The following is a 71,409-nucleotide window of genomic DNA, read 5'->3' as shown; positions in this document are numbered from 1 at the left end:
AGAATAGATAAATGGATGGATGGATGGATGAGTGGGTGGATGGATGGATGAATAGACAGATGGTTAATGGGAGGTTGGATTGATAGAGGGTAGAAAAATGGGAGGATTGATTGATTGGTGAAAGGGTCAATATATAAAGTAAGTTAGATGAATAGGAGGGTGTATGGATGAGGAAGGTTGGATAAATGGAGGAACTGATGGGTGGGAAAGGGTGGTTGGATGGGATGGTGGATATGTGGAAGGGTGGATGGATGTGGACTTGGATGGATGGATTTAAAATGGAGGGTATACTGGATTTTGGATAGATGGTAGGTGAGTGGATGGATGGAAGAGTAAATAAGAAAGCAGATGAATGGATGGATTTATGGTTGTGGAAGAATGAATGGAGGAAGTTCTACTAGGCCCAGATGAGGCCATCTGAAAAAGATTCCTTGTTTCCTCAACACCCTACCAGGATGACAGCATAAATAGTCCACTGCAGAGCTTGAGGTAAGAAGAATCTGCTAAATAGTCTTATTATCACCCAAAAACCAGAACTACATCAAGGACCCGTAATGTATTAACTAAAAATGTATTGGCTTTGCAGTCAGATCAACCTAGGTTTAAATCCCAGCTCTCATACTTCCTACATAGCTAAACTTTTGCAACTCACTTCACCTCTTTGGGCCTTTGACTCCTCATTTCTGATATGAGGCATAACACCCACCTTACACTGGCTAATTATGAACATTAAGGATGTCAGCTTTCCTGAATAATTCCTGTTCTATAGTTCACACTAAGCAAGTGGAAGCTGAGAAGAAACTTTAACCAACAAGATACCACCTGGTGGCATCATCCTTAATTGGAAACCAAATACTCAGGAATATTTGGAAGGAATAAGTTGAATGTAAAGATAGTCCAAGTAGGAGGAAGACCATGAGTACTGCTTTAAAGAACCTGCTAGGTAGGGCCATGGATGGGCCCAGAAGAGTACAGAAATGTGAAGCTAGCTCTCTGTAGGCTGATTGATGAAGGTAGAAGCTGAGTATGACAGCAGCATCACAAATCAGTCAGCCAATGCTCTCACTCCTTCCTTGTAAGAATGTACCAGGAGAAGGTGCGGCATCACACTGGGGAAATCCAGGACCTCCGAGGTAACATCACCCAACTCATTGCCAAGCTCCAGTTGATGGAAGCCATGTCAGATGAGGTGAGATACTGGCCATTCCGATCCCAAACACCTGACTTCTTTGATGCCCTTTTTCCTATTTCCCAAGTTTTGGTGGAGCACACCCTCCAATTATTTTCTGGGAAAGAGTGAAATAAGAGGCATGTTTGTTTAGAACTTGCACATTTGAAAATATCTTTATTCTACCCTTGCGTTTGATTGATAGTTTGGCTGGGTATAGAATTCTAGATAGGAAAGATTCCCCTCAAATTTTTGAAAGAATTCCACTCTTGTGTTCTAGTTATACTGTTGCTGTTGAGAAGTCTAATAGTGCTCTTATTACTGGTCCTTTGAGTGTGATCTGTTTTTTGTCTCTGGGTGTTTGTATGATGTTGTTTTTATCCACAATGTTGCCTATTTAACCTGCTTGGGATCTATAGATTTATTTTTTCAATAGTTGTTAAAAATTCTTAGCTATTATTTCTTACCATATTGTTTCTTCTCCCCTCCTGGAACTCCAGTTACATCTATGTTAGACTGTTAGAGTGTGTTCCACAAAATTCTTATACTATTACCTGATGTGTTTGATTTTCATCCTTTTTCTCTATGTGCTCAAGTTTTGATATTCTCTATTCACATTTCTTCAAGTTCATTAATAATCCTGTATCCTGTTCTGTCCAATATACTGTTAAATTTTTCCATTAAGTTCTTAATTTCATATATTGCATTGTTCTAGAATATATATTTGATTCTTTTTCATAAATTTTAATTCTATGGTTAAATTGGCCAACATCTTACCTATGCCATCCATATTTTCCTTTCTTTTACTTAACATATTGTCATAGTTATTTTTAGTCCTTATATGCTAAATCTAATATCTGGATCATCTATGATCTTTTTCTATTGTTGTTTCTCTTTGGAATATCAATCATATGGTCTTGTCTTTTCATGTCCAGTAATTTTTTTTAGTGCCTTTCTGGACCTTGTATACAAAAGAGCTCTGTGCTCCAGATAGGTATAACTTCAACTAGAGAGAGTTCCCCCTTTTCTTTATAAGGACGATGAGTACACTGATCACTTCTATGTAGATGTTCACTGAGCTAGTTCAGACCTGGATTGCAATTTGTGTAAGATTTAGTCAAAAGTTTTCAGTGTCACCCTTTCGTGTCCTTAACCATGAAGCTTCAACCTTTTGGTAGATGTCTTGATGGGAAAGACTGACCATATGTCTGAAGCTTCTCAAGTCTCCAATTAAAACAATTTTTTAAAGTTTTTGTTCATTTATTTATTTAATTTGAAAAAGAAAGGGAGTGAGCACAAGCAAAGGAGGGGCAAAGAGAGTGGGAGAGAGAGAATCCCAAGCAGGCTCCACACTGTCAACACAGAGCCTGATGCTGGGCTTGAACTCACACACTGTGAGATCACAACCTGAGCTGAAATCAAGAGTTGGATGCTTAACTGACTGAGCCACCTCTCAAGTCTCCAATTTTGTTTCTCAGCCCTGCATGAATGCAAAATCTCCCGCCCTAGTGGTAACCTTCTCTGCCAGGGGCAAGCTTGGATGCTCAGCCTCTAGTTGTGCCCATAATTGGTGTAGCGCCCCCAGGTGTAGCTACAGCCTCTCTATTGATTCCCCACGCCTTCCAGGGTGGCAGTTCACATACCAGCAGGATCAGCACTCCCTGGGAAAATGTTAGAAGTTCAAATTAATGGGCCCCCTCAGACCTATCGAGGGTGGGAGCCGACCATCTGCATTTCAACAGGCCCTGCACATGATTCTGATATATACTAAGAAGATGTTTGTAAGGCTTTAATCTCTCGCTCATTTTGTTTGGGGGCCCCTCACGGAAAGGGGCTTGGTTTCCAAGCCTTGTGAGACTGGGAAGTTCTAACACATCTTTCAGAAGCTCTCAAGTTAGCTCTCTAGCCTCTTCGATCATTCTGGATTTCAGTTCACATCTTATGGGGAAACCTGTTCAGGACTGAGGCTCCTCAAGTCTCCAATTTTGTTCTTTTAGTCCTGGTTGGTTATTAAAATCTTTGCTGCTTTCTCTGCGTGACTCCAGATGGCCTGCCCTTAACTTCACTGAGACTCTGGTCCCACCCGTGGCCCTGTCGTGGTGCACTGGAGGGACTGAGGGACGGGGCAGGGATGACACTGTGTCATCCAGGCAGTCTTGTGCCAGGACCAGCCATGGCCTCCACAGGCAGGGGTAAGCGGTCAGGGACAAGAGGACACCTGCAGCCACCTGTCACCTGGTGCGAACGCACATGTGGGCGGGTCAAGAAGAACACACAGCACACAGCTTGTGTGTGCTTTCTGCCTTCTCAGCAAAAAATGGCCCAGAAAATCATGAAGATGATACAAGGAGATTATATTGAAAAGCCAGACTTTGCCCTAAAGTCTATAGGTAAGCGACTCCCCCTCACCGCTTCCGCCCTACAATCTGCCTGCCTCAAGTGTCCTCAGAAACTTTTCAATGGGTGGATTTCAGTTCTGGTCTGGTATACTCTCTGCTCCTGGGAAATTCATGCTCAGAGCTACCCCCTTCCATAGCTTTTTTTTTTTTTTTTTTTGGTGCAGTTTTCTGTTTTCTCTGTCAGTCTAAAGACTGACCATATAAAAAATACCCACACAGGCCCAGTTGTGGGTGGGGACCAATGTTGCAGAAAACTGAAGCAGGTGACTGGGATAGGGAGGACCTGGGCAGAGGCAAGTGTGGGAGGATGTTTGAGTTGAGACCTGGCGAGCAGGGAAAAGTATTCCAGGCCCAGGGGAACCCACGTGAACGTGAGGGTGCAGCAGGAGTGTACGTGGGGCACTGGAAGGAGGCGCGGTGGGGCCGGGCAGGCAGCACCAGCTGACCCAGGCGCAGGGGCACAGGGGTCAGAGGGCACCGGCTTAGCTCTCGGGCCTCGCTCAGCCTCTCGGAGCCACGGTGTCCTCTGTGAAACAGGTACAGCAATAGCCATGGGAACGGTACTGAGGCTGGAAGAACTTGGGTGTATTAGCTCACAACCTCACCCTGTGAGCCAGGTGGGTGTTATCGCCACTATGGCTTCTATACTCTATACTCACCCAGGTAACGTCTGGAGTTTAGAGAGGGCCAGTGACTCACCGGAAGCGTCCGCCCGGCATGGAGTCAGTGCCCAGTCTGACGCCCTTGCTCCCACACAGGGGCCTCCATTGACTTTGAGCAAACGTCCAGCACATACAACTACAACAAGGCTCGCTCCTGCTGGAACTGGATCCGGCTGTGGAACTACGCGCAGCCCCCCGACGTGATCCTCGAGGCAGGAGGAATGGCGGGGGGAGTGGCAGGGTCCTGGGGGCAGGACCTGGAAGCAGACACTGGGGGTGCACACAAAGCGGGCGGGGGCCCGGGGCGGGGCTAGGGATAGGAACAAGAGATGGAGACGCGAAGCGGGCAGGAGACAAGAATAGGCATCAGGAACCACTGGGGACTGGGTAGGAGCAGGGTGGGCTCAGGGCAGGGACAGTCTGCTTTGGCACTGGAAAGGGGCCCTTCAAGACTCAAGGGCCAAAGAACCCTCACAGCCCCAAGCAGACCCCTGCCAGCCCTGCACTGGGCTGATGGGAAGGTTCATTCTTACTGCCAGCAATCAGGGGGGGCTTCCTGGAGTTGGTGGCACTGGAGCCAAGCTTTTTAGATGGAAGGATCTGGCTCATGATCCAGGAGGCAATGGAGGTCTAGGGGAGCCAGGGTGGGAGGCGAATTCAGCTTCACCGGCCTGCCCAAAGTAGCCGCCTTGCACCTGCCCCTCCAGCCCAACGTGACACCAGGCAACTGCTGGGCCTTCTCCGGTGACCGAGGCCAGGTGACCATCCGAATGGCCCAGAAGGTCTACCTGTCCAACGTGACGCTGCAGCACATCCCCAAGACCATCTCACTGTCGGGCAACCTGGACACCGCCCCCAAGGACTTCGTCATTTACGTGAGCACCCCCGCAGGGAGCAGCGCTTAACTAACAAGCCTCAGCTGGTGGTCCAGGCACTCTGTCTGCACAACCCAAGCAGGCTAGAGGGGCTGGAGGAGACTTGGTTAAGGCTGAGAATGACCAGGTCCGGGGCTGATCACGGCCTTTGAGGATAGGAGATAAACAGATGCTTTATTTCAACCCAAGCCTTTCAGAGCCAATTCAGTCTTCAAAGACATTGATAAGGAAACTGAGGTCCAGAAAAGGGTCAGGGAAACACCCAAATCCTACAACTCCCTAGCGTAGTTAAGAGGACCCTCAGCCTTTTGATTCCCAATCCAGTGCTTTTTCCTATCCATTCCTCTGTGCTGCAACAGAATGGTGCCCAAAGAGGTAGGGAGCTCCCCATACTAGGAGGTATGCAAGTCTCAGCTGGAGAGGGGCAGTGCCCTTTGAATGCCCTGCCCATACCTGACAGTTTCTCCTTGGTTCTGCTTCCACAGGGCATGGAAGGCTCTCCCAAGGAGGAGGTGTTCCTGGGGGCATTTCAGTTTCAGCCAGAAAACATCATTCAGATGTTCCCGCTCCAGGTACCAGAGAAAGGCTGCCCATGTTGCACACATAGCAAATATGCCCCATGTGCAGGGCTTTCCCCAGGGAACCCCAGTTCTTCCCCCCAACAGCCTCGCAGTGCACACTTGCCACTAACTCCCTTGACAAATGAGGAAACCGAGGCTCAGAGTATGGAGCTACTGCCCAGGACCAAAAGGGGGCCCCGAGGAGACCTATCCAGCTTCTAGCCATGCGTCATCTCCCTGACCTGCCCAAGAGTGCTCCCGCTGCAAGTCCTCCCATGGACAGGAGACCTTGAACAGGGGACCCGCTGGGCCAGGGCTGCTGGCTTCCAACTTAGCATCTCCATACTGGGAGGCCCTATTACCAACACCTGATCTAACCACAGCAGGGAAAACTGAGGCCTGAAGGGGAGGGAGTCAAGGACAGAAGCAGGACATAGGGAAGTGGCTGCCAGAATGGCCCTAAGACTCAGTGAAATGTCTACACTTGGGAATCAGACTGACATGGACCCAAATCCTGATGCTGCAAATCTGCATGATCTTGGACCATTCCCTTCATCTCTGGGCCTCAGTTTCCCTTTGTACAATTCCCTGGAGGGTTAAGAGCATCCAGTGAGATCTCAGAGGCCAAGGCCCCAGCTTTTGCACCGGGCTCATTCCGCTCTCGGGGAGGAAGCCTGCTCACTGAGCAGTAATGCAGGCCAGCTAGCTCCAGGGCCTTGTCTCACGCCCACAGCAGAACTGGGAAGCAGACAGTACCTACCCCCTGCCCATCTTACAAAGGGGGGAACTGAAGACCCAGGAAGGACAGAGACTTGCCCCGGGGTCCCACAGCCATCCGTCCAGTGCCCCAAGGCCGGGATACTTTCCCCATCACAGTCTATCTGTCTTTCTGACCTCAGCACCTTCCATCCCAGACCCTGAGTATCAACTTCCTGTGTGGCTTTGGGACAGTTCATTCCCCTCTCTGAGCCTCGGTTTCTCCACCCGTGAACTAGGAGGGTTCCCTTCTACCCCCCGAACAAACCCATCTGGACAGGCAGAGTGGAGGCCCACAGCCCCACGTCTGTGACTCTTTAGAATCAGCCTGTCCGAGCTTTTGGTGCCGTCAAGGTGAAGATATCGAGCAACTGGGGGAACCCACACTTCACCTGTCTGTACCGAGTGCGCGTGCACGGGTCTGTGACCCCGCCTAGTCAGCTCTAGAGAGGAGCCTGATCAGAGCCCCTACCCGGAGAGAGATTAAAGTTTATTCTTCACAGTGAAGCCCAATCTGAATGTGTTTTGGCTCCAAAGAGTGGGGGAAGGCCAGCATGTGATGTCTAAGGCCACACTTAGCAATTCTGAGTCATGTCCTGAGTGTCCAGGCACCCTCACAACAGCCCCTGGGGCCCCATTTCACAGACGGGGACAGTGAAGGCTCCGAGCAAACACTTGCCAGAGCTCACAGCCCACAAAGGACAGCACCGGGATTCAAACCCAGGCAGTCTCACTCCTGTACATACATCATCTCCCTGGCCTCGAGTCACACTCTGCCCCGGACCCAGGGGTGACTGTGGGCAAGACCCAGCTCTCTCAGGGCCTCACTCTCTCCATCTGTACAGTGGGAACAAGATGATGGCTGTTGTATTAGATGAGGTGGGAGATGAGAAGTCCCACCCTTGGGGCGCCTGGTGGCTCCGTCGCTTAAGCGTCTGACTTTGGCTCAGGTCATGATCTCACGGTTCATGGGTTCGAGCCCTACATCAGACTCTGTGCTGACAGATCGGAGCCTGGAACCTGCTTCGGATTCTGTGTCTGTCTCTCTCTCTGACCCACCCCTACTCACTCTGTCTCTCTCACTCTCAAAAATAAATTATAAAAAAAAAAACATTAAAAAATTTTTAAATAATCACCCAGGTAATTGTCAAGCTGTATCCCCATGCAGCTGATAAAAGGTCCAGTCCTCTGGGAGATGGCAGGGGGTGGGGGGGTGGGGGGGGCAGGAACACTGTCCCCAGAAGGGGACAGGCTGGCCAAACCAGAAAGCACACAGGGACTGGGGTCTGCGAGGGAATTCACACAAGAAGGGGCAGGCGGTGTGAAGGCTGGCAAGGGTCCCGCTGGGCATGAGAAGGATGGATAAATCGGAAATGTGCTTGTCTCCTGGGAGGGCCTGCCCCTGCTCCGTGCCGGGATCTGTCCCTCTGGCCACCCGCCAGGTTCCTCACCAGCACTGGCCCCAGGACCTGCAATCCAATGGTCTCCGTGGTGGGACGGGCTTTCGGGGGCCGCCTCATACTCCTGCCACTCTCGGGTCGCTACCAGCAGTCAGTGGACCAAGCCAAGTTGCCATCCTGGCATTATTTCTGTAGATTTTATGAGAATCATCCTTGTTATTAAAAAGCCACATCAGGGGCGCCAGGGTGGCTCAGTCAGTTTAAGCGTCTGGCTTTGGCTCAGGTCATGATCTCACGGTTCATGGGTTCGGGCCCCGCCTCGGGCTCTGTGCTGACATCTAGCTCAGAGCCTGGAGCCTGCTTCAGATTCTGTGTCTCCCTCTCTCACTGACCCTGTCCTGCTCATGCTGTCTCTCAAAAAATAAATAAAAAACATTAAAAAAATTTTAAAGCCACACCATACCAAGATCTGATGAAAAGCAGAGCCATAGACACCCCACTTCCTCCTCCAAACGCCCCTCTCAGCCTCACTCTGCTGCTCTACATGTTTTCTTCTAGCAATTTGTCTTTTAACTTTGTGTAAAGTGTATTTTGTTCAGCAGAGACTTTTGAAATTTTTCCGTAGTTAACTCATCTTTTCCTTTATAGATTCTAAGTTGTATGCATTGTCAGGAAGGACCTACCCTGTTCCAAGATTGTAGCAATATATTCTACTTTTTCTTCTCCTAGTATTATACATATTACGTTTATAAGAATAGATACGTGATAGATGGATGACAGATATGCCCTTGGGTGCCCACATGCAAGATGCAGATGTATAAAGCTCTTTAATGCATCTGGAATTTATTTTCGTGCATGGCGTGAGGTAGGGGTCTAGTTTAATTTTTGCTAAATTACTACCCAAAGGCCACAGTATGGTACCGTCATTATTGAATAGGCATCTTCCCTCTGCTTGGAGCCAGAGCCAACACACAGCCTCTGGTCTCTTCTTCGCTCCACCGAGCCCCCTGCCTCACCCTGCACCAACACCATACCTTTTGAGTTACCATAGTTTTGGAGCATGTGTTGGCGCTAGCACCTTGCTCTTTATTTCTGCCTCTCAGACTCTTCCTCTGCCAGACAAGCTTTCCAATCAGCTTGTCTGTCAAGTTGCATTTTTTTTAACAGCCGGGCTCGCAGTGGTCCTGTGGGCCCATGAACAGAGAATGTGCCTCTTGCCCATATCAGGTCCTCTCTTACTGGAACATGGAATCTTCTCTCCTGTGTCTTCAGATTTTCCTTCAGCAGCTTTAGTAACATGTCATTGCTTTCTTCATGCGAATGCTGCGCTTTTTTTTGTCAGCTTTAATCCTGGATGTTTTGCCAGGGGTGGGGCGACTGTGGATGGGACCTTTGCCCTCGGTGATGTTTTCCATGGTTAGAGCAGCTGTGGAGGAAGCCCCTGCTGTCTGGCATCATGTGGCGCTCCTCCCCTCCACGGGCCCCACCCTCCAGAGGATTACAGTAGATTCTCCCCAGTGTCCTGGAGGGACCCTCGTGGCACCCCCACAAACATTCCATACAGCACAAGTGTGCTCATACCCACCCGTCCTCTCTCCACCAGCACCCCCTCCTCCCATCCCCCGGCACCCCTGCAGACGAGGAACGGGGCCCAGGAGAGGCAGAACCACTTCCTCAGGCCACACGGTCAGTTATGGCAGAGCTGTGACATCAGCCTGGCCCCCAGGCCCGAGAGCGCCCACTCTCCCTCCCAACCCCTCCCACAGCCATTTCAAATTCCAGCACGTTCAGGTGTACGGACTGGACCGTGGAACCAGGAGTAGAGGGCGGGATTCCAGCGCTTAGTCCCAGCTGGGCTGTGAGAGTTGCCCGGCCACTAGTCCCACCCGGGCCCCTGTGCAGTCACAGCCACGACCCAGAAAGGGCAGCGCCTGAGGCACTTGATCCACGGGAGTCCTGTTATTCAGGAGGGCCCCCCGCTGCTCCAGCCCAGTCCCCTGCCTGCAAGGTCAGGCTCCCTTTGTTCACCACGGTCTCCCCTTCGCCTCTGGCACAGCCCATCCTCCAAGGTCCGTGGGCTCTGGGTTGGGTGCTACAGTCTACAGGGCCCTTAAATGCACAGATAAGGAGACAGGTCCTGAGAGGAACCCAGCCTCATCCAAGACCCACAACAGAAACCTACTCATCCCAGCAGGGGGCAAAGGGCTGTCCCCTCCCTGGAGGGGCTCCTTGCTGTGGCAGCACCCTGCTGGAGAACAAAGGCCACCTCTAGGCCCCGCCCCCCACCCCCGGTCCAGGTCCACAATGCACAAGGCTGGCTGCCTGCCCGCCACTCGGCCCCCCCATGGGACTGGAGCAGAGGAGTGGGCAGCTGGCCAGGGTGGGAGTCCGCTCTCTGCAGAGACCAGGAGAGAACCGGAGGTACAGAGTGCCAAAGCACCCCGCTAAGGCCCCCAGAATGGCGCCTCCGCCTCTGATAAGCCTAGTTCCAGCCGCAGGATTTGAGCTAATTCCACTAATCCCTGGACACCAGGCCAGGTAGGACTGATGGGCGGGGCCTCGGCTTCTCTGAGACTCAGAAACCCCTGGGCCAATGATCACACAAAGCCCTGGTCCCCACCCCTGCCTTGTGCTCCCTCACTGTGTGACCTGGAAGAAGTCACCTTGTTAGCCTCAGTTTCCCCATATGTACCCAGGAGAGGCTAGTCCCAGCCAGAGGTGGCCTGGGGCCCCCAAAATGCTGCTCCTCGTTGACTGTGGCGGTGGGTATAAACCCCTCACATACAAAGTGAAGGAAGCATTACATTATTTCCTCGAGTCAAATCCAGCTCCAAGCCCCCGTGTATTTTTCAGGTCACTGTCCTCTATCAGGGCTCTCGGGATGACTGAGCCCAAAAAAGAGGAGCCAACGCTGCTGGAATGCCACCAGTCAGCCACGTGCCCAAGTGAGGGCCTGGGCTTCCAGAAGGCCCCTCTGGGAAAGGACAGAAGCTCCCAGGTGGTCCCTTCCAATCAGCACAGGTCTGCCAGGTGCCATTCCAGGGCTCGGAGACTCTGGGCTTCGTGAGGCTGGGTGAGCATACAAAGGACACATGACAAGTGCCCTTCGTGGAGGGCGGGCCCTCCTGGGCCCAGAGCTGGGCACCTGATGTGTTACCTCCATGTCCACGTGAGGGAGGTGCCATCGGAGGAATGGACGGGAAAGTGGCCGGCATGTGGCCACACCACTTGTGAGCCGCAGAGCCGGAATTCAAGGCTGGCTGTCTAGCTCTGGAGTCACTGCTGGAGGCTCGTCCAGGAAGGGAGGGCTGGTAGGGCTAGGGGTCCGCGGCTGTGGGTCCACAGAGAGGGTGGGGCAGGGGGTGCTGGGGCCCCTGCAAGTCGGCATGGCTGGTTCTCTCCCGCCGTCCCTGTGAGAAACTGAGGGAACACCCCCACCCCACAAGGCCCTGCTGGGCAAAGTGGGGCCAGAGCAGGAGGCAGAAGTGGAAGCCACCCAAGGAAGGACTTTCTAACAGGCCAACTCTGCAGGGACTGAGCCCCCTGTCCCAGGAAGTGTGCAAGCCCAGGTGGGGTGGGGTTACTCTCGAGCCCAGAACTCTATGGATTCTCAGACCTGATGTTAGAGGTGGCTCCTTCCTCCTCCCTGAGGGGTCCTCAGCCCTGGACTGTCTGTCGAGTGCCACCCATCTGGATGTTGGCATTTCTTATTTGAATCACTGGGGCTGCTTCACCTTTCACATGAGGCCAGAAGAGATTTAGCCACTGGCCCACGGTCACCTAGCCAGTTCGGGGCAGAACCAGGAAGGCATGCAGGAGGCCCTGGGAGCGGGGAGGCAGGGGTAGGGGTCAGCCTGGCCTGGATGCAAATCCCACTCTGGCTTCTGTGCTGGGTGACCTTGGCAACTCCCTTCCCCTCTCTGAGACTCTATTCTTCTATAAAATGGGGGAAAGACCACCCACCTCCCTTGGAGCTCGGGGGGCCTTGCAGTGCACAGGGCGTCAGGACAAGCACCAGGGACATGAATGAGACACCTCCCTTCCCCACACTTCACTCCTGCAAACCAGTCCAGCCCACCTCCATTTCCTGAACACCTCCCCCCTCCCCCCCTCCCAGGGCTCCACCTTCGCTGCTCACACCAGGCTCCTCCCTACTCTTCTCCAGTCTGACCAAAACCCTCTCACCTGGAATAACCTCCAAACTCCTGATCTGCAAGGCCCTGCCTGCCTGGCTGACCTCCCCTCCCCACCCACTTCCCCTCCCACCACCACCCCTGCTCGCTCTGCGTCAGACACCATGCAGCTGCTTGAAACCGGCCTCACTCCCGCAGCAGGGAGGTCTCAGCTGTGCCCCACCTCAATGTCTCTGCCCCTGAACTTCACCCAGCTGGCTCCTTAGTCCCTCAGGTCACCGCTCAGCTGCTCAGAGAGGCCTTCCCTGGTCATGTGTCCGGGTTAACTCTCTGTCATCATTGTCTTGCCCACCCCCAGCTTTCTGGGCAGCTGGGTTATTTGATCATGTTTACTCTTCTCCCTCGCTGGCGGCATGTGGTCCATGTTGGTTTCACCCTGCTGTGTCCCTGGAGCTAGCACAAAGCCTTTACATATGGGTGCTCCAGAAACAAAGCCTGTTGAGTGAACCTCACACAGTAGGGTGCTGACACCCTGAACTGCCCAGCGGAGGGGACAGCACAGGCTCAGACTCTGGGAATCCAGGACCCAACAAGGGCATTTACTTGCAATAGGGCACTGGGGTAGCATGAGGCCTCTTAAGGATGGGCAGGGTTGGCACGGCCTGGCCTCCTGCAGGTCTCAAGGGGACACTCCCTGAGAATCCTTACCAAGTCTAAGGACACTAGCATGCCCTGGAGAGCATGGGGCTCACCACAAACAGGTAGGAGGGAGACAGGCCTGGTAGGTGGGAGGCCTGGGGTCCAGCCATGTGGCCCTCTGGGCCTCAGTCACTGCACCAGCAGAGGGCATGCTGCTTTCTGCCCTCCAGCCTCCACTAGGTGATGAGAGGCAGGAAAGGCCTTTAGAGAGACAGCAGCTGTCACTTGTCATCCAGGAGGACTGAGGTGGGGCAGACCAGGGCCCTAAGACAGCCCCGAGCTCCTACACGCAAATGGGCCAGGAGTCAGGGGGTGCCCATGCCCGGGGGGTCACTTGGGTAATCTTCATGGTGACACCACCAGCTCAATACCCAGGACATGAGCCTGGGTCCCCGGCACCAGGCAGCTGGCAGGACCAGGCTGCTCTGCCCAGCTCTCAGCAGTGATAAGAGATAGGGCCCCCGCGAGAAGCCAAGCCTGTCACCTGCCTTATCTCCCCGCCCCAGGGTGCCGATGCTTCTGCTTTCCTCCACCTGAAAAATGAGGCCACTGAGGCCCACAGAAGGGTAATAAGTAACCTGCCCATGTCACACAGCAACCCAGGATTTGGACCCAGATCGGTCAGGCACCAAAGCCTGTGTTCTTAAGCCACAGAAGGACACAAAGCCCCCCTCCCCCAAAACCCTGTGAGTGGCATCAGGACGGATGTCTATGCCCTGCAGTGGGTAGGGAGGGGTCCCCTGTCTCAGCAGGTTTGGATGAACATGTGGCTTCGCCCAAGTTCCTGGGACTCTGGCCACAAGAGGGAAGGCAGGAAGTAGGTCTGGAAACTGATGTGTCCATGTGACCATGAGTTTGCACTCAGAAGTCATACAATTGCCTTTGAGGACCGGTCCTGCAAAGGAGGGTGGGACAAGGCAGAGAGGCTCCGGAGTGATGCCCCGCTCCTCAGGGCCCTCCTGGCCTCAGTTTTTCTGCGGGATTTCCTGTGATCTACCTAGAGCTCCCTGCACCTGCTCCACACGGCTCTCAGTCACCCCCTCAGTGGGGAAGGGTCCAGCAGAGCCTTTCCTAAGGGCTGCTGAGGCCGGGATGGTGAGGGAAGGGGCAGGAAGACGGGGTGCCCCTGTGCAGCCCTCACCACCTGGAGTCTGAGCAGTGGGACCAGCGGGCCATGGCCACTCCCTGGCTTCCCAAGGGTCATATCTTCATAGCCACCCAGCTCTCCTCCAACGTTCCCTGCCGTAGCACCAGGGCTCCTGGGGAGGGCCCAAAGGGCACGGAGGGCCGTCCACCACCGACCCCAAGCTCCATTAGGACCCAGAGGCTCTGTTGCCAGGCCACATCCCCTTCCTCCAGGGAATTCAACCACCAAACATTTTATATCCTCATTTTATAAAGATGGAAACTGAGGTTCTGGGAGGTTTCATCACTGGCCTCGAGTCATTGCAGGAGTGAGTAGAGAAGCTAAGATTTAAGCCCGAGTTGGGCCGGTGCTGTGGCCCACATTCTGCAGAGCCTCAGCTCAACCGCGAGACACCACCGGTTCCAGGGTCCTTACGGCGCATCCCACCCCTCACTCCCAGCACCTCTAATGCCTTAGGGAGCCGGACAAACCCCACATAACTCCTCAGAGCCTCGGTTTCCTCAGCTAAAAATTAGAGAGCAGAAAAATACCCACGCAGGCGGAGACCATGTAATATGCTCAGTCAGGGACAACAGGTGGGTTTTCCTCCCCTGATGGTGTCCCTTCCTGGCCCCCCCAACACACATGCACTTGAGATGACCTCTCCCACCACTGCCTTACCCTCTAGACTCCCACAAAGCTCTCACCTCTTCCCAACCCCCCGGCAGGGCCCCAGGACCCACTTACCAAGGCAGGGACATCCTGAAGATAACTTTCTTTAAGTGAGTCACGGTCAGGGTCTGTTGGGGACAAGCCAGTGTCACTGCTTGGGACATCACTACATACCCTACAAACATTGAAAGGAAAATAAGGAAATATCAGGAACAATTTTATGCCAATAAGTTCAACAACTTAGATGAAATAGACAAATTTCTTTAACAACATAAATAACCAAAACTAACTAAAGAAGAAATAGAAAATGCGAACGGTCATTTATCAAAGGTTAAATTTCAAGTCCAAATGTTTTCACTGGTGAAATCAAACATTTAAGAAAGATATATCAGTTCTTACAACATCCACTCATGATGAAAAACCCTTAACAAAGTAGGGTTAGAAGGAATATTCCTCAACATAATAAAGGCCTTAAATGAAAACCCACAGCTAACATCACACCCAATGGTAAAAAAGTAAGACCAGAAACAAGACAAGGATGTCCACTCTCACCACTTTTATTCAACACAGTACTAGAAGTTCTAGCCACAGCAATTAGACAAGAAAAAGAAATAAAAAGCATCCAAACTGTTAAGGAAGAAAAAGAAGTAAAATGCACACTACTTGCAGGTGACAAGATACTATATAGAGAAAACCCTAAAGACTCCACCAAAAAACTACTAGAACTGATAAATGAACTCAGTAAAGTCACAGAATTCAAAATCAATGTACAGAAATCTGTGTATTCCTCTACACTAATAATGAAGCGGCAGAAAGTGCAATTAAGAAAACAATCCTATTTATAATTGCACCCAAAACAATACAATATCTAGGAATAAAATTAACCAAACAGGTGAAAACTATAAATCAGTGATGAAAGAAATTCAAGACAATGCAAAGAAATGAAAAGATACTTCATGCTCATGGGTTAGAAAAACAAATATTGTTAAAATGTCTACACTACTCAAAGCAAGCGACAGATTTAATGCACTCCTTATCAAAAGACCAACAGCATCCTTCACAGAGCTAGAACAAATAATCCTAATACTGGCAGGGAACCACGAAAGATCCTGAAGAACCAAAGTAATCTTGAAAAACAACAACAACAAAACTAGAGGTGTGACAATTCCAGCCTTCAAGTTATACTACAAAGCAGTAGTAATCAAAACAATGTGGTACTGGCATAAAAATAGAAACATAGATCAATGGAACAGAATAGAAAACCCAGAAATAAAGTCACAATTATATGGTCAATTAATCTTTAAGGCAAGAATATGCAAAGGGGAAAAGAATTTCTTCAACAAATGGTGTTGGGAAAACTGGACAGCTACATGAAGAAGAAGAAGAAGAAGAAGAAGAAGAAGAAGAAGAAGAAGAAGAAGAAGAAGAAGAAGAAGAAGGAGGAGGAGGAGGAGGAGGAGGAGGAGGAGGAGGAGGAGGAGGAGGAGGAGGAGGAGGAGGAGGAGGAGGAGGAGAAGGAGAAGGAGAAGGAGAAGGAGAAAAAGAAGAAGGAGAGAAAGAAAGAAAGAAAGAAAGAAAGAAAGAAAGAAAGAAAGAAAGAAAGAAAGAAAGAAAGAAAGAAAGAAAAGAAAGAAAAGAAAAAAGAAAAGAAAAGAAAACTGGACCACTTTCTCTCACCATACACAAAAATAAACTCAAAATGGTTTGAAGACCTACATGTGAGACCTGAAACCATGAAAATCCTAGAAGAGCGCACAGGCAGTAATTTCTCTGACAGCGGCCACAGCAACATCTTTCTAGATATGTCTCCTGAGGCAAGGGAAACAAAAACAAAAATAAACCATTAGGACTACATCAAAATAAAAAGCTTCTGCATGGCAAAGGAAACAATCAACAAAACTAAAAGACAAATGGGAGAGGTTTGCAAACGACATATCCAGGAAAGGGTTAGTATCAAAAATATATAAAGTACTTATACAACTCAACACCCAAAAAACAAATAATGCGATTTAAAAATGGGCAGAACGCTTGAACATACAATTCTCCATAGAAGACAGATAGATGGCCAACAGATACATGAAAAAAATGCTCAACATCACTTACCATCAGGGGGAGCGAATCAAAACGACAAGGAGGTATCGCCTCACACCTGTCAGAATGGCTAAAATAAAAAAACACAAGAAACAACAAGAGTCGGCGAGGATGTGGAGAAAAAGGAACCCTTGTGCACTGTTGTTTGCAATGCAAACTGGAGTAGCCACTGTGGAAAACAGGATGCAGGTCCCTCAAAAAGTTAGCAATAGAACTACTCTATGACCAGTAATTACCCTGCTGGGTATTTACTGCCAGAATAAAATAAAAACACTAAATCAAAGGGACACATGCACCCTGTGTTTGTTGCAGCATTATTTACAATAGCCAAATTATAGAAGCAACCTACATGTCCGTCTATAATAGATGAGTGAATAAAGAAGATGTGGTATGGGGTGGCTCAGTCAGTTAAGAATCCAGCTCTTGGTTTTGGCTCAAGTCATGATCTCGCAGTTTGTGGGTTTGAGCCCCACATCAGGATCTGCACTGATAGTGCCAAACCTGCTTGGGATTCTCTCTCACCCTCTCTCTGCCCTTCCTCTGCTCTCTGTTCTTCTCTCTCTCAAAATAAATAAATCTAAGGGGCACCTGGGTGGCTCACTCAGTTGGGTATCTGACTTCGGCTTAGGTCATGGTCTCATTGTTCATGAGTTCTAGCCCTACATCAGGCTCCGTGCTGACAGCTCAGAGCCTGAAGCCTGCTTCAGATTCTGTATCTCCCTCTGTCTGCCCTCCCCCACTTGTGCTCTGTGTCGCTGTCAAAAATAAATAAACATTTAAAAAATTAAAATAAATAAATATTTTAAAAAGTTAAAAAGTTGTGGCTGGGTGGCTCAGTCGGTTAAGCATCCCACTTTGGCTCAGGTCATGATCTTGCAGTTTGCAAGTCTGAGCCCTGGGTCGAGTCTGTGCTGACAGCCCAAAGCCTGGAACCTGCTTCAGGTCCTCTCTGCCCCTTCCCTACTTGCTCTTTCTCGCTCTTGCTCTCTCTCTCTCAAAAATAGATAAATGTTAAAAAAGAAGAAAAAAGGAAGATGTGGTATTGGGGACACAGGCTAGCTCAGTCAGAAGAGCATGTGACTCTTGATCTCAGGGTAATGAGTTCAAGCCCCACATTGGGTGTAGAGATCATTAAAAATAAGTAAACTTTTTAAAAAGAGAAGATGTGGTTATCTGTATACAATGGAATATTATTCATCCACAGAAAAGAAGGAAATCTCAGCATTTGTAATAACATGGATGGAGCTAGAGGACATAATGCTAAGTGAAATAAGTCAGTCAGAGAAAGACAAATACCATTCGATTTCACTCATATGTGGAATTTAAGAAACAAAACAAAGGAACAAAGGGGAAAAAAGGAGAGACAAACCAAGAAACAGACTCACAACTATAGAGAACCAACTGGTGGTTACCAGAGGTGGGGGGGAGGGGTGAAACAGGGTGAAGGGGCCTGAGAGTACACTTACCAGGCTGAGCACTGCGTAATGTGTGGAATTGTTGAATCTCTATATTATGCACCTGAAACTAATAGAATGCTGCAGTTCATTCTTCTGGAATTAAAATAAAAGCCTTAATTAAAAAAAAAGAAATATCAATTCTATGCAAATCTTTTAAATGAGAAAACTAAAAACAAAATATTTTTTTTCTAACTGTACATCAACTGTTATTTAACCTCACATCCACCAAAAATCATCTCACGTACCATGTCTGGTTCAAGGTCCTCACTCTGAGGAACACGAATTAATTCAAGCCTCACGTGGCACACCGAGGCTAAGAGAGGCCCAGAGCTTGCCCGAGGACGCCCAGGATGTCTGGCAGAAATGGACATGAAGCCAGACCTCCTTGGGCCTTTTCTTCCTGTGATTCTATCACTGGGATAAAGTTTCAAGAAGTCTGGAAATGGAATAGCCAGGCCCCAAGAGTCGAGCCCGATCTGGGCCTTGACACCAACAGGTTACACCAGAGGCAAGGACCCAGGCCTCTGTACCCCATGCCTGTGAAAGCAGAGAAGCTGCACCCCACGTTGGATGTGTGAGCATTCCAGTCTGCGAGTGGAAATCCATGCAGGGAGCCAGAGTGTCACTGGACAAGTCAAACTCCTCCCTGGGCCTTTGTTTCCTAATCTGTAAAATGGAGCAGTCATTTTGCCTGGCAAGGGGTGTTCGGAGGCTCAGACAAGACTGCAGCCATTAGGCCGCACAAGAGGAGCGTTGGCAGGCACCATCCAGTGGCGGTGGCGCCCATGTGAATTCCCACGTCATTTTCCTGCCCTCGGGGGCCCAGCTCTGGCAGTGCCACCTCTCTGTTTATTCTATCTTGATGGAATCCTTTCCAGAAAGGACGTGGCTCCTCCGGCCACACAGAGGAGCTGTTAACCCCTCCCCCACGAACCACACGCCAAGATTCCTTCAGTGTGTAGGTGCCCCGCAGTCGTCCTGCCCCTCTCCCCAAGCCTCCAGCCTGTGCCCGTAATAACAGCACGGTCATAGTAACAGCTCACGATGACGGGGCATTAAGTACCTTCAGAGAATCAAGATAATGTGCTGATCACAAAGAAGAAAAAAGGAAAAAACAAACAAAACAAAACAAAACAGGCTCTGCTGCCAGGCTTTCCCCCTGGTTCGAATCCCAGCCCCACCACTAACCAGCAGGACACCTCTCCGGGCCTCTCTGGGCCTCAGTTTTCTTATGTAGCAGATTGGGATAATATCAGTATCCACTTGTTTGAATGTTGGATTAAAAGTAAAGACTTTAGGGCACCTGGTGGCTCAGTGAATTAAGTATCCAACTTTGGCTCAGGACATGATCTCGCAGTTTTTGGGTTCGAGCCCCGTGTTGGGCTCTGTGCTGACGGCTCAGAGCCTGGAGCCTGCTTCAGATTCTGGGTTTCCCTCTCTCTCTTCCTTGCCCCTGCTCATGCTCTGTCTCTCTCTCTCTCTCAAAAATAAACATTAAAAAAAATTTTTTTAAGTAAAGATGTTCAAACATATGAAGTCTTTTGTGCCTGGCACAAAGTATGTACACAATAAATGCCAGTGATTATTATTACCACAGAGGCAGGATAGAGGGCCGGTTAGGAGTATGGCTACTTCCTAGCTTTGTGACCTTAGCCAGTTACGGAACTTCTCTGAGTCCTATCGTCATAACGGTTAAATGTGATCACACCTGGTACAAAATAACTACTCAATAAAAAGCGTTACTCTTGCCAGGCAGGGGGTGTTGGACAGTGGGGATAACTGAGTTGAATCCCAAGTGCCAGCTGGCATCACCTGGGAAAAGATTCTGAAGTCCATGCGGGCTCAGCAAGGAAGAGCATGATCCAGGAGTGTTGTCTCCCAAGGGCAAGCGGGGGACGAAGCGGGTACAACCCACGCCACCTATTCCTGCCCACCCTTCACCCTGGAACAAATAAAATTTAAAGGGCCCAGGGGACTTTACTATTCCTTAATTCTGCATGTTAAGAAGCAGCGACTGAGAGAGGGTTGGGAGAAGACGACTTTTCTGTCCAGTTCTGCTGGCCCTGTGACGGAGTGGGGAAAGGTGACCACTGAGGCTGGACAGGCCAGATGGGTTGGGGGCTCCCTCCTCAACTCCTCAAAGCAGAAGCCAGTCCAGGGGACTCAGAGCCCCTCCGCTGAGGGGAATGAGCAATGGGACAGTCTCCACCTACCACGACTTCCCCTCAGCCCACTCCACACATGCCCCACCCCCACCCCCAAGGAACGTGCCCCAGCCTAGACGTCAGGAGGACAGACAAAAGGCTCTCTCAGAGAAAGCCAGTGACTTGCTCGCCCATCGCCCATTCAGCTGGAAAGTGTGCATAGCATTTCAGGGCTCAAGACACTCCCTCTCCTGACCTTTGACCTTGCCTGCCACAGAAGGTGGAGGTCTTCTGTCACAAGGAATCTTTCCACCACCTTTCTGTTTCCGGTATCCAAGGGATGCTCCACCCAAAAGCAGCACTCCCAAATCCTGAGCATCTTGGCCCAGAAGTGGCAGAAACACCTAAACTCCCTGGTTGGAAACCTAGCTCTGACATTTCCAGCTTGGGTAGCCCTGGGCAACTCATCAGCCTGTGTGAGCCTCCGTTTTTTCATCTGTAAAATGGGGATAGATGGTCTACGACATAGGAACTTTGTGAGAAACTGTGTGTCAAACATCTGGAAAATTGGAAAGTTTCTTCACCCCACCCCGCCATCGCATCCCTTCAACAGGCTCCAAGGAGAACTACGGGTTCCCCACCACCCTCACTCCCCGCCACTACCCAACCCCTCTCCAAGGGAAGGAATCCCCTCTTCTGGACCTCTGAAGTGGCCGGGGTGTGACTGCGTCTTCCTCCACCAGGGGGCGCTCCCTCCCCAGCAGGCGTGTCCTCACAGCCTTGTTCTTGTCAAAGTACCAGCTTCCAAAAGGGAAAAAAACCATTGAATTATGAGACACATCCCAGTTTCTGAAAGCTTTTTGAAACTGTTTTTAAATACAATTTTAAAATTATGTCTGAGAATTAAGGAAATATGATAGTTTTTAAAAGCTCTTGAAGTAAAAAAGGGGTGGGGAGGTAAGGGTTTTGAAGGAAAAGCAGCCCGAGCAGCCCAGAGCTCCTGTCCTGCACAGCTCACAGGCTCCCACAGCCAGCTCCCGGCCATGAGACTCTGCCCCCCTCGGGTCCAGGCCACCCTGCCTCCCCGGTCTCCCAGAACCACTCCTGCCCTGCAGTCCATCCCCAGTAGGCAGCCAGAGGGAGCTTTTCAAAACACCGGTGAGACCATGTTGCACCTTCTATTAAAATGCCCTTAGGATTCCCAAGAGAAAACAGCCCTGTGTCATGGCCCCTCAGGGCCTCTCCCCACAGCCCCTGCTTCCTCCTGTTCACTCTACTGAGCCACACTGGCCTCCAAAAATGTCAGTGTATTCCCACGTGGGGGCTTCTTCCCTGGCTGTTCTCTCTGCCGGGAGACCCCCTCCATCCCCCACTGGCACTGGTCTGGAAATAGGTCACAAAGCTCAGACCCCACTGCTCAACATGAATGGCCCGGTGACCCTGGGCAAGGCACCTACCCTCTCTGGGCCCCAGGCTGCCCCATATGATGGACACATGACGGACAGACGTGTCCAGGGTGTGGGCGACCCGCCCTTCTGGATCTGCACCTCGCTCTCCCAGCCCGTGACACAGGCAGTGCCGTGCTCATGATGAACTTGGCACACTGAACACCCAGCCTCAGTCAGGCCTTCAGAACAATGAGACCCCCAGCCCGGCTCCAGGACTCCCCTAATTGCCCCACTCCCAGGCCTTTGCCCCGGCAATATCCCTTGACTGACACCACCACCAGCCAACCAAAGACGTACCCACCCGCCCCGACCCCGGTCAAGATCCACTCAGCCTAGAATCCAGAGAGAAGCCCCGATACCAGAACCAGGCAGGACCTCAAGGCCCCAGCTCCTCTGCCCCTTCCCAGCGGCCACTTGAGGCTCACAGACAGGGTCTGCCATCCCCCACTGGGGACGGACACCCTATAGTCCATCCAGAGCTAGCAAATAGAGGCCACCCAGGAGGAGAGAAAACCAGGGTGAAATCAACCTCAGAGGACCTCCTGGTAGGAGACTTAGAGCTGATAGTGATGGTTATGTCCTGGACAAGTAGTTCTCCAGTGCCTGCTATGTGCCAAGTCCTGTGCCAAGTCCTGTGCCAGGCATGGGAACAAAAGAGACGGGGTCCTACCCTGGAGGAGGGGGTACCATGGTAAATAGATGCACAAAGAAATACTGTGGTGAGAATAAAGCAGGGCAGGGGTAAAGAGTGCAGGGGTATCAGGCCCTCAAGAGATATTTGAGGGGGGCATGACGGAGAGGTCATTTGACCCACCGGAAGCCCCTCTCCGGCAGAGCCGACAGCAAACACAGAGGTCCTGGCTGGCTCTGGGGTAAAGGCCCCCTCCTCCAGGGAGCCACTTCAGATTGCTACTCCCGGTCCCCATGGCATCTGCACACTGTCCCATGAGCTCCACCTGCCTCTCCCTGGATGCCTAATCCTGTGCTCAGTAAGAGAATCTATCAGATAAACCAGTGAGAAGATGCCTCCACACTACAGAGGAGTGGTCTGTGTCCCCAGTAGGCAGAGGCTGGGCGTTCTTCCTTCTGCTGGCCCCAGTGTCCAGGGCAGTGCCTGGCATACCGCAGGTGCTCAATAAGTGTTGAACAAGTGTGAAATAGGGAAGCGATGCCAGAAAACAAGGTCAAGGATGGCTTTTCTCCGAGGACAAGGCTGTCTCCACACCCCTCAATGCCCTCGTGCGCCATCTCCTGGTGGAAGGACACCCACCGTCAGGCCAGCCGGGCCCAGGAAAATGCTTCTGTTCCACAGGAGACAAATGTCTGTTCCTTTGTCGGATTGTTTGTGGTACATTGTTAGCAAACAGGAGGCACGTGCCTTCCTGCCTCTTCCAAGAGCAGTGCGGTGGGGGCCCCTGAACCTGACGAAGGTGTCCCAGGGCGGGGGCGAACACAGCCATCACTGGTGAGGGTCGCGAGGAATTACGGCAGCAACCTCATTTGCTCATGCCCATGTGAGGAAGGCTGCATTCAAAGCCGGGATGCCGAGGGCACGGGCTGTGCGGTGTGAGCGTATGGGGAGGGAGGGAGCGCGAGGGAATCGAGGGTGGGAGCACACACGTGTGCGTAAAGAAAAACATCTAGAGGAAACTGCGCCAAACGGATCTCTGGGAAATAGAATCCAGATGGTTTTGATGGGCTCTTACGCTTTTTGGTATTTTCTCAATTTTTCTACACTCAACCGGTGCTACTTTTAGAATCAGAGGCGAGCTAAATATAAGTGGTTTTTTCAGGCCATTGATGCAGAAGGCAGAGAACAGGCGGAGAGGAGACTGGTGTCGCTGTGTAGACACGTGGGCCTGGGGAGCTGAAGAGGGTGCCCGGGAAGCACCGCTGACCACGAGACGGGACACTGGGCTGCCGGCCCGGCTTCCTCACTCACCAGCTCACGTGACACTGGCCTCCAGTTGTCCATCTGGGTTCGCAGCTCCTCCCGACCCGGATGCACCAGAATTATCTGTGCCGTATCCCATGTAGGGTGTGGGCCCAGAAGGCCTGGGTGTGAGCAGTGGGAGACACAAAGGGTCGCCCATATCACCACGGGTAGAACTCAGCCCTGCCGGGCCTTCTGGGCCTGGGGTTTGGCATCTTGAGTGCCTGATGGTTGCAGGGGCAGCCAGCGAGCCCCCACAGCCAGAGACCAATCCCCACGGCCAGCAGCAGCGAGGCTAGGAGTGGAGACTCACACTGTTATTTCCCTAAGTGCCTGCACTGTGCTTAGACTGAAACACGTGGGCAAAGGCAGTAACGTGCTGCTGTAAGGGGCTGGGTCCTGTCGAGAGGAGAATTCACCGAGCCCCAGAGTCATGCGGAAGCTTCCGTGACCCCTAGTGTCCAGCCAGATGGCCCCTAAGTCAGGACCTCAGGTCCCAGAGGGGACCCTGAATCTCCCTCCAGGTGACAGCTGGGCACAGGCGTTTAAGAAAATTCCATGAGGCCTGGTAACTGCCACATCCCGTCCCTACCTCTGTCTACATACCCCCCCCCCCATGTCCTTCCCTCTACTTCTGGGCAGAGGCCTCGGCCCCACTCTTACCACCGCCCGGAGTTCTCCACCCAAGATGCTGCCCAGAGCAGCACACGGCAGAAGCACCAAGGGGCACCTGGGTCCAAAGCGCCCGTTGCAGAGCCAGGCCAGGGTGCCCTCTGCCAAGCCTGGGCGGCAGGACAGTCGGTAAGTGCAGGGTCCCCGTGGCAGAGTGCCCGATGGTGGAGGAGCGTGGGCACACAGCAGGGTAGGGGACAGACCACCTCCAGACGCTGCTGGGCCTCACTCCAGCCATAAGGCTGAACCAGCTCTTGGGAGCAAACAGCTCACCCCAGCGGCGTGACCCACTGGCCACAGCACCAGGGAGCCTAAGGGGGTAAAGGGCCACAGGCCCGTAGGACTCTGATATCTGCCAATATTTATTTTCTTCTCCAGGCCTCTAGTGAAGAAGGAGGTCAATAGAAGGAGGTCTATATCCTCTGGGTCTGGCAGGGGTGAGCCAGGGACAGACGGGACCCCCGTGGGCCTGGTGACCATGCTGGAGGCCTGGAGAGATTGTGGGCCACCCCAGAACCTGATGCAGGAGCTCTTCACAGATGACAGAAGGGTGGTCTTCAGGGGTCTTGAGAGCTGCCTGATGGACAAGGAAACGGGCATGGGGGTCCCCAACCTCTGTGCGATGGACCTGGGTGCCTGGCACAAGACCAAGAGGGGGGACTGGAGGTGCAGGGAGGTAGGCAAGGCAGACTCCAGGAAGCCGGAGCCTGAAGCTGTCCAGGAGACGGAGTCACTGGGAGAGGGGGAGGCCGTGCGCGAGCTGGTCATGGCATTGGGCACAGTCTCCCTGTCAGCATCTGGGTCCTTCCGGCAGTTGTGGGTCACCGGGCAGGTGCGCTGGCCATGCTGCTCCAGGACACTGTGCAACACGAGGTCAGGCGTGTGGGTGGGCAGCAGGTTGTTGAAGTGCAGGCTTTGGTAGATCTGAGGTGAGATCTGTGGGGAGCAGACCAGGGAAGTCTGCGGGCTTCACTCAGGACCAGGCGCAGGTGCAGAGAGGATGGGCCCTGGGCTTGTCCCGTGCAAAAGACGTCTCCAGAGTACCGTGGTTGTCACTGAGGTCCACAGCCCACCGGAACTGCACGCACACTGTGCGCCAGGCCCGGCAGCCAGCCCTTCTCCTGGGGCCGGCAGCAACACGTCGGGGTCAGCTCTGGACTGGCCCCATGTTAGGAGGAGGCCCCAAGCTGGACCTGCGTGGGGCTCAGGTGTGAGGAGCCTCCAGACGAGGTCCCTCCTCTCCTGTCCGCAGCCCCCATGCTGTGCTTCAAGGCCCACCTCTCGAAGGCAGGCACACAGGCCCCCTTCACACTGACCTCTCCCAGCTCGGGACAGAGGGGCACCGAGCAAAGCTAGAGAGGGAGGAAGCTCTCGTAAATGCCCTGATGGCAGGTGCCTCTGGAAGAGGCTGGAGTCTGAGGCTTGTTTGAATGGGGCTCAAAGCTGTTTTGCAAAGCCCCCGCTCCCTCTTTCCTTCCCCAAGCAGAACCCCCTTCCATGCCCTCCATCCCTCATGTGGCACTGGCAGCCCAGTGTGGACACGAACCAACCAAACGAACAGCCAGAGACTCTGGGAAGTTCTTTCAAGGCTTTCAAAAGTCCCAGGTCTACAGAGAACCTCCCCCCACAGACCAGTGAGATGTGTCCTCAAAGACAAAACCCGTGTCCATGGCCTCTACCGGGGCCTTGGCCAACACACCAACCTGAGCAGCTTCATGCCAGAATTCTGTTAAAGGGCTAATGCTCCCCTTGCCCCCATTGGACGGCCCTGTGGGTTTAAGTGGTTGTCAGTAGAGATGGGATGCCAGGCTCCAGCACCACAGGGAGCAAGCCCCACCCTGCCTCACCGGGTACTTCATCCAGCCGTACTGCATGTTGGCGGACAGGAGGCCGGGACTCCGTGACTGGTCCTTGGGCTTGTATGGCGCTCCCACAATTTTGCTCTCCTGCAGGCGTCAGGGGCAAGAGTGAGGTCTCGGGGCTGACAGCTAAGGGTCCCTCTCTGTCCCTGGGTCCCCCACCCAGCCTCACCTGCTTGCCCTTGGACTCCCACTTGCACCAGCGGCTCTCAAAGTCTTCCCGGGAGCGCTCTCCAGCCCACAGGGACGTCTGGGTTATCTTCTGCAGGTTAGCCCGAGCCGCAGCCTCTGTGGCCGCCTTCCCGTTCACGAGAGCCATGAGTGCCGCCTGCTCCCGCCGCTGGTACTCCAGGGCCTCCGCAAGAGCCCGCTCCTCCCTGATGGAAGGCGCTGTCCTTCAGAAGATGCCCTCACACCACAAGGCGGGGCAGCCTTCCCAGGGACCACAGAGGGCTTCTCCCTCCTGGGTTCAGCCCTTTTCTACCTTCTTATCCGTCTCCTGAGCCCACGCTGCCCAGGACCCCACACTAAACAGGTGTCCAATTAACATTAGCAAAGACTAAGCTGACCCCCAACAAGTCCTGAGATCTTTCTTACCACCCTGAGCTCTTCCCCATGGAGGCCTTATACCCCATTTGATCTCACCCGGACCTCCCCATGCGGCCTCTCCCTCGGAGGGAAACCCTGCCTCTGCCTTGTTTGATGGCCCCACACAGGACTGTAAAGATGTACGCCTTGACAAGAGACTAGGAGCCACAAGGGCTCTATGGGGGCCTGGAAGACTCCTACCTACACATCAAAACCCAACTCCAGAATCTCTTCTCTTAGGAAGCTTTTCTTCCACTTGACCCACCCGGTGAGGTGATTGTCCTCTGAGCCATTCCTGTTCTTATCGGATAAAACAACCATGAGGCTGCGTGTCCATCTCCCCAAGTGGACCGTGAGGCCTCTGAGGCAGGGCTCATGTCTGGATTGTTTTGGATCTCTTAAGACCTAGCACAGAGTCTGGCAGGCAGCAGCACCTCACTAAATACTTTTTGGAATGATGCCAAATTATCTGAGCCTTGGTCAGAAGTATGAGGGGAACAAGGGTGGAGAAGGAGCCTGTGGAGGAAAGAAGCAGCAAGCAGCCGGACTTGCCCGTGGATCAGGGAAATAACACAAGTGTCTGTTCAGGACCAGAGCCCTGGGCACTCTCCTACCAGGCAGAGAAAGGGCCTCGGCAGGAAAGCCAGCCCTTGGCAGATCTGAACGTGGGCAGAGGCCCACCTAAGGGCTTGCATTTTCATATTTTCTGCTGGTTTGTACCACTCAAACCTCCGGCTGACCTGGGCTCCTGGGCCGTACCTGCCTCCTGTAGTCAAGTTGCCTGCAGGCCCCAGGCCTTTGGCCTTCACCGAATATGCCCAGTGCCACCCCACCCAGCTGAGGCTGCCTGCGCCCTGGCCCAGCGAATACCAGTGGGCTGTGATAACTCACTGCGGCTCTGAATGGAAGGCCTTCTGGGCAGCAACTCTAGAGTCATCCTCCTCCTTTGAGTCTTTTCTCAGCTCAGAATCACTAACCATCCAAATATCCTGCAACCTTTTCCCGACACTCAGGCCAAACAGCCCTGTGATTTAAGCAGACCCAACTCAGTCACAAGAACTGGCCTACCTCCCTTTCTCTGCACCTTCTGCCCCTCGCCCTCCACCCTCAAGACTCAGCTAGCACCCCCTTACCCTTGGCCTGGACCTCATGATGCTTACCACATGCCAGGCATTAAGCTGGCTACTTAACAAGTACCTGGAGGGACTAGCCATAGTCCTATAGCACACTTGGAGCTGAGGCCAAAGCATCCTGGCCCCCCTCCTGCCCCACGTGAGATGGAAAGACCGCCATGGCAATGACTGATGATCCTCAGTTGGGCTAAAGTAGCTCATATGTAAAGTATCAATGACACAAAGTGATCAGATACCCATCAGATGTGAGACTGGGGTGGCACTAGAAAGGAACAAAGCTGGAGGAGAAGGCAGGTAGTAAGCATAGAGAAGCATGAGTCCTGCTTCGGGCCAGAGCATAGTGAGTAGTAGGCCACTGTCCTGCTGCACAATTTTTAAAAACTAAAAAATACAGTTAAAAATCATATTTTTAAACGTCCTGGGGAGTTGTAGAAGCATAAAAAAGCATAGATGAACTAGGGGTGCCTGGGTGGCTCAGTCAGTTGAGCATCTGACCTTGATTTGGGCTCAGGTCATGATCTCACAGTCGTGAGATTGAGCCCCATGTCAGGCTCTGCACTAGGTGTGGGGTGGGGTGCCTGAGTGGCTCAGTCGGTTAAGCATCTGACTTCACCTCTGGCCATGATCCCACATTTCATGAATTCAAGCCCTGCTTCGGGCTCTCTGCTGTCATCACAGAGCCCACTTCAGATCCTCTGTCTGCTTCTGCTTGTTCACTCACTCTCTCAAAATAAGTATTTAAAAATTTTTAATAAAAAATAAAAAGAGGAAATTACAGAAAGGAAAGGGTCCTTCCAAGAAGAACTGGAGTTGAGACCTGGCTCCTTCTCTGGGAGCATTTTCTGAGTCTGGGTACAGGCTGTGTGAGCACCAGGCTCTGCTTTGGCAGAAGGAAACTACTAGAAGGAAAAGAAACCATCAGAGCTTCTGCCAGCCATTCTGACTGGCAGGATGGATCAGGTCTAGTAGAGTCACAAATGCATAGCTGTGTTTTCCACAGGACATTTGCTGGGCACTGGGGAGCTGAGGGCCTGGAATTTGTGTTAGACAGATAGAATGAGGTTGTTGGGAGACAAAGTCCCACTAGAGGAAAAAACCTTTGACAGACACAACAGACTTCACCCTTAAGACAGACTTTACAAGGAAGATGGAAGCAAACTGAGTCCTCCTAACACTGCAGCCCAGACCCAGCCCAGCGCTGTTCCTGACTGCAGTGAGATGAGCAGCCCTATACCGAGGATGGAGCACATGTACTGGAGGAAAATCCCATCAATTCCAGTATCTGTGGTTCTTTTATACAAAGTCAGGAAAAGTCTTGGCTTTGGCTTTGGCTTTGGTGTGTGTGTGGGGGCGGTGGGGGGGTTGTTTTTGTTTAGAGAGGTTTTGGAGAAGTGGATTTTTTATGCATATAACATATAAAAAGACAGGAAAGTATAACCAATAATAAAAAGAAGAAATAGGCATTAGACTCAGACTCACAGATAACTCTGACACTGGAGTTGGCAGATAAAACTTTAACTATTGTAAATGGTTATATAAAATAAAGGAAAATACGAACAAAATGAAGAAAAGGAAGAATTTCAGCAATGAATTGGATTCTACTGGAGAGAACCAAGTGAGTATTTGAGAACTAAAAAAAAATATGAAATTAAGAATTAACTGAATAGATTTAATAGCAAGCTGCATACAGAAAACAGGTCTAATGAACTGGAAAGCAGGTCAGCAGAAAATATCCAAACTAGAATTCAGAGATCAAAAAACAAACAAAAACAAACAAACAAACAAACAAAAAACACAGAAAGAACAGAAAAGAGTGTAAGAGACATATGGGACAGAGTCAAATGTTCTAACATACATGTAATTGAAACTCCATGATGGGAGGAGAGAGAGATGGGCAAAGGCAGTATTGAAGAGGCAATATTTGACAACTTATCAAAACTGATGAAAAATATCAACCCACAGATTAAAAAAGATCAGTGAACTCCAATCAGAATGAATACAAATAAAAGCACACTCAGACACATCATAGTCAAACTGCTGAAAACCAAAACAGTCAGAGAGAAAAGAAAAATTACTTTCAACATATCAACTTACAGCTGACTTTTTGAGAGAAAATATGGAAGCCAAAGACGATGGAAAAGTCTTTCAATACTGAAAACAAGTTAACTTCTAGCTGAGAATTCTATGTCCAGTAAAATAGTCTTAACATTTTAAGACAAAATAAATATGTTTTAAGATACAGAACCCTTGATGAATAACTACAGATAGACTCTATAAGAAATAATAAAGGAAATTCTTCAGACTGAAGGATAATGATAGCAGACAGAACCCCAGTACTTCACAAAGGAATAAAGAGCATCAGAAATGGCAAATATGGGTAAATATAAAAAGAAATAGGCTGCTTACAATAACTTAATAACAATGCCTTGTGGGAAAACATAACATATTTAGAAATAAAATCTACGCTAGCAATAACATAAACAGTGGGAAGAAGAAAGTAAGATTCTTACACAAGAAGTGGTATCAGGTCAAGAGTGCATATTATAATCTCTAAAGAACACTAAAGAATAATACAAAAACATACAATTAAAAAGTTAATAAAGGAATAAAACAGTTAATTATTTTTAAGTTTATTTATTTGAGAGAGGAAAGCACAAGGGGGGCTGGAGAGAGGGAGAGAGACAGACAGACAGAATCCCAAGCAGATTCTGGGCTCTGAGCTGTCAACACAGAGCCCAATGCAGGGCTCAAACTCGCGAGCCACAAGATCATGACCTGAGCTGAAGTCAGATGCTCAACCAACTGAGCCACCCAGGCTCCCCAATACTTGTTTTTAAAAACTTGATTAATGCAAAAGAAGGAAGAAGAGGAAGAATAAAAGACGAAAGAATAGAAACTAGTATTAAGATAATAGGCTTAAACCATATAAGTAATCTCATTAATATTGGAATGGACCAAATATCCAATTTAAAGGCAAAGATTGTCAGACAGGATGGAAAAAATAAGACTAAATAAAATGCTATTTAAAAGAGGCACATATAGGGGCACGTGGGTGGCTCAGTCGGTTAAGCGTCTGACTTTAGCTCAGGTCATGATCTCGCAGTTCAAGGCCATGATCTCGTGGTTCAAGGTTTCGAGCCCCACATCGGGCTCTGTGCTGACAGTGTAATACCCAAGATTTCTTTATTGTCCCCAAAAACCAGAAACCGCCAGGGAGACCGAGTCCCGCATGCAAAAGCAAAGGGCTTTATTATGGGTTTAGGCTTGCCGGGGCCTAAACTCAGGCTCGCCGGGGCCTAAACTCAGGCTCACAGACTTTCCTGGCGTGGTGGATCCATGCTGAGAGCCCCGAACAAAGGTGGGGCAGGGCTTTTATGGGTTTGGGAAGGGGGAGTTACAGGAAATTGTGACATATTGACAGCAGGTTTATCTAATTACAACATTTAGAGTGTTAACCAATCAGAGTAGACCCAGGACCCAGGACCCTCACACAGGGTGTAACTAGCCTTAGGCCTGCCCTTAGGAATGTTAAGGGTATTACAAGGGTGGTCCCTCTTGCCTTGGGCAATGTGTGCCCTTCTATTGTCTCAAACCTGAGTCCTCACAACAGCTCAGAGCCTGGAGCCTGTTTCAGATTCTGTGTTTCCCTCTCTCTGCCTCTCCCCTGCTGGTGCTCTGTCTCTCTCTGTCTCAAAAATAAACTATTAAAATTTTTTAAAATAAAAAAGAGGCACATATAAGGGCAGAGATAGGTTGAAAAATCATGTTGGCAAAGGTAATGAACTTCCTGCTGTCAGATGAATAAGTTCTGGGGATCTAATGTATAGCATGGCAACTACAGTTAACAATACCATATCGTACTCGAAATTTGTTGAGAGTAGATTTTAAGAATTCTCACCACTCACACACAAATACTATGTGAGGTGATCAATGTATCAGTTACCTTGATTATAGTGATAATTTCACAGTGTATGCATATTATCAAATCATCATGTTAGACACATACAATAATGTTGGGAGCTATTTGAACTCACTGGTAGAATGAAAATTCCTGGTGAGGGTATGGCAAGTTTGCACGGTCTCTTGTCCCCAGATAGCTCCCAAAATCTATCCTCTTGAAACTTTCATTTCTGCTTGAGCACCAAACCTCAACATGCTTTGCTAATTAGAGTCAGGAGCTGGCTGTCCCCCCCCCCACCCTTGTCTCTGACACGCCCTGTCCCTGAGACGTGACTGCACCTGGTCAGGGAAAAGATAAGTAAGCTAGATACACCCTAATGCAATACATAACTTTCCCCTAAGCAATACTGATAACTGACTACCTTCTGGGCCTGAACGCCTTTGTGATAGTCACTACTGCAATAAAATGTATCAATCATCTTTGGGACTGTGAGAGCAGGCATATCTCCTGAGAGCCTGTTTTTTGGGAACTTTCTCTTAGGGTCATAAACAGCCTAATGACCCTCACTCATAAAAAACTGACCTTTACTAAAGAATGCTGTTTGCCTCTTGCTTAAAGGTCGTTTCCTTGAGGCTAGACCTGAGGTTTTGTAAAAATACCTATGACACCATGAGTGCCTGTGGCTAAAATTGTAAAACTTATCTACTGGAAATCATTTACTGCCCTTTCCTGTCCTTGTACCTTTTGCCATAAATAAACCTTGAGAACCAGACAAGACGGAGACGCCTGCCAGATGGGCAGGGGTGCCTGTCTGGGGATCAGAACGAAAACACAAGGCTCTCCCACTCTCTCTTTGGCCTGCACCGTCATCCTTCGGGGACCCCTGGGCCTGCAGGAGCTGGACTCCGGCACAATACCAGCTGACTCGCTCTTTTTTCCTATGTTTCTGTTACTGTGTCTTCATAGTCACCAATCTCTTCTGTGGCGTCTAATCTGCTATTAACCCCATCCAGCGTACTGTTATCTCAGACATTATTATTTTTAATGTCTAATTTCAATTCGGGTCTTTTTATATATGTATTCAAGTTCTCTCTTACCATGTTGATGTTTTCTTCTACCTTTTGTAACACAGGAAGCATAATCATAATATTATAGATTTACTTACATTATATATTATGTTTATACTACATTACATATATTATGTAATACAGTATGTAGTTTATAATATTACAAATATATAATACATACTAATAAGATTTTTTTAATGCCTTTATTTTATTTTGAGAGACAGAGACAGAGAGTAGGGGAGGGTCAGAGAGAGAGGGAGACACGGAATCAGAAGTAGGCTCCAGGCTCTGAGCTAGCTGTCAGCACAGAGCCCTACATGGGGCTCGAACCCCAAACCATGAGATCATGACCTGAGCCAAAGCCAGACCCTTAACTGACTGAGCCACCCAGGTGCCCCATTACATACTAATATATTATGCATATTGTTTATGTATAAACTATAATACCTCAGGCTTTACTATTCTTTGCTGCCTGCTGTCTAATGTCTGGAAACTGTTACATATATTTTGTTCATGTTTTTAGTTGTTTAAAGTAAGAATGTAAATCCAGTCCTTGTTACTCTATCACGTCTGGAACCAACAGAAATGATAGGCTATAGAAACAGATCCAAAAGTGAATCAGATATTAGAGTTATCAAAGACTTTAAAATAATGTTGATGGGGCACTTGGGTGGCTCAGTTGGTTAAGCATCCGACTTCGGCTGAGGTCATGATCTTGTGGTTCATGGGTTTGAGCCCCACGTCGGACTCTGTGCTAACAGCTAGCTCAGAGCCTGGAGCCTGCTTCAGATTCTGTGTCTCCCTCTCTCTCTGCCCCTCCCCAACTTGTTTTCTGCCTCTCTCAGTCTCTCAAAAATAAATAAATGTAAAAAAAATTTTTTAATAAAAATAAAATAATGGCAACACGTTCAAGAATATAAAGTGTAAAATGAGCAATTCCATCCTAGAACAGGAATAAACTAAAAATAATCAAAAAGGTTTTTACCCATATAAGAGTTGAAAATGCAAGGGAAGGAATAAGTCTTTGACACGAGACAAGAGGCCAGGGCTGCCTCAGCGCTGACAGAGTAACGGGGGAGGATGAACCCAGACGAGGCCCTAGTGAGCTGGGAACAGCCTCACACGACATGACAGACTGTAATCCAGGGTGTTCAGTCCACGGGGCAAGTCTGCAGCGGCCCTCCAGCTCTCTCCCTCAGGCCTCCCCAGGGCACATGGTGGCAGTCCCCTGAAGGCTGGGGGCAGGGCAGCTGAGAGACCACGCAAGTGTTAAGTGTAAGAAAGCCTAAGGTGCTTTTTCTATGACGGCTATGAGGATGGAGGTAGACTTTCTGAAAATTCACCACGCTGAATCATTTTGGTTTGTGTGCTTTACTTTATGTAGGTTATAACTCAGCAAGTTTATTTTTTATTATTTATTTTGAGAGAGAGCGAGCGAGTACATGAATGTGCAGGAAAGGCAGAGAGAGAGAGAATCCCAACATGGGCTCAAACTCAGAAACTGTGAGATCAGGACGCCAGCCAAAATCAAGAGTCAGACACTTAACCAACTGAGCCACCCAGGAGCCCCAAGTTTATTTTTTAAAAAAGAAAGGAATGTGCCTTCTCAGACACATGATTTGCAAAAACATACACAGGCAAATAATGATGGGTGGATGGGTGAGGGGCAGACGGACAGCTGATGCCTGCATGGACAGACTGCTGGACGGACAACTGGAAAGACTCATATCCTGTGCTATTTGAGCAAAGGCAGCTGCTGCGGCCTGAAACTCCACCCCCACAGGACATGAGGTTTGTGCCAACTCATGCTCTAACAGGGACAGGGCCACAATGGGCCATGTGGCACTGCTGAGCTTCAGCAGGACCCATACCAACGGTGTCACCGGAGACTTTCCAAGCCTTGGCATTACAGTCCTGGCCAGCACTGATAGCGAGCTGGAAGCTATCCACATACAGGACGTCTGCCACACCGTCCACATGGCCCTTCTAGGTACTGAGAAGCTCGGGAGGAACCAAGGAAATGGTCTGGCCAGCCACGACCTACAGGGGACAATACACGAGAACTACGTGTGCCAAGTTCAGGTTCACCAGAAGGCACGTGAGACTGGAAGCAGCAGAGCACTCTGGAAGGATCCTGGGACACGAGCCATGGGACCTAGTTCTAGACTCGTCCCTGCATTGGCTTCCTGGTGACCTCAGGTAAATCCCAGTACTTCTCTGGCTCTCACTGGTCTCTTTGGTAAAATCATAAAAAAGCATTCACATATTGCTATACTGGTTACCAACTGCATCTATGCACATTATTCCATTTGAACGTTGTAACAGCCTTACAGGCTCACTATTTCGTAGAGGAGAGAACTGAACCCAGAGGCACATAGTGGCGAGGCTGGGATGAGAAAAATGGACAAAGGATGTGAAGAGACAAGTCCCAAAACTGTACATGGCCAATACAATAAGGAAAGAGGTCAACACCACTAATAAGCACAGATAGCTTCATTAAGATCCAAGGAAACTATTTGTACCTAAAAATCGGCCAGAGGACTTTTTTTTCCATTTCAAACATTTATTTATTGAATGCCTTCTCTAAGTGAGGCACCCTGATAGACCCAAGGAACCCTCCCTCAGATAAATACAGCTAATAATAAATACTTTATGTTGTCAAGGATAAAGTAAAATAGGCTAATAAAATGCAAAACTCTATAAATTTTCTGAAGTGCAGTTTGGCAGTACTTTAAATTTTTTTTTAATGTTTTATTTATTTTTGATACAGAGAGAGACAGAGCATGAGGGGGGGAGGGGCAGAGAAAGAAGGAGGCACAGAACCGGAAGCAGGCTCCAGGCTCTGAGCTCGCTGTCAGCACAGAGCCCGACACGGGGCTCGAACCCACGAACTGTGAGATCTGACCTGAGCCAAAGTTGGAGGCCCAACCAACTGAGCCACCCAGGCGCCCCAGTTTGGCAGTACTTTAAAAGTTTATGCAAACAAATGTGCCAAGTTCTCTCCCCCTTGTTTCTACATGAAGGTAGCAGGTCATACACACGGGTGCTCACCTTGTGTTTCTTATTCCTAAAAATCTTGGAGATCTTTGCCTGTGAATACATAGCTGTGTAGTAAGCCATAGGATATGTTATTGATATAATTCCCTCTGAAGGGAAATTGAGGTTGTTTTCAATCTTTTGTCCTTAAACAAAAGTGAAATAACATAGGAATGTTATTTCCTATGGGTGAAAAATATGTCTGAAGGATAAATTCCTGGAAGTGGGGATTTCTAGATTAAAGGGTTGTATGCATTTGCAGTTTTGATAGCCATCTTGCAGTCTTAGGTGTTTTTTGAATCTCTGCACAAAGATATTATGTCTAGTCTGGTTTTAGAAAGAAAATTTCACTGCATTCAGATCTGTTGAGGAATAAGTCACCCATGGGTTAAATGTATGAGGAGTCTATAAAGTTAATACAATTATTATAATAACAACAGTGAGTGTCATTTATTTACCGCTTACTGTGTTTCAGGAGTTGTGACAGGTGCGTTTGTGCACTCTCTCACTGACTCTCTGTAATTGCTCCGGAGATGTTTCTTTGCAGATGAGGAAGGTAAAACTGAAGAGTTGGAAGGACCTGCCTGAGTTCACACAACTGTGAGTCTCAGACCTGGGAGTAAACTCCAAGTCTGACTCCAGGACCTGTGCTCCCAACCATCTTCTTTTTTTTTTTAATGTTTTTATTTATTTTTGGATACAGAGAGAGACAGAGCATGAGAGGGGGAGGGGCAGAGAGAGAAGGAGACACAGAACCGGAAGCAGGCTCCAGGCTCTGAGCTAGCCATCAGCACAGAGCCTGACGCGGGGCTCGAACCCACGAACGTGAGATCATGACCTGAGCCGAAGTCAGAGGCTCAACCAACTGAGCCACCCAGGTGCCCCGTAACCATCTTCTCTTAGTGTTACAATGATATGTTTTGAACAGATTGGGATTATACTGCATGTAACTAGAATTTCCTAAATTTTTTAAATGTTTTTATTTGATTTTTTTTTTGAGAGACAAAGAGACAGAGTGGGAGTTGGGAAGGGGTCAGAGAGAGAGGGAGACACAGAATCCGAAGCAGGCTCCAGGCTCTGAGGGGTCAGCCGAGAGCCTGACACGGGGCTTGAACCATGGCCAGTGAGATCATGACCTGAGCCTAAGTTGGATGCTTAACTGACTGAGCCACCCAGGCACCCTGTAATGCATTGCCTGTAAAGACTTTCATTATATTTTTAAAATATGAAATATACATGCAAAAATAGACAAAAATACCAATGGAAGAAGAGACATCCCAGAAATAGATCATAGAAGAGTCTAAAATGATATAAGAATGATAGAATTTCAAGCTAGTGAAGAAAAGATAAACTATGCAATAAATGGCATTTGAACAACTGGCTATCGATTTAGAAAAAATATTTTTAGATTTATATATCACACCACACACAAAACTACTTAGATGAGACAAGAAGATGACTAAATATAAACACAATTATAAATACCTAGAAGAAAATTTAACAAATTTTTCTGTGATCTTGGGATAAATAATGCCTTTCTCTATTGTCACAAAGGAAAAGAACAAAGATGGCCAGATAAGGACTGAAGCCTCAGTGTGCTGTCACAAGACAGATGGGGTGAAAATGTCTGCAGTACACACTGGGCAAAGGACGCGCTTCCCAAAGCACATCCAAGCGCTCTAAGAAAGTAATGTGACAAAGAATAGACAAGGGATATAAATGGATGTTTAATTCACGGAAGGAATACAAATGTCTAGCAAACATACAGAAAGCTCAATATTACAAATAATCAAAGAAACATTAAAAAAAATTTCCAGCCACCAGGCTGGCAGGAATTAAGAATAGGCTGTGATCCATTCCTGGCTCAGTGTGAGAACAAAGGCAGACTCACGCTGTCGGAGGGAAGGCTTCTGGGAGAGCAAAATGGCTTCGTCCATTAAAATGTAAACTGTGTTTATTTGGTGACCCATCAATCCTACTTCTGGAAAATCTAGCATAACTACAGATCTATAAGGATCTCAATCACACCTTTGGTTATAACAGCAAACAACTTGGAATGACTTAAATGTCTAATCAACTGGGCATTCATTAGATAAATTATAGTGAGGGGCGCCTGGGTGGCTCAGTCGGTTAAGCATCCGGCTTCAGCTCAGGTCATGATCTCATGGTTTGTGGGTTTGAGCCCCGCATCGGGCTCTGTGCTGACAGCTCAGAGCCTGGAGCCTGCCTCAGATTCTGTGTCTCCCTCTTTCTCTGCCCCTCCCCCGCTCACACTGTGTCTCTCTCTGGCCTGGCTTCCCAAACACGGGCAGGAAGAGATGCCCTGAGGTATTGGGTGAAAAAAAGCAAATTGCAGAGCAGTGTGTGTATAATATGATACTATTTGCTGAAAAATATTTATCAGTACATATATACATTCACAGGCGTATATATTTGTGTATGCACAGAAAGATGTCTACAAGGACACAACACACCTTAACACTAGTTCCCCCTGGAGACCGAGGAAGAAGGTGAGTCATTCTTTTACTTTATACATTCCTATACTGCTTGAATTTTTCATTTTAAATGAAGGACATGTAACATTTCCTAATTAGAGAGAGAAGCGCACTTTCTTGAACATTCCAAATAAGGAATTGAGGGCCTTTGTGGCTCCCGCTCCCTCTGCCAGGTGCAAATGCCACCTCCTCTGTGAAGCCTTCCCTGATCCCCCTATGTAAGCAGCCACGCCCTCTCTACCTCCCATACCATTCCCCTTACCCTGGCCTTGATTCTCTTGATTCTTGGTTCTTGATGCTTGGTTCTCTGTTGCACTTGCTCCCCACTGGGACCTACCGTTTATTTTACTAGCTAGTTAATTGTCTCACCCCAACCAGAATGTCAGTTCCATGAGGGCACAGGTTTTGGTTTCTGTTATTCACTGCTGCCTCCCCAGGGCCTGGCACGTGGTAAACACTCGATGAATAACTGTCTGGGCCCTGAGGGGACTAGGTCACAGTCAAAGGTCGGGCTTTGAGTCCTCTGCTTCGGTTGGACTCAGAGGCTGAAGGGGATGGGATCTTTTGAGCAACTCTGGTTCCGGGAATCCACCCTTTTGATGCACTTGCGCAGGCGCACAGAGGCAGAGGCACAAGGATTTTCGATGCAGAGCTGCTCAAAGTTAAGAACTGGAACCAACCTACTTGTGTTTCAAGAGAAGGCTGGCTAGAGAGTTTGTGATACATCCTCACTAGGGGGCGCTATGCAATTGTTACCCAAAAAAAGACTAAGATGAGTCTAAATTACTGAGATAGAAACATATCCATGCCACATAGTTAAATTTTTAAAAGGCAAATGGCAGGACATGGCTATAATTTTACATCACTGATCTAAAAATACAAAAAAAGAAGGCGAACCCAGTCCACCAACCTGCTGGCAGTGACTAGGGCTGCTACTATTGGGTATCACGTGGCTGCTTTTTTTTTTTTAACCACCTGGGATTACAACTTTTTTTTTCTAATTTTTAAATGTTTTTATTTATTATTGAGACAGAGAGAAACAGAGCATGAGTGGGGGAGGGGCAGAGAGAGAGGGGGACACAGAATCCGAAGCAGCTCCAGGCTCTGAGCTGTCAGCACAGAGCCTGACGCAGGGCTCGTACCCACGAACCGTGAGTGCATGGCCTGAGACGAAGTCAGCCACTTAACCCACTGATCCACCCAGATGCCCCAGCATTACTACTTTTAAAAGGTTTTTTTTAAAAGCTTTTTGAAAAGTAGTCTCTACACCCAATGTGGGGCTCCAACTCACAACCCCAAGATCAAGAGTCATGTGCTCTACTTACTGACTGAACCAGCCAGGTGCCCTAAGGCATTTTTTAAAAGAGGTAAAAGCACATTCAGAACTTGGAGGAGACACTGCCTGGCAGCTCACATCTCTCCACTCCGTGGCCACAGGGCCCAGCTCTGCCGGGCACCGCCCCCTGTTCCCAAGTCCCTGGCGCCCTGGAGCTGCGGAAGGGCTGCCAAGCCCTGACACAACGACAGTTGGGATTCTCACTGGGCCCTTGGTAGGGACTTGGGAAACCCAGAGAGTCTCCAAATCTTATGTTTGCCGATCAAAGCTAGAAGGGGCCTGAATGGTCACTTCATCTAGTGGTGACGGCACAGTGAGGGGTGTCCAGGGTCAGAAGGGGGAAGGGGGCGGGAGGAAGGGAGAACAGAGGTGACCCAGACCCCACTCCCCTGTTGTGCAAAACAGCCTCCCAGAGCACAGGGGGGCATTTTAACGGCGGGTCCCAGCAACGCTGCTTCTCCTCCAACCCAGGTCAGCCCACCAACTACGGGGACCCTGCACACCCCTCTTGACAGCCCCCCACGCACACACCCCAGGGACTCCCTTAGACACAGCGGCCGGAAGCCAGGGTCTGAGTGGTGCTTTCACCTCCGCCATGTCTCTCCGGCCCTGGGGAGACAGGCTGGCCCCTTAGGCCCTGCCCTTCACAGAGCCTTGACCCCAGTCCCACCCCCCACCCAGCTCACACCACGGACCCTGCCTGAGCGTGGCCCACCTTCTCCAGCTCCTCACTGGCCTGAAGCAGCACCTTCCTCTGGAACTCCCCTCCTCTCCTCTGAGCATCTTTGAGGCCTGACTGTCCGCCATAAGGTATTTGGAACAGCTTAGGGCTTTCAGTGCTGAAAGGTTTCTGGAAAGCAAAATGGGCCTCCCAGGTTACCATGGGGTCGGGCAGGGGGTCTCCCCATCCTGCGTTAGCTGAGCCAGGCCAGAGCAGAGGCTGTGAGGGTCTGCAGGGGTGCGTGCCGTCTTACTTGGTCTTCATCCTCAGCCGTTGAGTGGAGGCTGCGGGGTGGGGGGGTGCCTCGGTTTCCTCGTTGGAGCCTAAGAACGTCATCTCTTGCGCGGTGGGGATCTGCGCAGTGGGTGTGTACATGGAGTGCTTGCACCGCGTGCTGCCGGCCCTGCTCACATCCCAAGGACTCGGGTGCCGGCTGCACCCCCAAGGCCCACCCTTGGCCTCTTTGCCCGTTTCCTGCCCCCAGAATATACTTTGGAGCCTCCCCTAAGATTAAAAAAAAGACTGTCCAAAATGTTTAGAAACTGCTCTCCATTTTACAGATAGGGAGACTGAGTCCCTCACAGGAGCAGACCCCTGCCTGTGGGTGCTCAGGGCGTTCGCAGTCGGTCCAGGGACAGGGTTATAAGCCCTGGTTGATACCCGTACGGGTGCTGGGTGCTGGGTTTCTAGGGAGCAAGCCCTGGGGTGCCTGGAGGGCCGCATGTTAGCATTGGCCGAGGAGACCCTGCGTTTCCCTCTGAGGCGAGGGTCCGGAGGGGCCAAGGCAGGTCTGCAGGTCCGCTAGGACAGAAGGACTAAAGGACAGGAGCAGCCCCAGAGACCCTGTCCAGGGCTCACCCTGCAGCCAAGTCAAGGCTGAGCACTGTAGGCAGAGCGGCTGCTGCGGGTCTCAGCCCAAACCAGCAGCTCCCAGGGAAGGCGCCCACCCCTCACCTGTAGGGAAAGGCAATCCCAGGGGGTGGGGACAACTCCTTACCACTGTGACACATGTGCCTCATGCCAAGGGCACACCTGCCCTGGTCGCCACTTCAACCACACTGGGACGGGTGTCCCCTCCAACTTGTGACACAAATTTGTAAAAAGAAAGGGATTCCCTAAGGTGCCCAGGGGGCTCAGTGGGTTAAGCGTCCAACTCTTGATTTCTGCTCAGGTTATGATCTCAGGGTTTGTGAGTTCAAGCCCTGCTTTGGGCTCTGCCCTGACACCATGGAGCCTGCTTGGAATTCACTCTTTCTCTCTCTCTCTCTGCCCCTCTCCCACTTGCTGGTATGTTCTCTCTCTTTTTCTCTCTGAAAATAAATAAATAACTTAAAAGAAAAGAAGAAAAGAAGAATGGGGCACTTGGATGGCTCAATCGGTTAACTATCCAGCTTCGGCTCAGGTCATGATCTCATAGTTCGTGAGTTCGAGCTCTGCATCAGGCTCTGTGCTGACAGCCCAGAGCCTGGAGACTGCTTCAGATTCTGTGTCTCCCTCTCTCTCTCTGCCCTCCCTCCCTTGCTACACTCTGTCTCTCTCTCTCTCAAAAATAAACATTAAAAAATTGTTTTAAATCATTAAAAAAAAAAAAGAAGAAGAAGAAGAAGGGGATTCCAAAGGCCCAGGGAAGCAAAGAAAGCTAGCTAGCAGGTGCCATGCCCCTGCCCCTCTGTGCTGGGTGCTGTTTCATGCATCACCTGCACCCCTCACACAACGCTAGCAAGTGTCATCAGGCCCATGGAAAGCAGACATGTAGGAGTTCGCCCAAGGATGGCAAGGTGGGGCATCAGGGTTCAGACCCAGGGTGGGTGTGGCAGGAGAGGAAGTGGGGACAGGGCTGGATGGGGCTCAGCAGGGCCAGGGCAACCCAGGGAAGAGGTTCAGGAAGGTCAGGACCCAGAGTATTTTGCATCTGCTACTCCCTCTTACCCATCCATCCTGCCCTGCTGGCTCCTTCTGCTCAAACTCTCCCTTCAAAACTCAGAGGCCCCTATTGTACGGTGCCCCTGCTCTCGACTGCAGCACCCCCTCCTTGAACTTGCCCCTGACCTGGTTCCTTTGCCACGCCCTCTCCAGCATTCCATTACCAGCTGCACCCCAAACCCTCATTGCACACATCCCCCCATCGCCCCAGCCTTGACTCAGTTCAGGCCCCCTTCATTTCTGCGCCAGCCTCCTGACACGTCTCCTGGCCTCCAGTCCTGCTCTCCCTTCTACTGCCAGAAGGATGCCTCAAAAAACTGCAACTTCAAGAAGATTGTTTCAAATAAACGTATTTCATTTGTTGCCAAACCAGATACATCCCCCTCTGTGCATATATGCACAGAGAAATCTTCCGGAAGAAATGTCGCCAAAACGTCAGTAGGAATTATTTCAGGCTGATTCACTCACTTGTGCAAGAAAGATTTACTGGCTCCTATGCCCTTCCAGGATTACTGGGGACACAGATGTGATGCCCCTGCCTTCATGGAGCTTTCCTTCCAGAGAGGAGCAGCAGGAGCAAATAAATGAACAAGAGACAAGGAGACGGACATTCACAGATTACAGCAGGTCCCGCAGGGAAATAAACAGGTGGCCTTGAGAGGTTAGCTGAAGGAGACCAGTCTTCAGATGGCTGAAAGTCAGAGGGGATGCAGGGAAGGAGGCCATGGCAAGCAGATTGGGTGGCAAGCGGGGGAGACACTGTGGGTCAGTCATGGGCTCCCTCGGCTCCACCCAGGCCGTCCGCTTAGATTCACTGCGGCTGCAAGCACCTCAAGAGCTCAGCTTAGGCTGGATGCCAGGGAGCCAACCTCTCGGGCTCATGCTACCTCAGAAGCTGAGGCAGAGTCTGGGGTGACAATGCAAGACCCCACCAGTGGAGGCCACGCCCTAAAAGGTGCTTGCCTGGAACTGAAGACCAGGAAGCAGTCAATGGTGCCACCTGCTGGCTGGCATGTGTACTGCATGCAGACAACCCCAAGGGTATACGCACAGGTATGTGTATAAATACATTCTCCAACTTGTCCCCAAAATACATCTCAGGTCCCCTGTCTCCTCTCTATCACCCAATTTCAGGCCATCACCATAGGTAGCCTGCTTATTACAACGGTGTCCCCACTGGAGTCCCCATCTCCACGCCTGCCCACTCCATTTGCCACAGAGCAGCCAAAAGGATACCTGTATGCATCAGACCACACCCTTCCTGTGTTCACAACCTAGACACTTGTTCATATCTCTTTCCAAGTAACTGTAAAAAGATATGTTTGAGACAAATGGGGGAAGATTAACTTGGACTAGGTACTATTGTATTAAAACATACTTTTGGGCTCCCTGGGTGACTCAGTAAATTCAGCTCAGGTCATGATCTCACAGTACACAAGTTTGAGCCCAGTTCACATGTTCGAGCCCTGCATCGGGCTCTGTGCTGACAGCTAGCTCAGAGCCTGGAACCTGTCTTCAGATTCTGTGTCCCCCTCTCTCTCTGTCCCTTCCCTGCTCATGCTTGCTCTCTCTCAAAAATAAATAAAACATCTTAAAAAATATTTTAAAAATAAAGCATTACACTGTTTTCTCTACTTGCTATGTGTTTGAAATTTTTAGTAATGAAATGTTTAAAAAAATAAAAACAAACAACATACAACAAAATACAAGGGCTCCCCAGACAGAGAGGAGCAATTCAAAGGCCCTGGAGCAGGAGAACACCTGAACCACAAGAAGCCATGTAACTGGAGTGGGAAGGTAGAAGGGGTAGATTAGGGAGGCAGCGGGAACAGACCATGGAGGCCTTCATGGACAGGATGAGGTGATCCGTGATAGCCACCTGCCATTGAGACCCAATAAAACGAGAAGCTGAATGAAACACATATCGCAGACATGAGGTAATATTTCCATCAAAGCAGAGAGATGAGCCTCTGCTGCAACCCAGCTCCCAGCGAAACCCCACCACACTGCCCCACTCCAAGCACAGAAGCCAAGACTAAAACCTCCCACCACATCAGCCTTCTCCGAGGCCCCTCCCCCAACCAGCAGTTAGCTCCAGGGCTCGGGTGGGGATGTGCGCAGAGTGTTCGGGTTAACAGCACACCGGACATACAGTGAGGCCTTGGACACGTCCCCAGCTCAAACCACCACCCCCACCCCCACCCCTGAGTCTCAAATTTCCAATCTGTAGAATGAGGAGTTTAGACTAAATTAGCCCTACCATCCCAGGATCGAATTTCCCTCTGACAAGCAACTGGGACAGGAAAGGGCATATTGGGCCTAAGTGGCCCTCCACCTTCCCAGTGTGCCTCACCCAGCTGCCCCCACAACAAGGCCCTGAATCTCCTGCTGTCCCTCCTCCCCTACCCAGGGAGATGGGGCTACACTTCATGGTGCCACCTGCCCAGGAGGAAAATGCCACAGACCTAAAGGGTCCAAGGGGTGGAGACCTGCAGCTGGAGGAAAACAGTGGAGGCAAGAGGGGGAAAAGACCCTGAGGAAACAAAACCTACTGTGAAATGCACAGGGAGAGGGACACACGAAAACCAGAGAAGTGAGACATCGGAGAGTAGAGTGAGACATGGGGACCGGGCAAGGGTAGGATCGCAGGGTTATTTATGATGTTTTTATTGTTTTGTTTTTACAGGGACAACGTGTATACATAGACTTGTGTGACTAATTACTATTGTGAAAGAAGAAAGAAGAAGAAAGAAAAAAAAGAAAGAAAGAAAGAAAGAAAGAAAGAAAGAAAGAAAGAAAGAAAGAAAAAAGAAAGGAAGGAAGGAAGGAAGGAAGGAAGGAAGGAAGGAAGGAAGGAAGGAAGAAAGAAAGAAAGAAAGAAAGAAAGAAAGAAAGAAAGAAAGAAAGAAAGAAAGAAAGAAAGAAAGAAGAGAAGGAAGGAAGGAAGGAAGGAAGGAAGGAAGGAAGGAAGGAAGGAAGGAAGGAAGGAAGGAAAAAGAAAGAAAGAAAGAAAGAAAGAAAGAAAGAAAGAAAGAAAGAAAGAAAGAAAGAAAGAAAGAGAAAGAAAGAAAGAAAAGAAGGAATGAAGGAAAAGAAAGAAAAATAAAGAAAGAAGGAAAGAAGGAAAAGAGAGGGAGGGAGGGGAGAAAGAAAGGGAGGAGAGGAAAGGAAATGAAGGAAAGGAATTCACTCTGGGGTAGAGGAACTTAGAATAAAGGAACTAGATTAGAACCATCTCCACAGAATAACTGCTGCCAATCAGTGACCACACACCAGCAACAGCATCACTCACTAAGCCTTGAGACAAAGCCCAAGGGAAGGAAACGGGGCTATCACCCCCTTCTATACACAGGGACACACAGTGAGGAGCATGGACGCAAAGCAACTCATATTCATTCCTTCGTTGAGAAAATAGTTCCTGATACCGGCCTGCCGGAGTCCAGCTCCAGCAGGTCCAGGGTTCCCCGAAGGATGGACGGTGTCAGGGAGAGAGAGTGATAGAGCCTTGAGTTTCGTTCTGATCACCAGACGGGCACCCCTGCCCACCTGGCAGGCGTCTCTGCCCTGTCTGGCTCTCAAGCTTTATTTATGGCAAAAGGTATAAGGACCAGAAAGAACAGTAAATGATTTCTTATAGATAAGTTTTACAATTTCCCAGAACATGGGTTCTGCAGAGTTGCAATTCTAGTAGTAATGATTGTCATAAAAGACTTAGCTACAGGCACTCATGTTGTCATAGGTATTTTTTTTTTACAAAACCTCAGGTCTAGCCTTAAGGAAGCAACCTTTAACCACGAGACAAACAGTACTGTTTAGTAAAGGTCAGCTTTTTATGAGTGTCATTAGGTTGTTTATAACTCTAAGAGAAAGTCCCCAGAAAAACAGGATTCTCAGAAAACATAATGCCTGCTCTCACAGTCCCAAAGATGATTGATACATTTTATTGCAGTAGTGACTTTTACAAAGGCATTCAGGCCCAGAAGGTAGTCAGTTATCAGTTAATTGCTTAGGGGAAAATTATATGTTGCATTAGGGTGTATCTAGTTTACTCATCTTTTCCCCGACCAGGTGCAATCATGCCTCAGGGACAGGCCAGGGGGACAGGCCACTCCTGAAACTAATCAGCAAAGCAATTCTGAGGTTTGGTGCCCAAGCAGAAATGAAAGTTTCAAGAGGGTAGATTTTGGGAGCTGCCTGGGGGCAAGAGACTGTGCAAACTTGCCATACCCTCACCAGGAATTTTCACTGTACCGGTAAGTTCAGATAGCTCCCAATATCAGCTCACACTGTGTGCCGGCTTCTGTGCTGAGTGTTGTGTATAAACCAGTGGATAAAAAAAGGCTTATTACATTTTGCCACTGGTGGCGATGATTAAAACCAGACTCCGTAAAAGTTCTCGTAGCAGGAAAAAACAATGGTAACTGTGTGCTGGTGGCTGCTAACTAGACTTATTGTGCTGATCGTTTCCCACTATATACAAATACAAATCATTATGTGGTACACCCGAAACTAACATAATGCTATGTCAGTTACAGCTCAATTTAAAAAATAATAGACCGTAGAGCCCATCTGCTAACCACCGTGCCTCAGTGCTGGCCCACAGGACACGCGCTGCTCCCCCGGACCCAGCGAGATGCCACCTTCCTGGGGGCGGGCCTCCTCTCAGCAGGGACGGCCACATATGGCTGAGGTGAAGCTAGACCCTCTGAGGCACTGTCACACCCACCCATCCCAGCCTGGAGAGAGATGCTCCTTACTGGGGGCTCTCCAGATCTCTGGACGGCAATAATGTCAGCACCAGAGAGGACTTCTCAATGGCTGAACAGGAGGCCACCATGTTTAGCTGGGGAGTGAACTTGACCTGCTGGCACCAGTTGGAATGGAGAGCCTGGGAAGAGAGTGGCAGTGGTAGGGGCTGGAAGGGCCAGGAAGTCACCACGTCTCATGCCCTCTAGCCATCACGGCTCTGACCCAGGGACGCAGCCCCACAGTCCCAGCCCAGTCCTGTGCCATCACTGGCCAGTGAGACAGGCGAAAAGCACCCAAGTCCACTATCACGTGGACTCTTATTTATGAGTTAGAGGACAGGCAAGGTGGGGCCCATGGGACATCAGCATCCCTCCATTCCACATGGGAGAAAGGATGGACTGGAGGCAGCCGAGCCCTCAGCCCCTCCTATCCACAGGGGGCCAGGATGCTTCCCCTGGGAATGTTCTCCGGTGCTAGTTGAGCAACAAAACTCGGAGACCCACAATCCGGGGGGGCGGCCTTGACTGCACAGGCTCAGAATTCTCTAGCTTCTGGCTCTGCGGTTCAGCCTGTGCTTGGCCTCCAGATTGGAGATTTCCCTCTTCAGGACAACAACTGAGGGGCTTGTCCGGCACTGGGCTAGGATTTTCAGGCACCGCCTCACTGAGCATCTGTCATGGTGAGGGTGCTGAACAGACAGGGGACACTCAGCAACTGGGGTGGAAAACTGAGCCCAAGTTGAGATTCCCACAGAAAAGAAAGTGTTTGTGAGGGACTCTTCCTGACAGGGTCCCAGGGCCTGAGGGAGCCAACCTGCTGGGGCGGGGGGAGGGGGGGGAGCATGGAGGGGCCTGGGACCGCACAACCCAGACTGCCCCGAGCGTTAGATCATTCATTCCTCCGTTTATCTGTTCAGCAAAGGTGCTGGGAGCTCACGAAGGCCCAGCCCTTTTAGGCACTGGAGACAGGATGACACACTGGGTGGCTGTCCTTAGGAGCTGCCAATCCCCAGTCAGTAACGGGGTGAGAAAACGGTGGGTGGACAGTACGAAGTTGGGGGGCAATGAGCTGTGATACCGTGGTTTGTAAGAAGAGATTTATACTTGGGGGCGCCTGGGTGGCTCAGTCGGTTAAGCTCAGGTCCTGATCTCACTGCTGGTGAGCTCAAGCCCTGCTCTGGCTCTGCACTCTCTCCCTCTCACTCTGCACCGCATGGGACTCTCTCTCTCTCTCTCTCTCTCTCTCTCTCTCTCTGTCCTCACCCACTCGCATTCTCTCTCTCTCAAAAATATATTTTTTAAAAAAGTCTATATTTGGTTTTCGTGCACATTTCTGGCACAGTGTTCCTAAATCCCTTGGAACTTCCTAAGTGGTAAGAAAGTGTTTGTATACATAACAAAACCCTGTCAGCCCCACTTGAGTTTACACTGAGGTGACTTTTGGCAAGCCCTGGAGGATGGGCACTGGTTGCCAGAGAAACCAGCCGCCAGACGGAAGGGTTGGAACTTTCAGCCCCGCCCCCCGGGGAGAAGAGAGGAGCTGGAGGCTGAGTTGGTCCCTAACGGCCAATGCTGTAATAGATCATACCTATGTGAAGAAACTCCACAAAAACCCAGAAGGACAGGGCTTGGAGAGCTTCTGGGCTGGAGAACACATGCAGGCGTGGGGTGAGCCTTGTACCCAGAGACGGGAGGGAAGCCCCACACCCCCGTTCCCCATACCTTGCCCTACGCATCACTTCCATCTCGCTGTTCCTAAGTTGTATCCTTTTATAATAAACCAGTGATCTAGTAAGTAAAATGTTTCTCCGAGTTCTGTGAGCCACTCTAGCAATTTAATGGAACCCAGAGAGTGATGGGAAGCTCTTCTGATTTATAACCGGCGGGTCAGAAACGCAGGTGACAACCTGAACTTATAACTGGCCTCGGAGGCAGAAGGCGGTCTTGTGGGACTGACCCTTAACCCATAGGACCTGACGCCATCTCCAGGCAGACAGTGCCAGGTCACCCAGCGGAGGCCCGAGAACTGTGTGGTGGCTTGGGAAGAACACGCTGCGGGTGATGTCAGAACGAGACACGCACTGGCACGTGAAGGGCCCCGGGCAGAGGCGGGCCACAGGGCTGATCGGCTGGCTGGTTAGGGCCCTGAAGGGAGCAGAGAGAGGGGCAAACAGGGACTAGGGGAAGAACCCAGAAGCCTGAGGGACAGAACGTGACAAGGCCCTGAGGTGGGAAAAGGCTTGGCGTGTGCAGACAAGGGCAGGGCTGTCTGGGTCTGTGCGGCAGAGTGAACAAGAAACAGAAGGGTAGGAAGCAAGATGGGGAGCGGGCAGGGGCCGGGTCACCTGTGTCCTGCTGGTCACGGGAAGCACGTGAGATTCTGTTTGAACGTGATAAGAAGCTACTGGGGGGTTTTAAAAAAATTTTTAAGGTTTTTAATTAAAAATTTTTTTAATGTTTTATTATTTATTTTTGAGAGAGAGAGACAGAGTGCGAGTAGGGGAGGGACAGAGACAAAGGGAGACACAGAAGCTCAAGCAGCCTCCAGGCTCTGAGCTGTCAGCACAGAGCCCAACCCAGGGCTCGAACTCAGGAATGGTGAGATCATGACCTGAGCCGAACAAAGTCGGACACTCAACCAACTGAGTCAGTGGGGGATTTTGAGCAAAGAAGTGGCACGACTGTTTCTCACTCATAATTCCTCCGCCTGCTGAATGGAATAAAGCACTGGATGGAGAAAGGAAGTGTGGAAACAGCCAGAAGCCACTGCAGTCATCCGGAGAGAGGCGGTATCTGCCAGGATCAGGCCTGAGCAACAGAGACGAGCCTCCCCCCAGGGACATCTTCCTTCTCTGCACAGAATGCTGCAGGATCCAACAGCTGCCTCCGCCCTCCCAGTGACTGAGCCTCAAGGACTAAGACTGAACCCAGAAGGCAAATCCACTTCCTACATTTATTGTCCAGTGGTGCGTGGGTGCAGATAATTACCATGGTAACGGGCCAAGGAAAGATAGGACTTACCTTCAGCTGGTAACTTCTATACAAAGGGGACTTTTTCATTTAGGAGCTTCTGTGCAGAAACCTTGGTGCAGTGATCTGATAGGAGAGAAAACCGAGGTCCACGTCACCAGCTCCCCACCTTGCCAGGCCAGCAAAACACCCAGAGGACACCTTGAGTTGGTGCAACTCCTGTGTGTCTCAACACTGTTCCATCCAAATGCTCATTCCGGCCTTCCCGTGTCCTGGCGAGTCCAGTGGGGTGAACTTGACACAGAACGCAGACACGGGCAGGCAAACACTGCTGCCCAGAGCCCTGGGCTGGCCCGGCCCAGAGCTGGCCCCACATCTCCAGCCTCCTCCCTCTCCCCGCTTGCTGCAGTCTAAACAAAGTGATTCTTTTTTTTTTTCTTTTATTTTTTCTATATTATGTTTTATTAAAGTTTATTTATTTTGAGAGAGAGAGAGAGAGAGAGGGAGCAAAAGTGAGGGAGGGGCAGAGAGAGGGGTAGAGGGAGAATCCCAAGCAGGCTCCGTGCTGATAGCTGATAGCACGGAGCCTGATCCAGGGCTCGATCTCATGAACTGAACCATGAGATCATGACCTGAGCTGAAATCAAGAGTCGGACACTTAACCAACTGAGCCGCCCAGGCAGCCTCCAAGGTGATTCTCATTTAGGGACCTCTGAGTCTGCTGGAGTGGAGAACACCTGGAGACCCTACGCTCTGTTCCTTCTGAAAAGGATCATTTGGAAGTTTACCAGCATGCTTCCAACTTCATGCCCTGCCTTGTCCGGCAAACGCAAGCTCCAAGGAGAGGCACCCAGCAAGCGCTCCCGGAGCAATCACACTGAGCACATTCTGGCCCTCATGGCATTCAGGGGGGTCTCCTGGCCTCCAAAACCTCCCACGGCAGGCCAGTGGCCTGGGAACCTCCAAGGAGAGGCCCTGGGTGCAGGCAGAAAGGCTTGGCACAGACAGACGGAGCAGGCGGTGACGGGGACAGGCGTGGGTCTCCCTGCAGACCAGGGTGTAAGGAGGGGGGGTCTGAAAGACTGGGACAGTCTGGGCTCAAGTCTGAGAGAAACTCCCAGGTGAAATGGAGGAGAGGGGGACCTGGGGGATCTGCCAAGCATTTTGTGCTGCAAAGTCACCAGCCCCACCTTGCAGGGGCAGGAAGAAGCCTTAAAAGGAAGTCCCAAGGGATGAGTGTTGCGGAAGTGGAGCAGGCAGGGGAAGGGGGAAGCCTAGAAGCACGTCCACCTCTCCTATGCGGCTGGGAGAGCCCCGGGGGGTCAAGGGAGGGGGTCCCCCGTCCTTACTGTGCGCCTCCCACTGTCGGCCCTCCTTCCACCCTACAGAAAAGCCATGAATTGAGCATGCTCATCCCTGTTTTAAAGGGAACTGCGGTACAGGGGGTCAATGGTTAACACAGTGAGCCCGCCTTCACGTTCGTCCCCAGGCTTCAGGGAAGACCCTTGTCCCATGCTCCGGCTCCATCCGTACCCTCCCTGACCGCCTGTCCAACACACAGCTCAAGACCACCACCCTGCCACGCCCTTCCTCAGGCTGGCACAGCGTGACCGCAGCCGGGCCAACACCAGGGCCAGAGGCTGATGAGAAAGGATACAGCAGGGTGCCAGCCCACTGCTGTATCCAGGGCAGATCTATCTTCCACCAGCGGGGGTGGGGGTGGGGGTGTCACCTAGGCTTGGGAGCCCTTGCAGAACGTCCTGCTCAGGAACTCTGGAAGCTCCAGGGGCTGCTCTGGTGTCCTGGATGGAAGGGAAGTAGTGTCCCCATGGCTGGGCTCCTGGTGGCCCAGGCCTCCTCTAGTTGGATATGAAGCAACCTGGAGGCCCGACACCATGCACCGAAGGCTCCATCCTGGACAGATCCAGTTTAGACGTGTCCCCAACAGCCCCCCGCCCCCAGAGCCTCGGACCTAGCGCCCTGGGCAGAACAGCCCCAAATAGTGTCCTTCAGTGTTTAGCAAGTTTGGGGTACAGTCTGGCAAGGGGTTAAGGCGCAGACTCTGGGGCAGATGGCCTGCTTTGGGACACTTACCCTGTGGGGCCTGTGCAAGTGCTTCACCCCCTAAACCTCCGTTCCTCCCCTCTTCCTGGGCTGTACCAACAGTGGGTCCCTCCTGGCTGGGGCAGTGGGAGGGGCCACAGGAGGCCATGTGCCCTAAGCAGTCAGTGTGCAAGTGCACAGTAAATGTCACGGGGCTTATGCAGGCTTTCCCCCAGGTCCCACGGAGCCCACCTCCAGGGCATCCCTCCTGCCCCACCCCCACCCACCAAAGGTCCTGAGCTGCAAGTGCTCCCAAGAGACCCTGGGCCTCCACGGACCTCAGTTGCCTCCAGAGCCCTCTGGCCCCACGGGACGAGCCCTGATGCATCTATGAAACACTCTGCTGTCTCGTGTCTCAAGGGCAAAGCCTTCGTGCTGCTGGCAGCGTTCTCAGTAAGCCTTCCTTCTCTGGAGAGCCGCGCCTTCCTCATTTGCTGGAGGATTCTGGGCTGGCCTGGCAGCACTAAGCACACAGCTGGCTTCCCTGAGTGTTTTTTCACTCGCTGCACTTGGCCAGGAGGCGACAGCATAGCCACGGTGGTGATGGCAGCTTGTGTTTGTCAGGTACTTGCCGTGTGCCTTGTCCTACTCGGAGTCTCACACATGGATTATGTCGTCCAACCCTCCCAACAGCCTGACTTGTCAGATGAGGAAACTGAGGCACGGGGGGCTATGTACAAAGTGTCCAAGGTCACAGAGCTGGAAGGTGGTACAGTCAGGGTCTAAGTTGGGCTCTGGAGCCCACACAACCACTGTGATTTCCTGCCTGGCCCAGGGAAAGGACTCAAGTCAGCAACACTTGGGGACAGAGGGGACGTGACAGGGAAAGGAAAGGAAACGGACCGCCAACACAGAACTTTGGTGGATAGTGATGCCATTCACTGGGGTGGGGGAAGCAAGGCTGGCAGCCGGGGAGAGCTACAGTGACATCCTATCTGGACACACTGGGCGTGAGCTGTCCACTGGACATCCAAGGCAAATGGACATCCAGGTGCAGTCCTGCTTCCAGAAGAGAAATGCGAGGCTCACGGTGTTACAGCCACGCCAGAACCTGGCCCCAGGAACAGTGACTCCGCGTGCAGGCTGCTTAGATTATGAACCCCAAAATGAGCCCGCTCTGGGCCCAGGTCACCTCCACTGTCGGGGTACAAAGTCAAAGGCTCTCCGACCACCCCATGTGTGCTCCACGTGTGGGCCCCCCTCACCCTAAAGGAGCTAATCAGTGAGAAGGCCTCAGACCAGAGCTGCAAGATCCCATCCTTGGTGACCATCAGGAGGTGCCCAATCTTCTTGAACCACTGGATTAAAATCTGCACCTTCACAATCTCACATCCATGGTTCCTGTGGAAGGTGACAGGAGAGAGTAGGACCCAAAGAAAAACAGAACGAAGATCTTGCACAGAGGAGGAAGGACAAAGGAAGCCACACACACACACACACACACACACACACACACACACACACACACACCCCGCCAAGAACTCCAATTGTCTCCTCCGATGCGGGGCTCTGCTGGGCAGGCGCCTCCCATTATCAGCCGTGGCCGAAAGAAAAAAAGATCCAAGTCGGCCGCTGGTGAGAGACAGGGCATCACAAGCAGTGGGCTTCTCCTTTGAAAGAGCCAGCCGGCTTCCTTGAGACGGGATGGGATCAGAGAAGATAGAGAACAGAGGTCTTTTGCAAACCTTCTTTTATAAGAGAAAGAGTCTACCAGAAGTGAGTAGAGGGGGGATTGTGACTGAAACCTTCAACATAACAGAGTTTCTGGCAACTCGGGGTAGAGAAGGGAACACAAGCCAAACGTGAGATGGAAGCGGACAAGGCAACAATGTGTCCAACGGAGCCCCACACACCCGCCTCCTCATCCCCAAGGCCACGCGCTGAGCACAGCAAACAGCTCCCGCGGCAGGCCGGGACTCGCAGGAAGCCACCGTGCAGCCTTCCCAGCAAGCCACAGTCATGCCTTCCAGTGCCTTCTGTCCTGCCCCAGGTTGACTAAGCTGGCTTTCTAGCTACTAAAGGGCACTGCCATTTTGACTTGTGGACACGGTACAGCACACACTTGTGGTGGTCTGCACCTCCAGGCCCCGGCGGGGCAGGGAACGCCCCCTCACCTCACAGGGACCCGGGGATAAGCATTTCCCCGGAGTTATGTCCTGGCTGCGGGCAGAGCTTCAACTAGAACGTGGGCAAATGTTGCTGTGGACACCACGTGACCTGTGGCTGAAGGCTAACCCACACCGTGAAATCCTACCTGGAAACACCATCTGCAGGAGAGGGGATGGTGTGTCTGCACCCGGCTTCTCTCTCCCACCCGCAGCCCCAGCTCTGCCCTGTCCGCCCTCCATCACTCCCACTGCCACTTGTTGCATCAGGCCCATGAGACTCTGAGGGGTAGACGCCATGAGAGGTGAGGGGAGCCCTCGGGAGGCGTTATTCCACGAGGCTGGCACCTAGGAGATGGGGGCTCGGTGAGTTTGGCCCAGGCTCAGGAAAGGGGAGCCAACTTTTAAGATGACTTTTTTGTGAAGATAATTAAATATGATTTGGCTATTTTTTCTGTCCAGCTGGAAATGCTTTCTGGGTTTGTAGGTTGAGCACATAAGTAGGAGAAAATAGGGACAGGTTCCTTGATCAGTCTTTGGTTCTGGCCCTTTCAGCATCCTTGGGACTCAAAATGTTCCCAGGAGGGGTGCCTGGGTGGCTCAGTTGGTTGAGCGTCCGACTTCAGCTCAGGTCATGATCTCACCACTTGTGGGTTGGAGCCCCACATTGGGCTCTGTGCTGACCGCTAGCTCAAAGCCTAGAGCCTGCTTCAGATTCTGTGTCTCCCTCTCTCTGCCCCTCCCCTGCTCATGATCTGTCTCTGTCTCTCAAAAATAAATAAATGTTTAAAAAAAAAAAAGGAAGAAAGAAATGTCCTGAGAAAACAGAAAGACCCGTGAAGGCTTGGCTACCTCAAGCAAAGTTTTAGGTCAAAACGTATGGTTATAAAATCCTTCATCATTCATATTTAGCTATTCCTCAGTTAAATCTTGACCAAAATTTTTGTAGTTGTCCATCCATGGTTTTCATTACCATCTGTCTGAATTTCCAACTGCTCCAGGGCAGAGACTGCCTCCAATTCAGGCTCTCCCCCGAAGCCTGCTCCAGAAGTGGTCCCCTGAGGACCACAGCCCCTCCGAACCAGGCCACTGATGCAGGTCACCAAGTGTTGGATCACAGGACCCAGATCGCTGACCACCTACATGAGGCAGGAGGTGTGCAAACCCAAGGTGGGCTCTGGAAAGAGGCCTGGACCATTGGCCAGAGCCACTGGAGGGCTCCTCATTCTTGGGGAGGTCAGAGGGGAGAGGGCAGACAGGGCCACGGCACAGAAGAGGAGGTGCTGGTCCAGAGGACAGGGGGTACAGGAGTCAAGAGGAGGAGCAAGCAGTCAGGGTTGAGGAGTCAAGGCAAGACCAGAGCCACCTTCTCCAGGAGTGACCAGGCCTGGTGTGGCCTCCAGGAGCAGTCTCCTGTGATGGCTTTTACGCCCTGCCCTGTGAGCCATCTGTGCCCTGATGCACCCGGCAGCAGGAGTGGGAGGAAGTGGGAGGAGCCGTGTATGCTGCAGGAACACAGGGGGTCGGACACGGCAACCCCACCACTGTCCTCTGACCTCTCGGAACCTTTGTTCCCTCATCTGTAAAGTGGGGACACATCACCTACCTTCGTGCTCAGGCTTGCCTGCAGGGCTGAGGGGCTGAAATGAGCCCAGTGCCAGACCCTTGGTGGCCCCACAGAGAGTGGCTCAGGGCTTTATGGAGGGGCGCTCCAGCGAGTCCACCCGCCCCGCTCCGTTCACACACACCCCTTCAGTCCCGGGAGAAGCTCCTTACAGGGGGATGGTCTTCATGGGGAGGTGAAGTGCAGGGGGTACTGGCTTGTCCTCATCAGCTCCTTCCTCTGGAACTCACACATCATACAATCCATGTACTTCTGCTACTTCGGTTAGAAATGCAAGGCAGGACGGCGCTGGCCAAACGGTCAGCGCACCAGGCTTCGGGAACCCACACCCGGCTTCCAGCTCCCCTCCCGTCTTAACCAATCCCTTCCAAGGGGCTCCAGTCGCTGCTTCCTGAGGGTGGGTGGCCAAGGGGAGTAGCCAAGCCGACTGAGCTGTTCTGGAATCTGGGATGTGTGAAGGGCCTACCAGTAAGTACATAGCAGCACCTCCCTCCTTAACGAGATCCTGTAATGCTAAATACAGCTCTGCATCACCCCCACACCCCACATCTTGTTTCAATCTCTTTATTCATCCCCACTTTATGGACAATAAGACTGAGGCTCATAACAGTAGAGATGAGTTGTCTCAACTCACATAAGAAGTTAACAGCAGCAGAAGCGGCCAGGCCACTAGGGCAATTCTAGAATCTACTAATGAGCCTCATGAAGGCCAAAATAGACCACCTATTTGAAACTATACAAGAAAGAGGGAGTTATTAAGAAAGATCATTGTGTAGGTAGCAGAGAATTCTGGAAACACATTTATTGTACAATATTAAAAGAAAAAAAAAAAAGAAAAACAAACCAACCAACCAACCAGAATGTGTACCTAAGGGGAGGGGGAGGACCTACCGAGCAGATAACACACAACTCCTGAGGCAAACTCGTCAGGTCTGGAGACTTCTAGCTCAGCTGCTAACTAGCTCTGTACCCCGGACAAGCTTCTTAGCTTTTTCATGCGTGAGTTTCTCAATCTGTCAAATTAAGGTAACACCTATCTCGTAGGATTCCCATGAAGTTTAAGTAAAATAATATCCCGGAAAACCCTGGTTTGCGAGCGTAACTCATTCTGGAAACAGGCTTGTATATTAAAGCGAATTCCCCATAAGAAATAACAGAAACTTAGATGATTTGTTACACAACCCAAAAATATTTATATAAAAATGATCACAATACTGTAATACGAAATAATAATGAAAATACAAAATATAAAGACAAATAAACAAATTAACCTGTATTTATCTTTGAAAACTTCGTGGCTGGTGTGAGGGAGACAAGAGAGGTTATTGTGTAGGGCGACTTTCACTGTCACTAACGGATGGTGACTACAGTACAGTGTTAATACACTCTGTCATAGACTGTATTTCAGGTAACTGGCCATAAGGCAGCAGAGGGAAGGGTCTACATCTGCAGGCAGCCTGACCTAGAATGAAGCAAAATACTCCTAAGTTCACTCTTGTGTGGAAAAGGGAAGAGCAGGGGACTGTCCACAGGTGCTCTGAAGTGACAAAAAAAAAATACACCAGTGCCTGTAGTGGGCGCCTTCCAACATTCTGAAGAATTAAATGACTCCTACCAAACACCACGGCCTGAGACCAAGCATCTGAGCATGGCAGCTGGTCATCCACAATCCCATCGTGAGCAAGTGAGAGCGCCATTGGCCCGGTTGTGATCACGTGACATTCGGTGTCACGTAGTACTCACGGTGCAAGACATTGCTCTGCTCGTTTATCAAGTTAAAACTGATGAGAAATGTTTGCTTGTCTCGTGGAACCCTCGCAGAACAGGTTACTCGCAATCCAAGGTTTTACTGTACAAAGAGCGGATTTAGTCCAGTGCCTCGTATGAAGGCTAGTTATCACCGTCAGCTTGGCTGTGTCAACATATCAGACAATTTTTTTGTGCTTCGCTGTATCCTTCTGTATTCTCTATCCTTTTTTAAAAAAAATTTTATGTTTATTTATTTTTGAGAGAGAGAGAGAGAGAGAGAAAGAACACAAGTGGTGTCGTAACCCGCGCTCAGGGTCCCGTTCCTTCCTTCATAACTCGTAACTCACAGGCCGGGGCAGTGTTTCTTCCGCCCCAACCGGCAGGGCTGAGAATCCTCGCGGGTCCTTCTCCTGAGGGAGGGAGAGAAAAAGGGGGCAGGAGAGGGAGACGCAGAGAGTAAAGACAGAAGTCACAGTTTACCCATCAGGCCAAAGAGAGAACTTTATTCAGAAAACTGTCTTTTATATAGGTTTCAAGGTGGGAAAACAAAGCAGCTGACCAAGGCCAGTTACCAGGTAAACAGAGTCAAATGAATATCAAAAGAAACGCCCAGATTTGCCTCAGCAATGCTGGGAAGGGGGGAGTTAGCGCTGAATAATCCAAAATACTGTTTTGATCTTTTGTGCACCTTGGCCACTCACGTCTGGCCCAGCATGACAGACGCCAAAGTTATTTTGACCAGGAAATGGCAGTCTCCAGCCTCTAGATGCAAATCTTGTTTGCTGGTTCACTCTCTGGAGAGTGATAATCCTTGCCTGAGGCAGACAGAAAACTTGGCGGCCCGCGACATGGGGGAAGGGACAGAGAGAGGAGGAGACAGAATCCAAAGCAGGCTCCAGGTTCTGAGCCACACACAGAGCCCGATGCAGAGCTTGAACCCACAAACGATGAGATCGTGACCTAAGCCGAAGTCGGACACTTAACCAACTGAGCCACCCAGGCGCCCCTGTATTCTGTATTCTTTTTTTTTAATAGTTTTTTTGTCAAATTGGTTTCCATACAACACCCAGTGCTCTTCCCTACAAGTGCCCTCCTCCATCACCACCACCTCTTTTCCCCCCTCCCCCTTCAACCCTCAGTTTGTTTTCAGTATTCAGTAGTCTCTCAGGTTTTGAGTCCCTCTCTCTCCCCAACTCTCTTTCCCTCTTCCCCTCCCCATGGTCTTCCATTAGGTTTCTCCTGCTCTCCTGTTAGACCTATGAGTGCAAACATATGGTATCTGTCCTTCTCTGCCTGACTTATTTCGCTTAGCATGACACCCTCGAGGTCCATCCACTTTCCTACAAATGGCCAGATTTCATTCTTTCTCATTGCCATGTAGTACTCCATTGTGTATATAAACCACATCTTCTTGATCCATTCATCAGGTGATGGACATTTAGGCTCCCTGTATTCTGTATTCTTTTTTTTTTTTTATTCTGTATTCTTAAATACTATGTCTGCTCATCATAGAATGTGTAGGATCAGGAAAAAAAATCTGCTCTAAAACCCTGACAGTTTGGAATAGCCACAGGTTTGTCTGTTGACCTGGTGACCATAAAGGGCCACGAGATGGCTGTGGCACCTGCTGGAGCTGAGCAGGAGGCCGGTGTGCAGGAGGGCAACCCGGCAGGCGGGCAGTGCCCTTGCCGCCCACCGCTGTGTGCTGGGGGCCCTCATGCAAAGGTCGTGGACACTGAACTGCAATGAGCCCCCTTACGGAAGTCTCAGGAGGGTTCCCTCCAGCAAGTGCCCCAGAACCCACAGGAGGCTGACGCCTTGACCACCTCCCCACCTCCCACCCCCCGCCCCCTCCGCCAGGTGAAAGTGCCATTACAGTCTGTGTCCGCCTTCAGAAACAGCATCTGGAGCATCTCATCTGGCACACTGCTCAGAACCTTCTTCACGGCCTCAATGAAAACCTTCATGTCCAGGGCTTCGAAACAGAAGAAAGAGTGTCACCCACCACACAGCTAGCCTCAGGGCTGGTCAGCGGCCACGCTGCTCTTGGGTGTCCCGGCGCTGAGAACCGGTCGGGGGGCTGCTCTCCTGCATCCACCTGCTCAGCACCCAATCAGCCCACAGACACGGGCCACACACCTCCCAGGCCCCACAGCACCGCTGGGTGAGAAAGGATCTGATCCCGTTCCTGAACAGGCAGGCAGGCCAGGCACTGAGACAAAGGAAAGAGAAGAAAACTCAAAACAATGAGAAGAAAAACGAATAATGGCAACAAAGAGACAGAAATTAATTCAGATTCACAGAAGAAGAGGTGAAGTCTTTTAAAGGCAGTTAAGATGCAAACTTTGGCTGGAGGGCAAGACGGGGAAGGGAAGGGAGCGGAGAGGGAGGAGATACTCTCCGCAGGCTAGATTTTGCCACTATGAGGGAATCTGTCTGCCTGTGGGCCAATATCACCGACTAGACTTTTTCTTTTTATAATCACAGTCTATAAAAAGTGCTTCTACAGTCCCCGACAATATCTGGAATCCACGCCCTGAAGGCCGCGCGTTTTCCGGCTCCTCTCAGACCTCCCCTCCCACTGCTGTCTCCTGCATTCTCGACTCCAACCACAATGTCCCCACGCCACTTCTCACAGCACTGAGGGCACTCCCACTGCGAGCCTTTAACACCCCCTCTCTGGTCCCCTCTGCAGGGAAGCCTTCCTGGGGACTATCTAGGGAGGCCCCCGCCCCACCTCCAGCCTGCTCCCCTGCCCCCACGACCTTCCTTGCTACCGCCCTCGCTCTTCGAGGGCAGGGGAGCATGTGCCCTCCATGACTGGGTCCGTGGCACACAGCACACTTGTCCCCGCGTGTTGCTGTGGACACTGGGATGTGGACACGAGGACACTGCGCGCTTCTCTACGTGTATTCGCACTGACCATGTAAGGAAAGGGACGGGTGAGGAAACTGTGGCACATAGCGGTGAGCTGCTGTGCCCAAGGGCACCAGGTGGCGGCTGAGGCTGACCTCACCCCCCTCCCCACCCTGGCAATCTGGTTCCTCTGTGTATGGGTTGAGCAGTCCATGACACAGAGCCTTCCATTTGGGAGGGAGCCAGGGGCCACAGGGCCTTTGTGCAGCGTTGAATGAACAAATTCCCCTTGAGAGCACCACAGGGGCCGGCCCCTCTCTCAGGTGTCTAAGAAGCCATATATATTGGTCCCACCATGTTATTTTAATACACTTTTTCTTGGGGCGCCTGGGTGGCTCAGTTGGTTAAATCTCCGTGGTTCGAGCCCCACGCCGGGCTCCCTGCTAACAGCTCAGAGCCTGGAGCCCACTTCAGATTCTGTGTCTCCCTGTCTCTGCCCCTGCCCCACTTGTGCTGTCTCTCTTTGTCTCAAAAATAAATAAAACATTAAAAAAATAAATAAGTAAAAATAATACATTTCTTCTTACAGCCATTTTCTGAGAATAGCAATAGACACAAAGTATTTTGGAAAGGAAATATGCACTGTGGGGTCCAGGTAGGGCCCCTTTTCCCGTCTAAAAAGTAGCCCTCACCCACCTCAAGCCAAATGGTTAATTAATCGATCAAAACTTGCATGTGAAAATATCACTGCCCTGGGGAGGGGAGGGGACCACCAGAATCAGGCAGCACACTCTGTGGCAGGCAGGGAATGTTCTATAGCTTGATCTGAATGGTAGTTTCATGAATGTATGCACGGGAAAGATTCCCTGAGCTGGACCCTAAGACCCATGCATCTGTGGCAGGAAAATTACTCTTCAGTGTAAAGATGCACGTATTTAACTTCGGAATTGCACACAGTGTGAGCGCTCTAAGCGCCTTTCCCCGTGCCTCCAAGCTTAGCCACCCCTTCCAGCTCAGAAGAGCGGATGTTCTGATAGCCAGCTCTCCCTAACCTCGGTGGTCCTGGGCCCTTTCCTCAGGGAGGGCCCACCCTCACCCCCATCTTCCACTTGCACCCCACTGAAAAGCTCCCTCCAGCACCCAGCACCGGACACCCCCTCCCCCCGCCACCCCCCCTCCACTCACTTTCCTGAGCCACCAATGACCTTGGACCGCACCTGGTGGTGCCCTTCCTTGCCTTGGGGCCTCCTGCCTTCAAGCAGTGACCCCGCTGGTCACTCTCGTCTCCTGCAGGCTCTGTTGCCCGTCCTGCCCTGTCATTTGGCATCTGCCTCCGCTCTTCTCCTCACGGCCCCATTGCTTCTCTGACACTCTGCAGTGACCTCCTCACCTATTCACCCATCTCTGCATCTCAGGAGACAATGTCTCTCCCGTGTCTCTCCCTCTGGCCCCTTCAACTCAGCATATTTACAATCCAGCTTATTATCTTCATCCCAGCACGTGCTGGCCTTTCCTGTGTTTGTCATCTCGGCTAATGGCGTCACCTCCAGCTAGCCCCCCAGGCTGCGGACTTGAGGGGAGCACCCAGTGTCCTCCTCTGGGCTCCTCACAAGGATCCAGTGCTCCTGGAGGGTAGGTACTGTCGTTCCCCCATCCTGCAGGTGAGGACACTGAGGCACGGAGACATTCTGGGCTCACTCAAGAACAGGTAACAGTGCCGTGAGGATGTGAAACCAGAAGGCTTCCCTCCTCTCCATCAGAATGTCTACCGCCCTCCATAGGGCGGCCATGCGAGCAGCCAATCCCCTGCCTCCCACGCCCCTCCGACCCACTGCCGAGACCCCTGCCCTTCTCCAGCAGCTCCAGGCGTGCGACGTTCCCACCAGCCTGCTGCTGGGGCTCAGGTCCCCTCCCGTGCATCCTCCATGGCTGCCTCCCTCCCAGCCTTGCCCCCAGGACACCCCTCACCGTCCCCCTCCCCATATAGCAACACCCCTACACCTCACCTCCACCATTCCCTCCCCCATCTCCTGGGAAACCCCCACTTGACCTTTCTATCTTTGTAATGCCAAAAGGTAGGATTATGGACTGTTTACCTCTATTTTTTTTGACACTTATAAGCATTTTAAAAAATTAATGCTATATTTAAAATATTTAAGGGGCGCCTGGGTGGCTCAGTCGGTTAAGCATCTGACCTGGGCTCAGATCATGATCTCACCGTTCATGGTTTCGAGCCCCGTGTGGGGCTCTGTGCTGACAGCTCAGAGCCTGGGGCCTGTCTGAATTCTGTGTCTCCCTCTCTCTCTGACCCTCCCCTGCTCACTCTATCTCTCTCAAAAATAAAAATAAAAATACAAGTAAATAAATAAATAAATAATTTAGGAAGAAAGTGTTTCCTAGCCTCCCCTCTGCTGTGCAGGAGGGAGTATGTCTGTGCCCCACAGGGCTTGCATTCCTGGAAGACGGTCACCAGGCATGAGCACTGCATGGTCATGACCACTGGCTCTCCTGGGAGGGCGACTTCCTTCAGGTACTTTGGTGTGTGAAGTACTACACGCAGTGTGGGCCGCCCACAGAAGCAGTTTCCACGTCAGGGCGCCCAGGCCCCTGCATTCAGGCCTGTCTGTCCCCTCCTGTATAAAGTCACAGGAAAGCCACGGCTTCGTGACAACTGAATCAAATCCGACAGAGGCTTGGTGACCCAGGAAGCTCTGTACTAACACTAATTCTTTTTTCAAAGTATTCTTTTAGGGGCGGCTGGGTGGCCTCAGGTCATGATCTCACCGTGTAGGAGTTTGAGCCTTGGGTTGGGCTCACTGCTGTCACTGTGGAGCCTGCTTCAGATCCTCTGTCTCCCTCTCTCTCTCTGCCCCTGCCCCACTTGAGTGTACCCATGCATGTGCTCTCTCTCTCAAAAATAAATATTTTTTTAAATAAAAAAAGGCATTTTAAAAATTTATTTTTTAAGGTAATCTCTATACCCAACATGGAGCTTGAACTCACAACCTGAGATTAAGAGTTGCACGCTCTACTGACTGAGCCAGCAAGGCACCCTTGACACCAATTCTCACTGTGCCCAGCAGTGCTTGGTGAAATGTCCGTTGGCGAAAGTGGAGTGTGCCATTCATGTCCCTCAGGAGCACCTGTATGGAAGGTCAGTGCCCCACTGGCTCACGAGCTTGGGGCTGCAGGGCTGCTCGCCCTCAACCCCCACCCCCAGCAGTCCGCAGGCTCCCCCAGGCAGGCCCCAGAGGCGGGGCACATGGACACTTTGAAGACCTCCTGGGATATGCCTGGGCACTCCCCCTTAAGAACCATGGACCTTCAGGGCACCTGGCTGGCTCAGCCATGGAGCATGCAACTCTTGATCTCGGAGTTGTGAGTTCAAGCCCCACACTGGGTATGGAGATTCTTAAAAATCAAATCTTAAAACCCACAGACCCTTCTCAAAGACCTCCAATCAACAAATTAAAAAAACTAAGGCCCCGCAAGGGAACTTGCTGAAACGAGAGGAGAACCCCAGTATCTCCCATTTTCCCTCCGAGGCAGTCACTTATACTCAGTGTTCCTAAAAATGATCTTATTTTCCTTTACCCTGTATCAACAAAAGGTGAATTTCCTTTCCTCCATTTAAAACGTGGTCAGGTTGGGCGCCTGGGTGGCTCAGTTGGTTAAGTGTCCAGCTTCAGCTCAGGTCATGATTTTGCAGTTCGTGAGTTCAAGCCCTGTGTCGGGCTCTGTGCTGACCACTAGCTCAGAGCCTGGAGCCTGGTTCAGATTCTGTGTTTCCCTCTCTCTCTGACCCTCCCCTGCTCATGCTTTGTCTCTCTGTCTCTCAAAAATAAACAAACATTTAAAAAAAATTTTTTTTAATTTGACGATTTAAAACATAGCCAGGGTGGTTTTTATTTTAATATACAGAAATTCTTTTCACATTGATATGAAAAGATCTCATGACATATTAGGTAAAAAGCAACAGGGGAAACGTGATAAAAATTATTTTTTTAAAGAGGAGAGGGAGCGCCTGGGTGGCTCAGTTGGTTAAGCGTCCGGCTTTGGCTCAGGTCATGATCTCAGGGTTCGTGGGTTCAAGCCCCACGTCGGGCTCTGTGCTGACAGCTCAGAGCCTGGAGCCTGTCTTCGGATTCTGTGTCTCCCTCTCTCTCTGCTCCTCCCTGCCTCAAGCTCTGTCTCCCTCTGTCTCAAAAATAAACAAAATGTAAAAAAATTAAAAAAAAAAAAAGAGGAGAGGACAATTGAGATCCTTTCTCAATCCATACGGATATCGAATCAGCATGGCAGGCACTTCAAATGTATTACAAAATTACATCAATTATAGCCCAATAAAGCTGAAATAAAAAAAGCACGATGTGGAACAGCACGGACGGTAGGCTGCTACTGCAGGAAGAAGCAGGGCAGTGACCACCTGAACGTCTGTGCCTCTGGCGGGTCACAGGAAACCGAGAGCAGTAACCAACTACGGGAACAGAACTGGGCAGCTGAGGGCCGGGCCCAGGGGCACATTGTTCGCTGTAGACCAAAACAGTATCATGGGAAAAGCACCTTTCGACGTGTGAGCTGCATGAATATACTGCCTACTCAAAACAAAACACAACTAAAATTGTGGCCAAAGTTGGCCCACACAGGTGGTGGCAACTCCCAGCTGCCAAACACCAACCCCAAATAGCTCCAACTAGGAACCACCTCATCATCAGGTCCGACGCACACCTTCCCTCCCTGCCTCTCACTTGTCCATTTGTCCACGGGGCATTTGCTATCCGCCCACAAAGCAGTGTGGCTGTAAAACTCAACTTGATGGGGGCAAGGAGCTATGTCCCCAGAGTTGGTACTCAGAGCCTAGCAGATATAAACCAAGATGCCTTTAAGTATTCCTTTATTTACCTTGATGTGTCTCAGCCCCAGGAGAAAAATTAAGCTCTAGAGAGAGAAAAAGTTTGATGCAAAAAATGATGTTCTTAACAATGTTATTTAAATTCAATGAAACCTAAATGTCCAACTATAGGGGAATGGCTTAGTCCACCAGTAGTAATGGCGTCCATTAGTAATGATGGTCTGGAAGACTACGCAGCAGTAGGTAAAAGCCCTTCAGGTATTATACATTAAGAGAAAAAGATGGGTCTGAAGTTACATACGTAGTATAATTACAGACACGCAAAAACACACAGAGCCACCCGTGGCAGAGATACTTGAGGCGGCCCCAGGATGCCTGCCTCCCAGGAGTTCATGCCCTTCCGTGATCCTCTCCTCTTGAGTGAGGCAGAATCTGTGACTCGCTTCTAACCGACAGAATATGGCAGAGGTGACAGATGCATGGGGCTATGCGCACATAACTGCCTAATTACAAGACTGTAGCACACATCTTGCTGGAGTTGCGGGCTCCCTGGCTCCTGTGGGCCTTGAAACCCGCCATGTCGGTGAGTCCCACATGGCCAGGAATAGGGGGCTGCTGTAGGAGCTGAAAGCAGTTGCTGGCCAACAGCCAGGAAGAAACAGATGCCCTCAGTTCTGCAGCTGCGAAGAACTTAATCCTGCCAACAACCTGAGTGAACTTGGAAGTGGATCCTTTCCCCGTCAAGCCCCAGATGATACCACGGCCCCAGCCTAGTGAGCAGAGGAGTCCGCTAAGCCATGCGCCCAGGCTCCTGACCCACTGAAACTGAGACAATAAATGCGTGAGTTAAGCCACTAAGTTTGTGGGAATACTGTCACACAGCACTAAATAATAAACCATACTTGTGAAACTGTTTGGAAGAAAATACACCAAAATGCTGACAGTTGGTTACATTTGGGTACTTGGACTAGGGGTATTTTTTTTTTCTAGATACAAAATAGCCTCCAATATGCTTACAATATTTATATGATGACAAGGTTTTAAAGGAGACACTGAATGTAAAACCTGCTTGTCAGATCTGAACCCTCCACACACACAGGTACGGGTCCCACTCTGTGCAAAAACCAGAGACCGAACCCACAAGGCAGCTTTACCTCCGGTTGAGTCAACATCATCCTCAAACGTGTTCTCCATCTTGGCCATGGGCAGCTGGGTAAACAGGTGAGACTCGTGTTGGCTAAGGGTGATGGATGATGCTGGCGAGCTAAGAACCTCCTCGCTCTTCTGGAATCCACCGGGGGTGGGAACCTGGAACAAATATGACTACAGGAACCAGGGACTGAGAAGCAGCACATCGTATTGAAACAGAGACTCTGGAGAAGGACAGGGTACGTAGGGTTACTGAGAGGCCATCAGATAAATCGTAACCACTTTAGACCTAAGAAGACCAAGAAAGATCTCGATGGGCTCTCCTGACTTCGGGGAGTTCCCTATTGTTCCCATTCTGCAGTCTCATGACTGAGGCTCAGCGAGGTTGGTGAACGCAGCCAAGGTCTCTCACCTCACACGTACCAGGACTCCAATTTCTAATGCTTCCGTTCGGTAACTATACTGTTTCAATCTTCAGAGCTTAGAATTCAAGACCCTAACCCTAAGGAATTCAGTTCCCTCTTCCCCAGTCCTGAGCATCCCAGACACCTGCCTCGGTCAGGGTCAGATCAGATCGTCTGCGCACACACCAGGGCTCCCGCAGACACCCTGATGGGGCCTTCGGCTTCCTCCTCCCACTTGCTTTTCCATGTCCCCCACATAGATCCCACCCCTCCCGTCCTCAACAACCAATGCCTCCTCCCTGCAGGACATTTGGACACTTTACCACAATGTTTTAGGTCATAAAGGGTTCAGGTCATCAAATGCTGCGTCCCCCAAAACTCTCCAAGAGTGGACCATTAACCATTGAGTGTTCATTGTTCACTGAAAGGCAGTGCCCTCAGAATTGGGCACTCAAGAAGACTGGCTCAAAAAAAGCCAAAAGACAAAATGTGTGTTAAATGGTGCACTCTCCCTACACCAATCCCACCAAACAAGCAAACATTCTCATCCTCCTGCGAAATTTCATTCATGCCCTCAATGTCCACACCCATTTGTTGAGTGCCAGGCACTGGACACACGAGTGAACAGAGTGAAGACCTGCTTTCACGGAGCCCAGCAGATGAGCTCATCAAGACTCCTACAGTCACACAGGCCTATGTTAGACACCTCAGCACGATCTTCGGCCCGTCCCTTCTAGGCAGTCTTACTGTCCCCCCTGTTGATTCTTACTGTGATCCTTCTCCTATACCTAAGCCCCCCTCCCCCACGTCTCTGGCTTACCCCAGACGCTGGCCTTGTGCTGGGACAAGTACAATGATGTCCCCGAACTGGGACAAGAGTTTGGCCTTCCTTTCCAATCCACCCGCCAGCACTGGCATTGACTGTCTTTCTGGAAGGCCTATCTGATTATGCCTTACCCCTGGCTCTGACGCTTTCCAGGCCACCACCACCACCACCCACTCCTGAGTATGCCATTCAAAGCCCTTTGCATTGTAGCCCTGACGTGTGTCTTTTTAGTTTCCATGCACACACCATCGGCCCAGGCACACCAACTAGTCCCCACCATCCCCAAACACAACAAGCAATCCACTTTTACTCACCTATTCCCTCGATGCAATGCAGACCGTCTCCCCTGGATATGAACTCCCACTCATTCTTCAAAGCCTGATTCAAATGACACCTCTTCCAAGGAGCTTTCCCATAACTCTCGGGGGAAAATTCATCATTGCCACCTCCATGCTCCCAAACAGTTCCTATCTGCCATGCATGCATGATGCTTGGCAGGTCTCTCTGTACATGTGGACAGCAAGGTGTGATGGGAAACACACAGCTGCAGCCTCCCTGAGCTCTGGGTTCAAACTCTGCTAATTTATCTGTGGCAGATCACACCACTTCTCTGAGCCACACCCTTCTCATCTGCAGAACTGAGATCGGCGGGGCCCACTGTGCAGGGCTGTGGTGAGACCTAAATGGCCCCTAAACATGTTGGAAGGCTCAGCAAATGGTAGTTACACGAGAAATGTGCAATAACAACTCCTGCTATTACTCCTGTCTCTCAGTGAGCTCTTTGAAGGTAAGGACCTATTTATCTTAATCTTAATTTGTACTACTTTTCTCTGTATTCCCCAGCCCCAAGCACACAACAGACGCTAAGTACTTATCCGACTTGAAGTAATTTGTACAGCCTATCCCACTGTTGCCACAACTTGGCTGGACAAAAGTAAGGATAGTCCATATGGAGACTGGATCAGTAGTCTCAGGTCTGTTGCATTTGGCCAACGTGGTCCTTTTAAAAGGGAAGACAAGGCTGCAGCAGTGCCCAGGTAAGTTACCTACATGGCCTTGTGAATATCGGAGTTTGCTACCCTGATGCAGAGACCTCTCTTACCTTTTGAGACTAAGAGTTCTCTCTTAAGTCCTCGGGAGACACTGGCTTTGACCTAGAATAAGGAATCATGGTCACTTAAACTTTGTAAGACCATGTGGGAGGCTGGCCTAGCCAGGTCACAGGAGGGTGGAAAAGAAGTCAGGGCTGGGGGGGGGAGCGGTGCTGCCCTGTAACCAGGGACACCCCCAGCACACATCTGACCAGCATCCCTTTTCCCACAGGTGCTTCTCCAGCAGGAAGCTTTTCCCAAACTTATGCCTGCAAGCCTTCTTTCCCCTCATGGGAAGGAGCTGTCTTATTGAAGCCCAGGGGCTTCCCAAGTGAGTGCCAGAGGCTTCCCAAGCAGGCCACACCTTCTAGAGTGAGGATGGGCTTAGGAAGCCATGCAGTGAGACCATGTGGACGGACCACAATTCACACAGCAGGAAAATAAACTGCAGGGATGGGCATCTGTCCAAAGGGTCAAATACATGCTCTGGAGGTGGGGAAGGATGGTCCCAGTTGCCATCACATATACCCTCCCCTCTGCCCTCTGGTGCGCCTGGAGACAGGACTTTGGGAGAATGGACAGAGCCCGCCTCACTGCAACACAGGATGCCGTGAGAGTGTGGGAGCAGTTCGGTCCAGAGAGTTCTGCTCTGAGAATATGAAGTGCATATTTCTACTGGGTCAGTGGAAGAGAACACTTTGTTAGGATTATTAGAGTGTCAGTCTGCCTCACCAGCTAGAATCGGAAGAGCACTTTAGGATGGCAGGGGAATGAATGGCCAGGAAAGAGTCAAGCCCCAAACATGCTCAGGGGACAGAGCTCAAGAGCCAGTCTGGCTTGACAAAGGGCTCCAGGGGCTGAGGGGGAAAGGACGAGTAGTGGGAGAGAAGAGAGAAAAGAAAAGCGGAAGCAGAATGTAGACTCTCCAGTATTTCGCCAGGGAGCCTGGGCAGGATGAAGGGCAACTATAGAAATTCATCAGCAGAAGTGGAGGGAAGATTGAAGACTGGCCAACAGTGTCCCAAACTAGATTGGGTTGGCGACAGCTCAGATTTAAAAACCAAAGGAGTGATAAGAGCCAAAGGAAATATTTGGAAGCCAAGAACCAGGGTACTGAGGGAAATGCCAGGAACATTTCCAGGAAAGGAAGCACGTAGGGAAAGTGGCTTCATGCATATGATGTTGGGCTGTCCAACTAGAAATGAACCAAATAACCGGGAAATGTGGGGCCTGAAACTGAGAATTGGCTACATTTAAGGGATAGAAAGAGGAAGGGAAACACACAAAAGACAGAAGGAGGGGATGCCACAGACTGGACCAAGATGGTAAGAAAAACACAAGGCCACTGAACATGGCCATTGAAGGTCACTGAGGACAAAAGCTGCAGAAGTGCATTTGTAAGGCCACTCTGTCAAGAATATTAGGTACGTATATGCTGGCACATGCGCAGAAACAGAACCTGCAAAAAAATACTCCAGATTTGATGGTGGTTATCCCTGGCAGGTGGGTTGTGGATGATTTCTATAGTCTAAATTATGCATTTCTCTATTTTGTTTTTATGTTTTTTATTTATTTTTGAGAGACAGTGTGAGCAGAGGAGGGTCAGCAAGAGAGAAATACACAGAATCTGAAGCAGGCTCCAGGCTCTGAGCTAGCTGTCAGCACAGAGCCCAACACGGGGCTCGAACGCACGAATCATGAGATCATGACCTGAGCCAAAGCCAGACACTTAACCGACTGAGCCACCCAGGCACCCCACATTTCTCTATTTTTAATTCAAAAAAATTTCATAGCAATCTTTAGGATTTATTTCAGTGGAGTGTGTCAAGTGGTGGGTACTGATTTACATCACTCATCTGTGAAAGACCACTGTGTAGGAAGGGCTGTGCGGCACCTTTGATAGTGACAAAAAAATAAGGTGAATGGCTAAGGAAGAGGAACGGCTGAGTAAATCAAAACACCTACACTCAGAACATTCCAGAAGAACGCAAGAGGATGAATCTGGCCTTCAGCAGACCCCTAGCAGGGATTTCCTTGAGGTACGAATAAGAAAGATGCAAAATAAAGAGCACACAGTATAATGCCAATTTTTATAAATGACTAATAGGCATGTATTTACACATATAAGAACACGTGTCTACGTACATACACACATTTGTAAACGACTACCCTTAACAATTATGGGATCGAGGGCAAGAGAACAAATATAGGTCCACGTAGCAAGTCTTTTTTAAGTACTTATAAATCAAGTTAATATACTGTTAAATATAACACATTCTAATCTCCTACCTTGACAAATACTTTCGTAACAACCTGGAAAACCAGGTTCAAATTTAGAATTCTTCTTAAGAAACTAAAATAGATCTACCTTACAATCCTGCAATCGCACTATTAGGTATTTACCCAAAGGATATGAAAATATAGATTTGAAGAGGTACAGGCACCCTAATATTTACAGCAGCATTATCAACCATAGCCAAACTATGGAGATAGCCCAAATGTCCGCCCACTGATGAATGGATAAAGATGTGGTGCATGTATACATACATACACAGACACAAACACATACATACAATAGAATATTATTCAGCCATCAAAAAGAATGAAATCTTACCATTTGCAATGACATGGACGGAGCTAGAATGTATTATGCTAAGCAAAATAAGTGAATCAGAGAA

General features: G+C 50.4%; 2 protein-coding genes across 2 annotated transcripts in view; one reads left to right on the top strand and one right to left on the bottom strand.

Annotated features, from left to right (window-relative positions):
• The window catches only part of SUN5 (Sad1 and UNC84 domain containing 5), a 15,757-nt gene extending 8,830 nt beyond the window's left edge, over positions 1-6,927 (top strand). The window contains 7 exon segments of the mRNA XM_029918079.1: positions 455-489; positions 1,081-1,189; positions 3,480-3,558; positions 4,326-4,441; positions 4,937-5,104; positions 5,590-5,676; positions 6,742-6,927. Of these exon segments, the coding sequence (XP_029773939.1) occupies positions 455-489; positions 1,081-1,189; positions 3,480-3,558; positions 4,326-4,441; positions 4,937-5,104; positions 5,590-5,676; positions 6,742-6,867 (720 nt within the window). The 3' untranslated portion in view covers positions 6,868-6,927.
• A 17,493-nt stretch (positions 6,928-24,420) lies between these two features.
• On the bottom strand, positions 24,421-67,405 carry EFCAB8 (EF-hand calcium binding domain 8). The gene is given in 18 exon segments (XM_029917936.1): positions 24,421-25,131; positions 26,043-26,136; positions 26,222-26,431; positions 27,534-27,666; positions 34,615-34,783; positions 40,326-40,449; positions 40,585-40,734; positions 47,012-47,142; positions 50,024-50,056; positions 50,058-50,098; positions 53,208-53,416; positions 55,957-55,981; positions 55,984-56,059; positions 57,901-57,963; positions 59,395-59,528; positions 66,416-66,569; positions 66,964-67,091; positions 67,342-67,405. Coding segments are annotated over 18 exon segments (2,649 nt in total).
• Positions 67,406-71,409: the final 4,004 nt, after the last annotated feature.

This window comes from Suricata suricatta, chromosome 12 (genome assembly GCF_006229205.1).
Source record: "Suricata suricatta isolate VVHF042 chromosome 12, meerkat_22Aug2017_6uvM2_HiC, whole genome shotgun sequence".
Taxonomy (NCBI): Eukaryota; Metazoa; Chordata; class Mammalia; order Carnivora; family Herpestidae; genus Suricata; species Suricata suricatta.
This window is presented reverse-complemented; position numbering and strand designations above follow the sequence as displayed.